General features: G+C 36.9%; 1 protein-coding gene across 3 annotated transcripts; it reads left to right on the forward strand.

Annotated features, from left to right (window-relative positions):
- Positions 1 to 5028: 5028 nt before the first annotated feature.
- Positions 5029 to 34263, forward strand: LOC145988219 (solute carrier family 15 member 2-like). 3 transcript variants are annotated; one of them, XM_083123063.1, is made up of 15 exons: positions 5029 to 5369; positions 7827 to 7905; positions 8886 to 9027; positions 9670 to 9756; positions 13728 to 14002; positions 16108 to 16190; positions 16790 to 16960; positions 17762 to 18013; positions 21942 to 22193; positions 22613 to 22719; positions 23687 to 23827; positions 26209 to 26314; positions 30930 to 31058; positions 31537 to 31647; positions 33952 to 34263. In XM_083123063.1, the coding sequence occupies exons 1-15, from the start codon at positions 5265 to 5267 to the stop codon at positions 34123 to 34125; spliced, it is 2214 nt and encodes a 737-aa protein (XP_082979189.1). In that variant the 5' UTR covers positions 5029 to 5264; the 3' UTR covers positions 34126 to 34263. The 3 variants fall into 3 exon arrangements, with proteins under 3 accessions (XP_082979189.1, XP_082979191.1, XP_082979190.1); XM_083123065.1 differs by having other exon boundaries at positions 17942 to 18013; XM_083123064.1 differs by lacking the exon at positions 9670 to 9756.
- The last annotated feature ends 23556 nt before the right edge of the window (positions 34264 to 57819 follow it).

The following is a 57819-nucleotide window of genomic DNA, read 5'->3' on the forward strand; positions in this document are numbered from 1 at the left end:
TCAGTTGATTTGGCATGGAATGAGCCCTTAATAAATACCCAAAAAGAACTCTTTCTTAAGAACCAACTCAACCTTAAAGCAGCTAGTAGTTGGAATAAATGTTTGTATTAGTTCTTGTTTTTGCAATATGGATTTTCCATGGTTATTCTTATGTATATGTATTGCAATTGGAAAAAATGGGCTTTTTTTATCTACTAAGTCGATCTCTACAGTGTTTTGTTTGTTTATCACATTTTCAAGTGTTGTGGGTCAGATTCTTTGTTTAACGTAATTTGTTAGTTTAGTTTAGTTTATTCGCATCCAAGGACTACCGGTGTGTACAAATTACAGTACATGGTAATATAGGACATGTCAATACTTACATTACAATACAATACTACATTAATAGATTTTACAAATACAAAATATATAGCCAAAAATTGTAAAAAATTGGGTCTTACTCTGGTATTATATCAAAATCACAAAAAAATATAACATGAGACGATATAGAACATTACAGCCTACTTCTAGGTGATACTAATTATCCACTTTCATTTGACATTTAATTTTACAAGAATAATATGTGATTATACTACATTATGTACATTTGTCTTATGTAAAAGTTGCTTCCATGTATTCAGCTATAGAATAAAAAACATGCTTCAGAAGCATTGATTTTATCTTGTGCTTGAATATCATCAATTTTGGTTCTTTCCTAACATCTTGTGGTAGTTTATTGTAGAGATCTATGGAAGAGTTTAAGGGACCTTTCTTACATAAGTTAAGGCGGCAGTGTTTTATGTGAAGTTTGTCTTTATTTCTTGTGTTTAGGCCATGTATTTCCTCATTTGTGGCGAAGTTGGAAATATTTTGCTTAACATAAATTAAGCATTCATAAATGTATATGCAGGGGAGAGTTAACACATTAAGTTTACGGAAAAGAGTTCTACATGAATAAGTTTTCTTTACTCCAGCTATGATTCTTATAGCTCTTTTTTTGAAGCATAAAAAGGACATTGGAGTGGCCCTTGTTACCCCAAACCATAAGCCCGTATCTTAGTAAAGCATCAAAGTTTGCCATATAAAGGCACTTTACAGTTTGGGTTCTTGAGATGTCTACCATTTCTCAAAGGGCATAGCACACACTACTTAATTTTGATTGTAGCGTGTTTATGTGTTCTGTATAACTAAGGTGTTCATCCAGAATGATACCCAGAAATTTTGAGGTTTTTTTAGGCTCTAGTTGTTTATTCCCAGATATTAGATTGAGGCTTATTTGGTTTCTTGTTTGGATTGTAGAAAATGTAATGTAATTTGTTTTTTTGCTGTTGAGGAGTAGATTATTATTTAAAAACAAGTCATTTAATTTGTTTAATACGTTATTAGCCTTTGCGGCATCACCAGCTGTTTCGTACCCTCGCGAGACAACAGTCCGAGCCCTCCTAGAGCTGGTCTAACCAAGTTGACACACGTGCAGATAGTTGAAGAAGTCTCAGCGGGGAACATGCTGTTTTCACATGTATAAAGGAAGAACAACACGTCAATTTATGACTGAAGCAGCATGTATTTATCAATTTTCTATAAGTTTGTTAAACACAATGAAGCTACAGTGTTAAAAACGTTTTCATATATTTGAAAAAAAAATTCTTCATTGCATTTACAGTTTTATAGATAAGAATTTTTCATAAGCAATATATTAAAAACAAAAAAATAATTTCCAATAGAAACCAATTCATTACAATTGACCAATGAGTTCCAATAGACCAATCAGTTCCAATTTACCAATCGGTTCTGACAGAGTGTCTAAAAACTAATATTGGTTATCGGAACCAATTGGAAAAATTTCCAGCTTGGGTGTGTTTTATAATGAACGATCAAAATTGTTTAAACAAAACTCGAACAGTAGAATGAAAATGTCACATGGCAGTTACGTATTATATATCTTCTTGTGAAAAAAGAAAGCAATATGCCTCATTCCTGAACCAACTATTCCTGCACCAGTTCTGGCAAGCAATGATCTTGAGATCTGAAAATGTGTATTCTTTTTACTGATAGACTGTAGTCTTCAAAGAGTGATATATGATGATCTATTATACCTAGTATGTGTGATTCTTGCTGCTTCTGTTCACAACCATGTGACAGCTGGACACAATGCTTGATAATTATGGTGAGAAGTTAGAAATTAACCTTCCTAAAGCCTACTGGCATAAGTCTCAGACTTACAGCTTTGGAGAAGTGAAAAACTGTTAAATCCTTGAAACATACATTTTATTTTATTCTTCATCTTCATTCAATTATCTTCCAAATGAAGTTTCTGTGCCCACAATAGATTTTTATTGCTTTTTAAAGAAATGATACCATGTAAAATACATTTTGAACCATACTTAACTTGTTTTACTCCATTTTCCACTCAATGTATTACATTAAAATATAAAGAATATATAGATAGTGTATATGCCCAGTAGAGTACTGCATAGGATCACTTTCGGTCGCTCAAACTCGCTCGAGTCTCCCATGCTCAAGCGTACCACACTCATAGTGGAATGATTGTAATTGTAATTTATTCTCGTTCTGTTGACTACATTGTTGATATTTCTATCTGCAGCAGTATAAAACGTCATTTTGTTACATATAACATTAGTATGATTACAGTACAAATACATCCACTTGATTACATATATGGGATGCAGTATAATTAAAGTTACAAGTATATATTATTACATCGGTTTGGTTACATGCATGGGATACAGCAGTTATAGTTACAAACAGCGGTGGCTCAAAGGGAAGAGCCACTGTGCCATGGCACTACCCTCAGAAGAAACGCATGCCTCGCCAAAGTTTTCTTAAAAATTAATACATGAATAGTTTAAAGACAAGGAGATTCGAATCTCGCAATCGGTGAAGCTGGCGACTGCGCCCGCCCCAACCTTTTTGCGGCATCACCAGCTGTTTCGTACCCTCGCGAGACAACAGTCCGAGCCCTCCTAGAGCTGGTCTAACCAAGTTGACACACGTGCAGATGGTTGAAGAAGTCTCAGCGGGGAACAAGGTGGTGGTGTCAAAGAATATATGCATACAAGGCTAAACATGTACAATTTTTAGCTTCTCTAATTCGTATCACTATTTTTAGGAATAGGTCTAACAGGTGTGAAAAATTATTTTTTATAAGTGGGATGATGTTCAACATCTAAAGAGCAGCAAAGGTTATTTTCTGTTTGTTAGTTCCTTATTCTAGTACCGAGTGTTGATGATATTGTCTCACCCGTTTCATTGTTATGTCTGACCTTATATCTGTAAATATCCAAGAGCGAGAGAGGAATACCACATTAAGGAATCAAAGAGTAAACAAACTACCTAATTCTTATAAGAATTAGAAAGATAAAAAATTGGGCCTACCGTCCCCGTAGTAAGCGTAAGACTACTGCTTTGAACCATGGGCTCAGGTACGATCACAAGTGAAGTATATTTGTTAAGTGACTCAGGTTCTATAAGCTCTAGGTTTGGTCCCGATTAGCATCTGTGCATATAGTGGACTTCAATACAAATCCAACCAACTAAACACTGCAATGCGGTACAAGAAAAACAGCACGCTTGGACAATTTTATTGCTTGTAAGGCTAGAACTACATGTTAATTATCAGTTGTGAGGTTACAAAATTATTTCTGCAGTGCCGTCATAGTGGCCAATTTCGATTCCGTGCAGGAATCTTTCTTTGAAGCACATCTATTTATCCAATATTGATCAGCCTTTATGGATAATATATTCTTAAATAAAATTATAATCTTCAGCAGTTATTTTCACTAATCATGTAAAAATGTCCGGTGTGAGAATTTCAACTGTATTCTTTGTTTTTATGTCAATGTATTTGTCATGGGGAGGTAAATTTGTAGTGAAAATATCTTTGTTCTTTGAGTGTGGTTAGTCTATTCTTCACAAATATTACAGCAAGTGAATGGTATTTCTCTCATCCTCCCCATTTCTAGCCCTATTGTATGGCCTTCTTCGAGACCTGAAAGTAGTTTCTAATTATCTGCAGAAAACTGCTTTTATCTTAGTTCATTCTCTCACATGAATTTCGAATAGATAATACTGCTTATCAGAGCCTTATTAAAGAAGTGAAGACATTTGCAGATGAAAATAATATTTCAAGCACCATAGTAAATTAACAAAACTGAAACCTTCCAAAATGGTTTCAGCATTACGCGACATGAAATCAAAAGAGCAACGCGTGAAGAACATATTCAAGTTAAGATCTATTTTCCAGTCCTTGATCGACTAATTTCTGGACTAAAGGAAAGGCTTACTTGGAACAGAGTTGTTAATTTGAATTACCTGTTTAAATTCAGAAAGTGCTGACTTTCTAAACTACGAAAAACTACAATCTGTTGCACTCACTGCTGTTGTGATTTGGACAGTTTGGAGAGTCCCAGTTCAAACTGATGCCAAAAATTAATTATCTATCTATTCTTCACATTGGGAAAAAGCTTGCAAAGGCTGCATATAATTTGCAGCTGTGGTTCATTTTCTCACTTCAGCAAAACAGCATTCACACGCTTTACTTAGAAATACATGCAGTATTAATATGAATATCAAGAGTTGAGAGTGGGTGTCGTTTTTTAAGGTGTATTTTGTAATCTCAATAGTAAGTCTGTGATATTATTCCATTAAATAATGACTTAAGAGAAATATATAATTATTGTATTTTCTTTGGTCTAAAACATTTGTGCCTAGAAGCAATTTTGAACCGAATACAATATCTTACATAGTGATTTACCTTTGCATCTGAATGTAAAATATGTCACTGGTAAAATTATACCGTAGTAAAACAATATGTAAATATATTTTAGCCGGTATCAGTTAGCCCTCTAGAATTTAACTTGGGAATCTGTAGCCCCCAATTATTTCATTCTGGCGCCATCACTGCCAGCAAGTGAAATAATTGGAATGCAATTGGATTACAATCATGATGTCACCACTTGTTAACCAATGCATGCTCATTATACATCAGTGAGTGACCTGTTATTAACCTATCTTGGAAGTAAATGTGAAACAGCCCAGTCCACATTAAATATTTGATTTGACATTTGTGAAGAAGGATAAACATGATTCTATTAACTTATTTTGGGAAAATACTCAATTATTGATGCTCTTGTTAGTAAGATGCTGGAGCTTAAAGTATAACACAGACTATATAAAAAGTAAATAGTGAACAAATATGAAAAAGTGATGCAGCTATTCTGCTGAAATCATAATTTGAATGCATTTTCCAAAATAGAATTTCTAGAATGGGAGACCAGCAGGAAGAAATAACAACTGAAATTGCTCCTGAACAAATGGAAGGGGGTGAAGTTCCTCCTGAAGGGGAAACAGCTGAAGAAAAACCAGCAGAAGTAAGTATCTCTTTTTATTTAAACTTTCATTCATAGAGATTCACTTAAACGGAGGGATAAAACGGAAATGCTTCTGTTATGTCTTCCTGCTTATACCTTAGCATTAAAAGGACATAAACATGTTATTTTTTCATTTACAGCATGTAGTGTAGTGTTAATTTAGTGTTCCAATACAATTTGTGGTAAGAATTTACAATACCGGAAGGATCTCCAATTTCTTTCCTACTTCTTATACTCAATAAATATTGAGTCCTGTTGACGTATCTGCAGTTAAGATTTGGGGGTGAAGTGCAGAAATTGTACATGCACGTGTACAAGTTGTAAAATAACATTCTCAATTACTGCAATCTTTCTCCGCGTTCATTTGAGGAAAATTGCATCTTGCGTGAGGGAGAAAACATTGCTTGCCGCTCCAGTGCTACAAAACTAACATTTCGTTAATGTATGTGCACGCAATTGGCCCGCAAACCATTCTCTAATATCCCCAGGAACCATTTTCGGTAAGGTTAGGTTAGGAAAGCATAGTTAAAATTTAGTTCATAAAACAATGCACATATAGCTCCAAAAAACATAACCGAAAACCACTTAATTCGGCTTATTTTCCAATTTCCAGACATGACCCCCCACAATTTAACTTGAGATTCTAACACCATCAAGCCTTGTTTCCATGATATGAAAAACTCAATATGCTGACCAAGGCAGAAATTTATTTTATTAAAAACATAAACTAAACGTAACGTTTGTACTTGGTGCAGAGTCTAAAGAAGACCTTGCTAGAAGGTTGAAACGTTATGTTTAGTTTATGTTTTTAATAAAATAAATTTCTGCCTTGGTCAGTATATTGAGTTTTTCAACTTCAGATTCGTGATTACAACGCCAAAATTAGTTAGTATAACGAATATGAAAAAAATTGGAGATCCTTCCAATATTGTAAATTTGCTCCCAATTTGTGAATGTTATTTCTATATGTTATTGTCATCACTGTCACAGTTTGATGTATCCACCAAGGACATAGACTGTTTGTCCTCGAGAAATATCTATATATATTAATAGATTTTGATGTTTTATGGAACATAAAAGTTGTACCAAGACAGTGAAATCACAAATGTTCTGGCAGTGTTAAATCTAAAATTCCAAACAAAACAACAAAAGTCGCTATAAGCATCAAAAACAATATTCCTAACCTAATGTTGAAAAATTATTAACAGCAGTAAATTTAACACTCCTAACCAAATAAAACCAATCGCATCTTAAAAAAAAAACACACAGTCAAGAAATATACATACATCTTAACATATGCATTTTCTATTGTGTGGTTGCAGTGTACATAATTGAAACACAGAGTCATATCCCAGAGCACAGAAATGTATCTTTGGCATTAGTAATACACAGTGTGTCCCATAATCTTTCGGACTGATGCATTTACATATTGCATAATTTGGAAAAACATCCCTTCCCCAATTACCCTGATGTTTTCTCTCTCTTGATGGTAAATTTGAACGTTGGGGAAGGATCCTCTTAAAAGTTACAGTAAGAAGCGACACTACCCTAGGTCACCATGTCAGAAATGGTCAGAAAAACCAAACGGTTCAACATTGCCAATACCTGCTTAGGGCTGAGGACAGGGATTCCAATTGCCTGAAAACCATCGTGACCAGTGATGAAGCATTGTGTTGTGCACCAATCCACCGGTCTGTGGTTGTCCATCAGTTTCTGGCCTTCAAAGTTTTGTTCTTCTTGATCACCTCCCCTATTCTACTGATCTGTCTCTTTCTGACTACTTCCTTTTCCTGAAATTGAAATTGCTGCTGAAAGGGACCAAGTTCGGTGCTGTTGCAGATATTCAAAGAGCTTCGACTGAGTATCTCAACACTATTCCCGTCAAAGACTTCTAGAAGTGTGAATTCAGTGTACTGAAGCACAAGGAATGTATTTTGAATAATATACACCACATAGTGTCATTGCGTGCGCGGTTCCCGTTTTCTTGTCATAGTCTGGAAAATTATGGGACACACTGTGTAGTGGTGATTCTTTTTTTTTTTCAATTTTTATTTAACGTCACTTTTCTGCCACTTTTGACTAATCATGATATTGAGGATGAGTGATGATATGATGAAATTGATGAAGGAACATTCACAGAGTACACCCATGTCTGGACTGGAAAGAAACAGTCACATGCTTTGTAATGCAAAATACATTTTATAATTAAATGGTTGATGCTTACCTGTTTTCTAAGGGGTGTCTGGGTTCACAAACTAGCCTTGACGAAATTAGGTCCATTTACATACAAAATTCATAACAATAAAGTGAAACATCTGAATGTTTTGAGTAATTTTACCTTATTTTCTAAACATTTTACGTAAATTTCAATGAAGTTAAATTGGTTTTCATTTTAAAGTTTGAAAACATTACAGAATTAATGACATATATTTATTTATTTCTGTTTTTCTTTCACAGCAAATAAAATACCCAATTGCTGTCCCTTTCATAATAATGTATGAGTTCAGTGACAGATTTGTGTTTTATGGAATAAGGGGTAAGTAATATACAAACACTACATGTCAACTTTCTGTGAATAGTTATGAATTCTTACAATGATTACAAGCTTGATTTTTTTTACTAATTATATTTTTGCCTGTCCATTTTATGTGTACTGACCTAGTTTATTTAATTTTGATAAAAACCTATTTTACCTGTACGGAATTATCTCCATCTGTGCTACCACAAAATCAGGCGAAACCAGGACTGGTTTGGTGAGCAATGGCATGCCCAAGATGGAGTCTTGGTTGAGACTACATTCTTTGCTGAAATTTCACAGGCAATTCCCCCTCCCCCCTAAATACATTTTTGTCTCTTAGGTGGGGGTGTTAGGCTGTTTGCCTTCAGGTACAGCTGGTCTATCACCCTGCCCCCTACCTTTTTCCTTTCACAGTATAACAATTATTCATGTTGATCCTGACAACAATGCTTGTTTCCCTTTATAGAAATTGCTTACTTGTAAGAATGATGTATACATAAACAAACACCTTGGGGGGGGGGCATTTCCCCCTCCACTTTTTGCATCATTTGCTCCCGCACTATGCTAAACCTTATCTGCTAAGGGAAAGCCCCCTAGTTTTTTCACTTCGTACCTCCAGTTTTGGAACCCAATCGCCGCCACTGCCTTCATGTTTAATGAAAGTAATAGTACACATTGCCTATAATCCTCCCCTTTGGCCAAGCTTAAGGATGTCAGATACATCAAATGACTGCAAAATATAGCTACTAAAAAGAAAAAACAAAGACATAACCCTTTGGAGACATGACAAAAATTTCTGGACATGCCACTTTATGCTTTAAAAGGATGATAATGACTGTGAAAAGAAGATTACTCATTATGATATGGGAAGGTTCCATATTTCTGCCTCCTTAAGAGATAAGAGAAAATGTTTCAGTTCAATAGGAAAACAGCTCCTATTAATTTATCTTAAATGGATCATATAAGAAATCATAAAATGCTCATTATTTTCTTTTCAGTTATCCTTGTCCTGTATTTTGAAACTACTTTGAAGTATACTGAAAATGATGCCACAGCCAGATTCCATGTGTGGAATGGCTTCTGCTACTTCCTTCCAATTATTGGAGCAATAATCTCAGACTCTTGCTTGGGGAAATTCAAGTGAGTTCGACTAATAATCTGATTGTACAGTAAAATATTCTAATATTAATGAAAGTGAAACACATGATTCCATTAGGCTCAAATCTATTTATTTGGCAATATATTAAATGTCGTGACCTCTACTACCATCCATATTGAAGTATGTTTTCAATGTTAACCTGATTGCACAGTTTTGTCATGAGCTGCCATGTGCACTGCTTTTGCTTGTTAGTCAGATGGGCTGTCTGGTTTGCTGTGTTTGTTATTGTAACAATGGGAAAAACTTACCCTAAATGAATCCCATTGTTACAATAACTCTGCAAAGCAGACAATACGCACCGAAAGTTACACAGACTTTCCCCTCCCCCAGAATGCAGTTGGCCCCTCTGGCAAGGTGGTCCATGTATTTTTACTAATAATGCAACATACCTGTAATTCACAACTAGCAGTGCAATCAGCTTAACAGTGAAAATAGTTAAGTTCCCCACGTGGATGGTGTCAAGAGACCACTGAAATGAATAGAATGTCAAATAAATATTTATGTGGATAATGTTTTTATATTCAATCAGAAAACAAAATTCATCTCTTCAAAACAAGGTATGGAAGTTATCCATCGCTGAAAGTACAATTAATTGAAAATATTATTTGTTTTCTTCTTTCAAGGACTATATTTTACTTCGTGATTTGCTATTTTGTGGGATGCCTTCTGCTGGTTATTGCAAATATTCCTGACTTACACTTGTCTATAGAGTAAGTATGTACTTAAGTTCTATGTAACATTGTAAAGATAGTGTTAATTTCCTGAAAGCAAGAGATTGAAATGTTTAATATGGTTCATTTTGTGTTCTTTATTTAGTGTATATAACCATGTGTCTCCAATAAGTTTTGCTTTAGAAAAAGAAAGAGATAAGGCCATAAAAATTCCAATCTTAGATCACCCATCCCACAAATTGAACCTGGGACTCCTGCATGGCAGTCAGACACTCTATCAACTATACCACTGCACATTAATGTACTCACGATGTGGAAAAGGAAGTAAATAGCATCAGATTTCTTAAGATTCATCAGCTCTTAATCAGAGGGCTGCACAACGGCCAGAATCGCTTACTAGGCCCGCCTGGTTGGTCGGGCGGGTGAGTAAAACTATATACCTGGGTTTTGACCCGTCAAGCATCGAAAGCCCACGGGTAACTGGAAGGCCTTGCAAGACGAAGCTTGCTTATCTTCAGCGAACGCTCATTCCGGTTTTGCACCGTCTCCAGATACATGAGTCACGCAGTCATCGTTGCCAACTTTTATATTCTAAACTCGTCAAGGAGCACTTAAAATGTTCATATCACTTTTATCAATTTGAAATTGCAGACATTTATTCCTTGCTAGAAAACATTTGTATCGCTCACACCCAGTGGCGGCGATTGGGTTCCAAAACTAGAGGGCCAAAGTGCAAATGTACGGGGGGGGGGGGGGCAAGGATAATTTAATTTCCCTTGGTACATGAGGTTAGCGTGGTGCAAAAGTAGCAAAAAGTTTGGGGGGGCAACTGCACTCTCTCGGCCCCGCCCCTAATTGCTGCCACTGCTGACACCTGTAAAGGAGTACGAACCAAGATTCGCAAAAAGTGCCATCGTAAATACTTTGGAACTTTGTGTGACTGGTGGTTGTTCTACATTATACTTTTTTGGGGGTGCTCCCCTATGACGCAGTGGTAGTGTCGTCACCTTGTAATCATAGGGTACCAGGTTCGATACCCGGTGGAAGCACATGATGGTTCAGATCCCACTTTAAACTATAGGTCCAGTCCCGATTAGCCTTATTGTGCATAAATTGACCAAATAAATTAATCAATCAATCAAACAGATTTTCTCTCTGGTGTAATTTTGCCAATTCAATATCCGAATTAGTTGCTCAAGATCCCCCCCCCCTGAACACTAAGGCACGATGGTCCATAAAATGGAACATGAAATCAGAATTTGCATTATAAAAGGTTTTTGAATATTGTCATCTCTTTCAACAAATCGTCGTTCGCTAGTGTTGTTGCTAGTTATCTTGTTCTCAGACCGCATTGATAGTAATACGATACAAAATAATTGTTAGCTTGTATTTTCACACGGGTGCAAATAACAGGCAATGCTATTTACACATTTCAACAAACAAACAACGTAAAAATGAAACCGACAGAAGATTTACGATTTCAAGACCAGAAAGGTGACATAAAATGAACAAGACACACAAACCTATTTCAAGACCATCGAAACAAATTTAGAAAATATGTGGTAGTTGGTTTGACATAATAATGACACTAATTTGAGAAGTTACAAAATCTTAGGTGCAGTGGCTTAGCAACATATCGCGAGGTCCTGGGCGAGATTTGAATGCAAGGCCCCATCGTTCTTTAAGTTTGAAATATCAATGTAAATCGATACACAGTCATCAAGGAAACGTCAGCAAATTATCATATTTATATAATAGCCTACAATAATAATTAATTTCTGACGAAAATTATATTTAATAGTACGCGACAGAAATTTACACTTGGCAGAGCTATAGTAACACGCTGCTGGAATTTTCATTAACCAAAGTAGTAGTAATAGTACGTTTTTTAAGATGTTCTTTAGGCAGTAAGATAACTGAAATATCCTTAAGTGTACTAAACTTTTTTTAAAAAAAATCAGAAATACAAAGTAAGAATCTTGAAATATAACCTATATATTATTTAATGAGTCGTTCTTTGTTTCCTCATTTCGAAGTTTGTAGGATGTAAATGTCACAAACCATGGCTTAAGTAGGAAATATGGAAGGACGCACATAAAATGTCAGTGCTTGATAGAGCGGGGGGAAGGGAGTGCGCTAAATCACAATCCTGTCTAGGGGCCCAATGTATCTACCTACAAGCTCTTCTACACAATCGGTTTCAACATCAGCAAATCTTAAAACGATAGTCATTTGCACAATAAATGTGAAATGTTTGGTGTAATCAACTGATACAGCTAATTTGACTTTTTTTTTAAATTAGCAATTTTGACTTTTTTTTAATTAGCAATTTTGACTTTGTTGCACATAAATTGTACCAGTTAACTTTGAATTTTAGGACTTAGATGATAACAATAACTGTGAATCTCATTTTGTTGTTACGTCTTAATGTTCTTGTAATATTAAATATTTGACGCAGTGGCGTAACAAAATCGTAAAGTATGCGTCCGCAAGAAATAAACTTGGGTCCCTCAAGTACAGTCAGCTTCTTCCAGGAAATTTACGTAATTACTTAGAATGGCTGGTTGTGGCTGCACTTACATTAACAACTATACAAATCGATGCTCTAACTCTGAATTTTCACATATTACAACATATCTTTCTTTGACATTTATGTATTCAAAAGAAGAAAATACAAATACTTACTTATCCCTTCCCCCAAACAGAAGGCGGTACAGAGAACACTGGAAGTTAGTGTAGAGCTATCAAGGAGAAGAAACTTTCCTAAAGCACTTGATTTCAGATTTAAGCACATTCCTGAAACATAGAACTTGATCAGGAAATTCGGAAGATAAATCATCTTCGTGCCCGTTACAGAGGGCAGGCAATAGCTGCGTCTGAAGTTGTAGGAACGAAGGAAGAACTGCTAATATTATCCATACCTTTCTTGAGTTTAAAATACCAGAAGCATTTAAATGCCCCATACTTTGCTCCGTGGCAGTTTGAGGTGCTTTACCATTAACATATTAAAATCGGGTAGGCTATGCAAGGTCACGACACAGAAGAAAAATGGATAAAATTGTCCAAGCAATTTTTGCGTTGATGTTTCACATGAGAAATGAGAATTATTTTTACTTTTTCGGGGCCCCTTAGGCTTAGAGCTCCCGCCCGCCTCTGATTTGACGTATTCATTCAAATTATAACGTTAAACTAGAATATAAAGCCAGTTAAAAAGGTCTTAATTTTATTGCCCACAAAAAATAGCCTTTTCTATCTTTCTCACTTCCATTTATTACGTTTTTCGTATCAACCTCATAGGACGCGAGGCCCCTATATGCACCAGGCCCAGGGTGGTCGCCCACTTCGCTCACCCCTTGCTACGCCAATGATTCTACAACCTCAAGGCACCTGCGCCTAGCAGAAATTCAAATATTTCCATGCGTAGTGAAATATAATGACCGCTGGCAACACTGACAGTAATGCTCGCCGTCTACCTGCAAGAACTACATCGAGTCTCACGGGTCTTCTTAAGACCCGGGTAATAGAAAAACCTGGCAGGCATCGAAGCCTGTGCAACACTGTGACGTGAAGCTCGCTTGCGCGATGTCGAACACCTGGGCTTGATGTGCGTGTTGCATATTATTGTAGGCGCGCCTCCTTGCAGACGGGTTTTCTCCGGGTCTTGTGCAGGTCTCTGCTCTTAATACAAATTTCTATTATGTACATACTTTTGAAGAAATATAGGAAAGGGCTTATCTGGTGATAATATCATGGTGGTGTAATCACTAAAATTAGTCCTGAAGAATATTTTTCTGACCTCTCAGAAAGTAGATCTATTTTCAACAAACTTGATGATCTTATGAATATCTGTAATTAGTCAGTACCAGCAAATGTTTCGAGTTGCACATGCCTACGCTTCATACTATTTGGATTGTGTATGAAATATTACCATAAGCTTCATAAATATTTACATCAGTCATGAAGCATTTTTATCAAATGAATTAATTCGAATTGATTTTTATTACTTTCAGAGCCACTACAATTGCGTCTCTTGTATTTTTAGCCATTGGGTCAGGATGTGTGAAGCCGTGCACGCCAGCATTTGGGGGTGATCACTTTGTGATGCCCCAGCAAGAGAAGCAGTTGCAGCAGTACTTCTCCATCTTTTATTTTGCAGTGAATGCCGGCAGCGTCTGCTCCAAGATTATAACACCATTCCTAAAGGAAGATGTTCAATGCTTTGGTAGCGATACTTGCTACTCTCTGGCATTTGGAGTTCCTGCAGTTGCAATGCTTGTTGGTCTCCGTAAGTAATTGCAATTATTATAAGCACTTATTACGAAGGAGAATCAATAAAGTAACAGGTTCATCATATATGACACCACTACAATGAATCTTGTAATAAATGGGTCGCAGGTTACATCCTGGGTGAGAGCACAGTTATTCAAGTCCCACTCTCGATTATCCTATCTGAGCACAAAGTTGCCTTAAAACAAACAACCACCAAGGATGAGACCTACCCAAACATTACATTTACAGTAGGCACCCTCTAGTTCGGCCACCTCGGGACCGAACCGTAGGCCGAACTAAAAAATGTCCGAATGAACCAAAGTAATGCAAAAAAACCCAATCAATCCTATAAACGGTACAGCCATACATTAAAATTAGTTATATGGTAATTATATGTACAGTATTCCTTTTACTGAGTAGAAAACACGTAGGCCTAAAGTAAAAACCGAACTGTTAAAATATATTATTGGCCTACAAAACTAAAAAAAAAACTTAAAAGAAATCAGTAAGGGCAGGCCGAACCAACCAAAGCCAAACTAGAGGGCGCCTACTGTAATTCATACTAGACATCAAAATGTAGGATCCAGCTAGATATTTTTTTTTTTAATTAAGCACCTGTACCATGTAGCAGATCATATACTATAGAAAATGTACTTTTACAGAAGTCCGAAAAGATATGTTGGAACTAAATGTATGGATGAATCAGCGCTAAAACTATTTGCATTCATCACATACTGTATTGCAGGGACTAGCCCTTATCAAAAATGAAAATATACAATGAATATTGCAAATTAAAACACAAAGATTTTCTTTAAAACCAAAAAATGTATCCAAGGATACCTTTAATAGCAGCCAACTGTAGAATTACATTCAGCACACATACAGACAAGAAACAGAGCAATACAATCAGCATGTACTAAATGTCAATGTCAATTATCCTGGCATTGAATTCAGCTGCCAGAGCCTCGTTAGCCTGCAAAGATGCTGTGCCAGAATGTACTATATGAGAGAGGATGACACTTGAATCAGAATGATAAGGTAAGTAGCAGAGTGTTAGATCAGGGCTGTGATGTTGGTGCTCAAGAACACATTTGAAGAATTTACCATGTAAAGCCTATAATTCAGGTACTCAGGTACTGTGTCTCTCATTCCCATAGTATAAAGCCTATAGTTATGAGACTTTCTTGTGTCATCCTATACATATACATCTGCTGACAATGAATTTCACTGGTGACGTACTCTTTGCAAGCAGATAACAGATCTCACTTTGCACTTCAATGCAATTTCACAAGTCCAGTTATCATGATTTTGCCTTCAGAGATTCTGTCTGATTGGTCATGCCCTCAGGTGGTTGGATATATGTTGGCAAATATGCTTTCATCCACTTTGTACTGAGAAAATGTTTTGTTGAATACTTGTCTCTAGGGATGGACAGATTAATAGGTACTCCATTTGTACCAGCCAATATATACTAGTTTATCAGCATGTTTATCAGTCTGTAATGAAGTACAAAATTCTATTATGAATATAATTGTATAATTAATACACTCTGCTTTTGTAAAGTAAATGTCTAAATACGCAGTTCCTCTTTTAAAGAAAAAACAGCATCAGTCACATGGTTTTGAATGTTCTTAGAGGAACAATTGCAATTTTATATCAGACCAGAACTTACTAGTAATCAGTAAATTTTACATTTATACTTCATTAGTATTGGAAAAAAATCATGTTAGTCCATTCCTACTACTTTTATCCACCATTATACTTCAGTAAAAGTTGGTCTGTACATGTCACATATTAGCAGACTGTTCTGAAGAAGAAAAACTTTACACATTAAAATTTGTACCCCTTTCTTATTACTATTCTTATTCATTTGCACCACTTGACAAAAAAGATCTTACACATAACCCTTATTACAAGTCACCAATGCAAAGACTACAGAACAAATTCTGAGGAAGTGCCAGAGCACAAATTATATGTGCACTGTAACCAAAATTTAGCATCAGTCTTCACACATATGCAGGGTTACTGTGATAGTTATCAAGTCAATCAAAATTTGCAAATCTAGTAGTTGTCTTAACTGTAATACATTTAAAATGCCTACATAAATATTTTTCTTTGCAGTTATTTTTGTGGCTGGTTTTCATTTTTACAAGATACTACCTCCTGGAGGAAATATTCTTGTGAGGGTTCTACACTGTATTTACGTAAGTACTTACTGAATATTTTTTTCATAACACTACAACGTTAAAGAACCAGGTCTCTATCTTAAGGAATTTGTTTTAAGCACATGTGTTCTGAAGTCTTGTGCTTTTCAATGTTTTATATAACACTGACAGTGTACATTGAAAAGATGGCAAAAAACTTAAAAGAAGTTTGTAAAAACGAGTTGAGGTCAGGTTAGTATTGAAGAGAAAAGTTCTATTATACTGAAAGCTCATTGCACGAAGAATGAAGTCACACCCCTGAGTCCAATGGTGTCAGGTTTGGTGATCTTGCCAATGCTAGACCACTCTGCCATGGTCTGATTTTGTGTATTTTATTTTGCTTTTCTGCTACTTTTGGCTAATCGATAGATGGAAAAGAGTGATAATATGATGAAATTGATGAAGGGACATTCACAGGCTGGATTTGAACCCAGGACCCCTGGCATCGTAGCAAGATGTGCTACCACTCTGCCATGGTGGGCAGCACTCTTAGTTTAATAGAATTGGGGTAGTGGATTTTTGCTTTGTAGCAGATTACCTTTATAACATTGATATAATAAGAGGAAACCATTGAAAAATATTTATTTTATTCCTTCTAGCATGCACTGGTAAGGAAAAGGCAATTGAAGGATTTTGAACCACGAGACCATTGGCTGGAGTATGCTGATGACATGTTTGATGGGAAGATGATCGCAGATGTGAAATCTGTAATGGGTATTATGTATATGCTTCTACCACTTCCGGTATACTGGGCATTGTTTGACCAGCAGGTTAGTAAACAATATAATGAGTTGTTACATGCTATGATTTGATTGATTTTATTTGGTTAATTTACTTTGTATGTGAAGATGAGTATTTGTAATGATATGATGAAATTGATGAAGGGACACTCACAAAGAACGCCCATGCCCAGGCTGGAATTCAAACCTGGGACCCCTGACGTATTAGCATGCTGTTCTAACCACTCTGCCACAGACGTCAGTTTACTTGTTCTGGCTTGAGACTTTGTGAACAGCAGTTCTTGGGCAGATCTTACTACAAGAAGAGTCAGAACATATACTTTTCAAGAGCAATAAAATATACAATGAATTCCACAAAATAGTGTTGAATCATTACATATTAACTTTAAATTTTCCTTGAAGCAATTATTACCTACTTCAAATGTTTAATGTTACTTCAAATGATTTATGTCTGGATAAGGCACCTTGTAATTGTAAGTATGGAATTCCCGAGTCAAGTGAGCATTGTTAGTGCACAAACTGGTTATGCAGATAGTCTTTACATAGTATGTAGGATTAATTAAGAACAAATTGTTTTAAAATTAAGTATTCCATTCAGCCATTTTGGAAGTAAGGCACTCCCCATATTACCCTCCAATTTGGGGTAAAAAAAAGTGGATCTTGCACACTTGTAAATACAATAATATACAATTATGTCCATGCAGTTTATATCTTAATTACATGATTATTATAATTACAATAATTATTATAATTATTGCAATGAACTGTGAGTATATTCCATGCATTTTCTTTTCTGCCATACTTAATTTACAATTATTATTTTAATTCTAGGGCTCACGCTGGGTGTTTCAAGGTAATCACATGAATGGTTACGTCAATGAGTATTTATCAATACCACCAGATTCAATGCAACTGGTAAATCCCGTTACTGTACTCATACTAATTCCAATCTTTGAGAAATTTATATACCCAGCTTTTGCTAAAATCCACATGCTTAAAAAATCTTTGCAGAGAATTAGTGCTGGTGGCCTCATTGCTGCACTTTCCTTCTTTGTTGCCATGATCTTGGAGTTTCAACTACAGGTAAGAAGTAAGAATAGGAATTTTGTACGTATTTGTAATAGTTTCAAATATGACTGAGTTCATGTTGTGCCAATATCATTGATCATAGACAGTTGGTGGATATGGGGTACGTAACATGTCAACGCAGGCATGCATGGTTAGGGGGGGGGGGGGGGCAAAAACCTTGATGCAAGTTCAGTCGGGAAAGAAAAACCTCATTTTAGCTCACTGTTTTAGATTCATTGCATTGATGGGTATATATATATGTGTGTGTGTGTACCCCCCCACACACAAAATCCCCCCCCCCGTGCACACGCCTATGCATGCCAAGCCTATAATGAACATTTGTCAAATGATTTCAAAAGAGTAGAAAAATTTTATAACTCTGTATTTTTTCTTCATGCAAAGCATAAGTGTTCCAAATAGTCACAATAAACAGCACAATGATTATTAAACAAGAGATTTATATCTTGCATGTTAGTGCATAATACAGTCTGCAGAAAGTGCTTACTTTACAAGAAATCTATTGTAAGCTCTGGAAATTAGAAATTATTTTCTATTTCTGGTGCATCACCAATGTGGATCATCTTTAGATTTAACTACAAAATTGCTTTTAGTATCATAAATCATACTGTCAGTTTATATTCACATCAAATGATACTTTCTATAATATTTTCCAGTGAATTTTCATGCTATTGTAGGTACTTCAAAATGTTTGCATGACTTATATTTTCACATCATTTTCATTCTTTAAACTGATAAATAGGAATGGCATATTCTCCCATGTTACCTGGTATACTGCAGGTAAACCAACTTTTTCATATATCTGCAGAAATTGCCAGAAAATTTGAAGTTGTGGGAATTCTGTTTTTGTTTTATTAGCATGCCTCCGGTGTAAAACAAGGTAAGTGACATTTTGGTCATTTCTGAGTTTATTAAGAAAAAATGTTATTAGAAGCTACACTGTAAATAAATTGTTTTCGTGTTGTGTTTTCCAATTTCAGAAGGATCCACTGAGTCGAATGCAAATTGTATGACATGGCAATTTCACTCGAAAATTGGAGGATGGCACATTTTACTATGTAACTCAAGAATTACCAAAATGTCACTTACCATGTTTTACAACCGAGCCCTTCAATTAATATATAATAAATATATAAAATAAATGATATTTTTTGTGGTAAACCAGGTCAATTTTTCAGAATATGCCACTGATAAATAGTGAACGTGAACTATTTTTGAGTAGTACTTTGCTTACAGTATTATTTCATGGATTTTGGATATTTTTAAGTGTCAAACCATTGTTTTTATGTAACTTACTTATCTAGTATAAATAGCGCATTACAGTAGCCATATCTTCTGCAATATCCCACTGTGCTACTGGCCTGGTCGGGGTCCCCTGAAGCACAGGGCCTAGCAGTAGCGGCTCGTGCCTAAAATAACAGGTGAAGAAGTATATTTATAGGCAATGAAAAACAAATAGTAAGTGCCAGTGCCCCCCCCCCCCCAATTTAAAACGTCTTTTTTGTCTTCATCCGTCCATCTGGAAAATGGTGTCTGCAACAAATTACACACTAAGTCATTTACTGGGTTCATTGTAGAAACCACAGCTCAACACATGAACACAACACACGATAGGAAACGCGAAACACACACGCGGAACAAGATCTCGCGAGAACGCAAAGATTTTGCCACAACCACTGGATGCAATGTTTTCTCCGACGAGACAACTGCTTCATCTAGGAGGCAACACCCGTTCAAGGCCAACGCTAGGTGACGTCACCGTTGCCATGACAACCGGCTAAGTTTTCCGCAACCTGGCGGTGTTTGCTCTTGGGTTGGGACGAACTCTTCACGTGCGTAGCGCCGAGCGGCGTGTTGTTTGAGTATTATCGTGTGCGTTCTGCTGGAAAATAGTTTAATTTAACAAGCAAATGAAAAATGTCAATATTAATTTGAAAATTAGGTGAAAACATCTGCACTTGTTGCACTTGGCCAGCCGCCACTGGGGCCTAGTCCCCCTCCCTTCTAGTGGTATCAATATCTGAAAGTGTCAGTTGAAATATAATCATTAACCCTTTCGGGGCGGGGCCTATAGATGCCAGAAGTAACTCAAGGACGGACGACAAATATTTCGTCAAACAAATGTTTTGGTAATAAAAGTTTAATAAACAGGATACCGAATTTAAAAAAAAAAACACAATATTTTTTGGTTTATTCTCTAAGCTTTCACCTCACATCTGCCGTCATCGCCGGGTAGACTCTGACATCATTCTTGTTTCGCCAGGCTAATTGTTGTGCTGTCGTTTTCACCTTTATATTAATTGGGGCAATCAGCGACTAGTGGCAGTTTGCCTGATCGATGGGCGCTAGCCAATGAGCTTGATTTTGAGTTCTCTCTTTCTTTTTCCTTTTTTATAAAATTTACTATTTGTACTATTGTATTCACCTTTATATAACTTGGGGCAATCACTGTATAGTGGTGGTTTCCCCTGATCGATGGGCGCATTTCTGATGATGTCACTGCGGCCAGTTGTAATGAAAATTCTCGTTGATTTTGAGTTTTTCTTTTTTTTAAATATACTATTTGTATTATCGTTTTGATACTACGTATTTGCCTTTATATAACTTGGGACAAGCTACCAGTGGCGGTTTGTCGAGATCGATGGGCAAATTTCTGATGGGAGTTTCCGGTCAGTTGTGATAAACATTCTCCTTGACCTTGAGTTTTCTTTTTCTTCTTCTTTTTTAAAAATTACTATTCGTATTATCGTTTTGATACTATGTGTTCGCCATTACATAACTTGGGTCAATCAGGGACAAGTGGTGGTTTGCCCAGATCGATGAGTGCTACCGGATGGGAGCTAGCCAAACTTTGAAAAAAAAAATGAAAAAAAATGAGATTCCTCTGTCTGTTGCTTCCAAAAATGGGTACACATCGACATGTTTACCTTACCAAGCGAAAGCCTTGGAAATTCTGAATAAAACGAGCCCTCATTGGCATTTATCGTGTTATTACAACTTTTTTAAACAAACATTTTCCAACATGTTACATTTTGCTTAAAATGAGCCCCGTCCTTAGGGAATTTCCATGCATGATGAATATTTCATCAAAAGGGTTAATGCAAACAAACACTTTTCTGTGACAAAGATATCCCATAGGACTGGCAAAATGCCATGTGGTGCTTTTGTCGAGTCAAAATAAGAAAATTGTTCAGAATGCAAAATTTTCATCAATTCTATTCACACATGGTGCAACACAATGGAATTCTTGAATAAATAACATATTTTAATATTCTGATCATCTCATATGTGAACCTATATGTATCATGTCACTGTATATTTCTGACAAACTGTCCTAGTGCTTTTACACAACATAAAGACTAACATTTCTTTCTTAATAATGCTTTACTCAGTGGAGTTGATTTTATTGGTATTAAAACTTCTCAAGTTACCCTTTCATATTAGGAAGCTTTTTTATTTTCTTTGTGTTTTGAAAGTTGTAGGGTAGAAAATAATAATTTTGATTCACTTTGTAAATCACATTAGGAATTGTGATAATTTTTTTACATATCTCTTCACATGAGAAATATTAAACAAAAAATAGTCGAAAGATTGCTGCAGCAGGATAAAATTAGGGAAGCTAATTTTATGCTGAAATATATTTCATGGGGTTCCTTCACTTTCTCAACAAAAATCACCTGAAAACTTTCATTCAGAAAAGTATTCAACCTTTTGTCTTGCTGTTATTAATTTTTTTTACAATAATTGACTACATCCCTAACAAGAACAACTTGCATATTAAATTTTCAGCAATATTTAAAACTTCGATTTAGATTTCCTTGCTTATAGTAAATTTTGGTGAACGTTATTCAGATCCTGGTATTCATTATTAACAACAATGACCTTAAATTGTCGAAGTACAATGAATTTGAGAATTATTTTCCAGAAAACATATGCTGTACTACCAGGAGCTGGAGAGGCACAAGTCAGGATCTTCAATGGACTGAACAGAACAGTTGAACTACAAAATTGGTTTGTAAGTGACTCAAAGATAGAAATAGATGCATTGGACTACAAGAAGTACACACTTCATGTGGGCGATGGAAGAAATCCCAGAGCATCTTTTGATATTGTTCAGCCCTATGGTGGAATCAACAAGTCTTGTGAGGAAACAGTCATGGGGATGCCGGAAAAAAAGGTATCAATTTGTGACAACTCTTGCATAATTAACTTTAGTTTGGCAATCAAGAGGAGGTACTTAAAATTGTGGGGTTCCCAACGTAGTTTCCCAGATTCTTGTAGAAGTAACTGTTGATAATATTACTCCTATTACAAAAATGTAACTCTGTTACAGTTACAGCTATTTAGTTTTAAAGGTAGCTATTTACAGTTAGAATTCATCACAGAAGAAACTGTTACCTTTAAGTGCGTTACTTCCAAATCTTACTGGTTTAAATGCATGCGCACACACATACATACAGGGTGTCTCCATACAAAATAACTGAAATAGAAAGGAAGAAAGACATTGTTTATTAATTGCCCTTAAGGAAAAAGGAATTGGAACATATCACTAGTTCTGCAAAAACTAGCTTCTCTGAAATCTGTCTTCTTTTGCAGGCCGTCTCTTTCTTACTCACTGTCAAAGACAAGATGCCTGTTATTGCTGGAAGCACCTTCACAGAAGACCACGTAGAAAAGTCAAACAGAGGATCTCCACTAGTAAGGTAAGCTTATGTGACAGCTTAAAAAGCAGAAAATTCATTGCTTCTCACTGCAGTTAATTGTAGTAAATTCATATTAATTTTAAAATACCTGTATGCAAGAATTGAACAGACCAGCACCAAACGACGTGAACTTGACTGCACATGAATTTTTGGTTAAGATTACAAATACCAAGAAAGATGGAATAAATTTTAAATTTTTAAAAAATACCAATAAGATTCCAACATAAAATTACCGATACTGATAACTAAGGTTTGGATTTTGTATCTTTGTTTGTATCTGATTTGCTGCATTGAGTACAGGAACCAAGAGCTGGTAGCAGAATAGGACATGATCTAGTTGGCCTGATAGATGCAAGCAATTATCATGAGTTTGACAACTACTTCAGTTCCCAGTAGGACTTGTGTGGAAGAAATATACTTGTACATATACATGAACAATGGACTATGAGTTTAAGTTTAAATATTGGAGTGGTTCAATGTTGTTCCTGTATCCACATTGTCCTGGCTAGCAATCAAGAACAACATTCATGGCTGTTGTAGAATAATCAAGCTAGAAATTTATATTCCTGCTCTTCAAAGTAACTTAAGTAACATTAGCATTATAAGTTTGAAAACTAGGAAGCCACTGCTACTGCAACTACAAAAAGCTACACCACTCTTCTTTACTCTCCTCTTTGGCCTTTTAGCTTTCAATAAGGTTTATAAAAATACTGTGAGCATTATTTTTAATTTTGGCCACCAGAAGGAAGACCTTTAGTAACATCATTCAACATTCTTTACATGAATTTGAATGTCGGATCTGTTTTGGATTTTGGAGGTCCCCGGGAAGTTCCATCCTAAGTCCTGTTGCATGTGACTTTAAAATGTTCAATTACTGACACAGGTAACTGTCCACGTGCGTATATAAGCATATTTAAGAGCAATCTTGACAAAGGATTTCAATTTTGTATTTTCCATTTTATTTTAGGATAATATATAATTTAGAAAAAGGAATAGACAATAAAGGAGAAATTATAATCAAGACAAAAAAGAAAACTGTCAAATATGATGTTTCAAAGGGAATAAATGCAACAGAGTACAAGGAAGTCAAAGTAAGAGGCCATACAAAGTAAGTTTAAAATGGTGATTGTATTGTTCACATTACTTTTATTTTTAGTTCATGCCAGAATTGTGTGTGTTGGCTTCAAAGATTCATTGACTGTTAATTTTTAAGAATAACACCATTAAGTTGATTCTTCATGTCATAAGTTGTCAACATTGTATGTAATCTTAACACAGACAACATTCAATGGTCGACTTTCCATCTCATCGCCAAAATCCCCAGATTTGAGTCTCAACTTAGGCACAAGTTTTCTTTGTGATTGTCCCTTCATCAATTACATTTAATTATCACTCATCATGATGATGATTAGTTAAAAGCGACAGAAGAGTGACACTAAATAACAAAAATATAAAATACAACAAAATATGTACCTTCAATTTCTTCCCAATTTTCATTTCTAGATAGGTGCTCCTTCAGGGATGAAAAGTATCTAGCTAGACATTGTCACATTGTCTGGTCATTGTACATTGACAAGATATTGTATCTAGTTTCCTCATCTATTAACAGATTTACATCAAAAAGATATTGCAAGAATCGTTTGGTATTTGTATTTTTGTTGTTTTATTTCACTTTTCTTGGAACCTTTGGTGGCAAGTCAACCACTTCATGTACTCGGCTACCTAGCTGGCAAGAATCCTTTGCATTCCTAAAATAAGATCTAAGTAGATTTGAACATTTAGAGGAAAAGTGAAGGAAAGTATGTACTGTGTCTGTTGTTTCAGTTGAGGTTATGACTGGCATTTGTCCTCTTTCTGGGAAGGGGATGTCAAAAAAAAAGGGCCAATATTTTTTTTACGTGGGGTTGGCAACACTGATGAAGTTGAGCATGCGCAGGAGCATGCCCTAGTATTCTGTGCTTGCAACAGAGATAGAATCGTCAGAATGGGGTTGCATATGTGCGAGTAGCACTAAGGTGAAATGGCTGCCGTAATACAAAATCCCGCCAAATGTGAAGTGAGATCAGTCATACGATTTCTGAACGTCAAAGGACAGAATGCAGCTGACATCCATCGGGAATTGTGTGCCATTTATGGACCGACAGTGATGAGTGAAGGGAAGGTCAGGCAATGGTTCAGAGAGTTTCGGGAAGGGCGTTCAAATGTCCATGACGATGAACGTAGTGGAAGGCCTAGTGTTCAGATGGATGATCTGGTGGAACATGTTAACGAGAAAGTGCGTTCCAATAGCCAGTTCACAATATCTGAACTGCCAAAGAGTTTCCAGAAGTGTCTGCGAAAACAGTGCATCGAATTGTGACTGACAACCTGGGGTATCACCAATTGTGTGCAAGGTGGTTACCAAAAATGCTGACAGATGATCAAAAAGAGCAAAGAAAGACAGCTGCACATGATTTTTTGCCCCGCTTGGGGGAGGATGGGGATGACCTCTTTTCGCACACAGTGATGGGGTCAGGAAAGTGGATATTGTACGCCACTGGGGAGTCGAAGCAGCAGTCAATGCAATGGCGGCACTCTTGTTCTCCTAAAGCAAAGAAATTCAAACAAACACCATCAGTTCACAAAATCATGGCAACCGTGTTTTGGGACCAAAAGGGTGTGATTTTTGTGGAATTCTTGGAACCAGGATGAACAATTACAGCAGAGGTGTATTGCGAAACACTGAATAATCTGCGACGTGCCATCCAAAATCGGCGGAGAGGAATGCTAAGCTCTGGAATTTTTCTGATTCATGACAATGTCCGCTCACACACAGCTGCTCGTACTGTTGAGACAATTCAAATATTTCAATGGGAACTATTCAATCATCCCCCTTACAGCCCCCAGCGATTTCTTTCTTTTTCTTCACTTGAAAAAGTGGCTTGCATCGAAGCATTTCAACGACAGTGACGTGCTCAAGACATCAATTCTGGGCTGGCTGCACTCTCAGGTGGCAGATATTTCTGCAGAGGGTATACGTAAGCTTGTGCCACGCTATCAGAAATGTCTGGAGGTTAATGGTGACTACGTCGAAAAATAGCCAAGGTATGTACTTGTTTATCAATCACAATAAATTTCTTCTATCATGTTCTTGTTTTTTAAAAAATATCGGTCTTTTTTTTTTTTTTTGCATGCACCTCGTATTATAGAAGTACTTCTGAAGGCTACGTTAAGGGCATGCCAAGAGTGGTTTTGAAGAGGTTCAACCACCCTGAAATATTTGTGTAATATCTTTCGCAATATGTCAGAAAGGTCATCACTGATTTTTATGAGATCCTGCTTCATTGAAAGTGAAATTCAGTGTTGGAAATAGTCAGTCCATGGAACCTGAACTGAGAATCTTTCGTAAAGAATCCTCACAGGGGAAAACTGAATACATTTAAATTATTTTTTGGTTTAAATAACCCAACGTCCAAAAGTAATTCAATGAAGCATAACACTTTCTTACAGGTGTGATGTCTTTCTGCCAGGACTTTCTGAATCCATAGGAAAGTTTAAGCTGGAATTTGGAGGTGTTTATATATTAGTGGTACAAAACACCAACTACGAGGCACTGGTAAGCATATGCTCAAAGCTTTTATGTAATAACTAGATGTTTTGTTACACAGAATTCTACATTAAAGTAGCAAATAAAAACCCTAATTTTCTTATTTTGCCTAACTCGTAAAATAAACTGCTAATAATGATTTCTATGAATATAAAGGAATTATTCTTAAACCAGCAAAGTAAATGCCTAAATACTGAGTATATTTCTCTAAGACACATTATATAGTTGCCATCAGATTCATTAGGAAGATAAATTGAACATTTGCAATTTTATATCCGATCCATAGAATATAATTTATCAGTTCATTACACATACACACACCTTGCAGAGGCATGCTTGATGCCCTGTCTTTGATACAAGCAGTCCAAGGATCAATCGTCTGTGGGAACTCCAAAAATGTCAATCTTGATCACACATCATAAGGATTACAGCTGTACTTGACAGCATAGTAGTGAGCTCCAGCTTAGAAAGTCAGAAAATACTGGTGATGGAGTTGATGCACTGACCATACATCAACCACAGAAATGCCATTTGGCATGTCTTTGGTGTTTAGCTAATTTTATCAATTTTCTGTGCTTAGACACAAATATATTAACAAATTAGAAATGATTTAGAAAGTACTTACTTACTTACTTAGTCGATCCTCTTCTACCTTGCGGTGTTGAGGTTTCCCAGAGGGTCTTCCATCGGATTCTGTCTCGGGCCAGCTCCTTTGCTCTCCTCCACTCTCCTCCTCTAGCCTCTACAGCTACCTTCACATCTTCTTCCCATGTTCTTCTGGGTTTCCCGCGTGGTCTTGCTCCTTGCATCTTAGCATTCTCAAAGCTTGTTTAGCTATTCTGGAGTCTTCCATTCTTTGTATGTGCCCAAACCATCGTAACTGGTTCTGTTCGATTCTCTCAAGCACTGGTGATACGCCCAGGCTAGCTCTAATGGTCTGATTCCTAATTTTGTCTCTTCTTGTTTTCCCTTCTATTTTGCGGAGAAATCTCATTTCTGAAGCCTGTATTTTACTCCTATGTTTATTTGTCAATGTCCAGGTTTCACTACCATAAAGTAATGTAGGTAAATATATCACTTTATACACACGGATTTTCGTATTTTTGGTCACTAATGGATTATTTAGGAAATTTCTCTTTAGTGCATTAAAGAGTCTCCCTGAGGCTTGGGATCGAGCTATAATTTCACCATCTATTCTACCATCTTGCTGCACTATAACCCCGAGGTATTTAAAATCTGTAGTCTGTTCTAATGTCGTTCCATTATTCAAAGCAATCTGATGTATATTTGGCTGTCGTGCCATCATCATGGTCTGAGTCTTTTTATCATTTATCTTCATACCCCTCTTTTTTAACTCTTTTTCCCAGATTCTCACGTTCTTTTGTAAATTACTTTCGGAATCTCCCAATATTAATATGTCATCGGCGAAGGCACAATGGTTTATATATATTGGTTTTAAAAACCTATACCCCAGCTTGAATTTCTGTACCTTCCCATTGCATGATTTAATAACATCATCCATTAAGGTGATAAAGAGGAGTGGGCTAAGGATACATCCTTGTTAAATCCTACTCTAGTCTCAAATTCTTGAGACTCTGCATTACAGGTGCGGACATAGTTTCTACATTTCTTATACAGACTCTGCGTTGCTGTAATTAATTGATTGCTAACCTTTCTTTGTTTTAGTATTTTCCATATTTCATCCCTCGGAATGGTGTCGAAGGCTTTCTCTAGATCTATGAAAGCCATATGTGCCTCTTTTCCATATCTCATCAGTTTTTCACTGATCTGTCTGATGGTAAATATGAGGTCTTGTGTGCTTCTTCCTGGTCGGAATCTGCACTGTGCCTCGTCTAGCTGTGGCTCTACCACTTGCCTTATTCTATCTTCTAGTATCCTCACATATACTTTCCCCGGCACACTCAATAGCGATATCCCACGATGGTTTTTGCAGTCTCTATTATCTCCTTTTTTAAATATTGGCACAATGACACTACACTCCCATTCAGCTGGTATCTTCTTTGCTTTCCAAATTAGATTAATAATCTTGAGTAGTATGTCTTGACCACTTTTGCCCATGAATTTAAGCATCTCAGGTGCTATCTGGTCATGTCCTGCCACTTTGCCTAGTTTCATTTTCTTTAGTGCTCTTTTTAGCTCCTCCATAGTTATTTCTTCTTCAGTTTCTCCCTCCTCTTGGTGTTTCTTCCTCAGTCTGTTCTTTCTCCTTTTCTCCAATTTCCATATTTCCTCCAAGCAATTCTTGGAAATATTCTTTCCACCGCTCCATAATGTCATTTTCACTTCGGAGGAGGTTACCACTTTTGTCTTTTATGAACTTAAGAGGACATTGCTTCTCTGTTCGCATCGATTTTAATACTTTGTAGAACAGCTTTTGGTTATTTTGTAGGTTTCCTTCCATTGCTTCTCCAAATTTTTCCCATGACTGTTGTTTTGCATCTTTCACTATATTCTTCACTACTAATCTTTGATGTTTATAAGCTTCATAGTCACTTAAATGTTTTGTGAGTAGGTATTTTTTCCACCGTTGCTTCTTTTCCTTTACCATTTCTTTTATCTCTTCTGTCCACCATGCTGTTCTTCTCTGTTGTTGCTTTCCGCTGGACTTTCCACAGATTTCGGCCGCTGCTCCTAAGATTGTCTCTTTATGTAAACTCCATATTTCTTCCAGTTTATCTTCTCTCATAGTGGGCCATTCCAATGTTTCCACCCTTTGTTTCACAGCCTCTTGATAGTCTTTTTGTCTTGCCTCTTCTCTCAATTTATATACCTTTATTCTTTCTTTAGGTTTCCTGTTGTTATCACCAGGGTCATTGGTCTTGATATTAACATGTAACTGCATAATTACTAAATAGTTGTCACTTCCAATCTCGTAACCTCTATATGCTCTTGCATCTAAGATAAATCTCCACTGTTTCCTCTGTGTCAATATGTAGTCAATAATAGATTTTTCCTTTCGGCTGGGGACTTCTCTTGTATATCTATGTGTTTCTTTATGTGGGAACATTGTGTTCGTAATTACAAAATCATTTCCTGCACACATATCTAGTAATCTTCTCCCATTATTATTCTGGTGCGTCTCGCCGTATTTCCCTAACAGCCCTTCCATTCCTTCTATGTTGTTTCCAACTCTGCCATTAAAGTCACCTAATACAAAGACAGCTCCCATGGTGTCATCCACTGTCCTCTGCAGCTCTTCATAAAATCTATCTTTCTCTTCTGCTATATCATCTTCATTTGGTGCATATATAGCAATAAAAGTAGTGTCTTCATTTATGCTACTGTTAAAGGTTAAAGTTACCAAGATTATTCTTTCATTGATGAATTTCCAGCATTTAACATAATGTCTGTAGGCCTCTGAGATTATTATAGCCACTCCTCCTTTTGCTCTCTGTTCTTTGCCTACGCCTGAATGAAACATTAGGAACCTTTCACCACTATTTGGTTCTATTATTTGTTCATATCCATTTCCTTTTTTCTTGGTCTCTGTCACCGCCAATATATTCAACTTTGCTCTCACCATTTCCGTCATTAATTCAAACTCCTTTCCAGCAAGTCCACGTACATTCCAGGTTGCCACTCTCATTATCCTTTTCCCTCTCTTGGTCGTCAACAGTTTAATCAGTCCGGTTTCTCCTCTGTAGTTTCTTTTAATAATTTCATCTCGGACACTCGGGTTATCAGCCCTAGTTCCAAAGCCTTGTGGGAGGGGCTGCCTCCCTTATAGCCCTCGGCCTGCTAGATTTTCTTTTAGGGTTTCTTCCCTTAGCCTTTGAGGTTTCTCCCTCTCACTGCAAGGCAGCAGTTTGCCTCGGTCCGGGACTGCTTATTCGGGTTTCCCCTTATTCGCAGCTAACCCCCATATCTGGGGGCCATTCGCTATCCGCCACCTGCGACCCGCCCAGTAGCTGAGGCTCGCCCTGGGAGAAAGTAAAATATTAAATTGCAAATTTTATGATAAAAGAAATAATTGTCCAAAATATTATTGTAGTAAACTGAACTAGTTACATGAAATAGATTCTGAACTGAACTAGCTACATGAAATAGATTCTGTCTCACAGAGCAACGCGTCTGACTACCATGCTAAAGGTCCCGGGTTCGATCCCCGGCCGGTTCAAATCCGGGAACTTTTCTAACGGTGGAAGCGGCCCCGGCGCCTACCCAGCGTCGAATAACATGGGTACCTGGGGGAAACCCTGGGGGGTAAAGGCGGTCAGGGGCGTGATGCTGATCACATCACCCCCACTCACGACCGGATCAAGAAAGTGTGGGGCGTTACCCCCACACCCCCTATACGCCTTCATGGCGTGGTGCTATGCACAGGGGAACACTTTACCTTTTTTACCTCACAGAGCAAATCTTACAACTTACTGAAAAGTCGTGAAAATTGACTCAATCGGAGATCAAACGTAGGTCTTTGACACCGAGTATCACTGCTCTAATGCTGAGCTAGTAAGCCAGGTTTACCCATTTGATGTGATTCTTTCAGTACCTGGTGATATTTTTTGAAACTGAAACGAAAGGTTTCAATTTTGTGCTGTTTCTATCCAGACTGTTTCTTTTTTCTCTCTTTTTTGTCTTTAAATGTGTTGTTTTATTCCAGCATGCTAGATTGTATACAGTCACTGAACCTAACGAAATACACATGGTGTGGCTGGTTCCTCAATATTTTGTGATTACTGTGAGTGAAATCATGTTCTCCATCACTGGCCTTGAGTTCTGCTTCACTCAGGTAAGAAACCAATCATGTTAGGGGTATCTTATGTTTTCTAGAAATAATAATAACAATGTTCTTTTGGTGACTACAAATTTAGTTTTCGATATTTTGTCACGTGAAAACTATTGGCAAGCATTAGGAGTAAATTCAAACTGACACTTCCTGATAGTGAACTCATAATTTACAATACATATATAGATACATCTGCATCGATATTTGCTCAGCCCAGCAAATAAGGAATATTAATTTTTATCTAGTGAACAGAAATTGTGTGAGCAGGTGAGGAAATAGTGTATTTTTTTACTACACAGTGCTACATTGTTATCTTTTTATGTATCTGATGTTCTTCCTTTTTATAAAGTGTGTGTAAGTTCTTACAACTCCCTATCCCTTGAGCAAGCCGCAAAGCAGCATCTGTACTATTGGAACTTTCAACCTAACATTGTCTTTGTTCTTAGTAACAACATTATAACTTTGTATTCACCTCTTGCAGGCCCCAAAGAGTATGAAGACTGTAATGCAAGCTGCTTGGCTTCTCACAACTGCAATTGGAAATTACCTTGCTGCCATTGTGGCCAAAGTCAATTTCTTTAAAGGCAACCAGGTATGTATTGATTTCATCATTTGCGCAGCACTTGGCAAGTGTGTCATGGAAAAACATGCTCAGAAAAATGTATATCCTAAAAATCACTTATAGAAACGGATTTTCATAGAAGAAAAATTTGAATAAGCCATCACTTAAAATCATAATTGGTGGCTGGGGGGCATTTGCTCTCTCTGATCTTTTCTGGTGCTGCAACTGCATCCTCTACTTTATTGTTAAAAAATACTGAACTTTATTAAGACTCGCAAAGTTCAAAATTAAATAAGGAAAATACGTGTTTACTGTTGTAAAATTTGATATATTAGGTCAGTCAAAAAGTAAATGCAATCATTTATATTTATTTTTCACAGCAACAATAGAAAACTTACAATGATATCATTTTCCAACATAGTCCCCCTGCACTTCAATACACTTGGTCCAACATTCCACAAGCTTTCCGATGCCCTGAGAAAAAAAATGTTTTCGGTTGAGCAGCAAGCCCCGTATGCACCGCTTCCTTCGCCTGTTGATCTGTGTCGAATCGACGGCCTCTTAAAGCATCTTTAAGTGGACCGAACAGATGATAATCCGACGGGGCGAGATCGGGACTGTATGCAGGATGCTCTAACACCTCGAAGCCCAGATTCTGAAGAGTTTGAGCGGTGTTGGTGGCGGTATGGGGACGCGCGTTGTCATGCAACAAAAGAATGCCTTCCGACAATCGACCTCGTCGTTTGCTTCGAATTGCAGGCTTCAACTTGTTTGAAAGCATATCACTGTATCGTTCACTGTTTATTGTTGTTCCCTTTTCCACATAATGTTCCATAATTACGCCTTCTGAGTCCCAAAAAAGTGTGAGCATCACTTTTCCTGCAGAGTGTTGACGCTTGGCTTTTTTTCACTAGAAATTCAGGGTGTTTCCATTCCATGCTCTGGCGTTTGCTCTCAGGTTCGAAGTGATGGATCCCTGTTTCATCTCCAGTGATGATTCGTTTCAAAAAGGCTTCACCTTCGTTAGCATGTCTGTCCAATAGTTGCTGACAGATTCTCACACGATTTCTCTTGTTCTCGTCAGTGAGTTCTTTAGGGACCCATCTCGCACAGACTTTATGAATGTTGAGCCTGTTATGGATAATTTCATATGCAGAACCATGACTAACGTGCATATGGTTTGCCACTTCATCAACAGTCACTCGTCGGTTATTCAGAACCAGCTCACGGACTTGCTCAATGTTGTCATCAGTAGTGGATGTGGCTGGACGACCTGCTCTTTCCTCGTCCTTCACACTTGTTCGACCGCTTTTGAACTTTTCAATCCACTGGTAAACACTTCGCAGCGGTAAACCATTGTCACCGTATTGTGCTGAAAGTCTTCTATGGATTTCAGCTCCTGGTACACCTTCAGACACCAAAAAACGGATTACAGAATGCTGTTCTTCTGTGGTGCACACGGACAGTGACGCAGCCATGTTTACTTGGCAACACTGCAGAGCGAACTCAAGTGATGACGCTGTAACCTGCCACAGGCGAAGACAACGATACTATCTATCGGCTTGCGAGCGCAGAAAGCTGTACAGCCAACCTACGGAAGGAAAGAAAAATATTGCATTTACTTTTTGACTAACCTAATAGAACTACAGAAATGTAAGGATTAATGATTGATTTGGTTCATTTTACTTCGGTTTTCTGACACTTTTGGCTAATTACGAAAGGTAAGGATTAGATTGTGATTATACAACTTTGCATTCACAGTGCTGCAAAAATAAAAAATAAATGAATGAGGTGCTGGGGACCAGTTGACATTTAAAGGTTAAATATTGTCACCATCTTCCATGACAGGCAGTTAAAAATTGTTGCCTGATGATATGAAAGTTCACATGTGCAGCGCTGTTAAAATGGCATTACATCTAGAAAATGATGAAGGGTTCAATCCTAGAAGTATTGATGAATATGATGCATGTGGCTAATCCAAAGTCAAGTGAAACTGTTCAGCAAGTACAGGATGAATGAAATGTGTTTTGTGGACAGTTTTTGTGCAGAATTGTTTGTTTTCAATTGAAAATCTAATAAAACGTAAGAATGATTTCACCAATATGTATGTTGTGTTTGGTACATATTCAATTTCAACTACGTATAATTTTTAAGGTACAAGAATATATATATATATATATATATATATATATATATATATATATATTAATATATACACTGAAAATGCTATAACTATTCATAAAATCTTTGTTGATGTTTCATAAATCTTCAAAGACTAGAAGAAATCACATGATAGAAAATTGCATTAAATTTATACCGTATTCATTGTTGCAGGCATATGAATTCATGTTTTTTGGGACTCTGATGCTTGGCTTTATGCTTTTGTTCATGCTGATGGCCACTACATACAAATATGTGGATACACCGGGCATGGAGGCTGCTGCAGCACAAGGAGAGGGATCGGCCATTGAAGATGTTAAAAGTTTATCAAGGGCTTCAGCACAATGAAAGAACTCCTGCATACAGTATCAACAGAACTTAAAAACATTTCTTGATAAAAGTTATTTCATACAGTGTTTTTCAATTTTGTTTTATAATTTTGCATGTTTTTTACCGACAATGAAAAATACAACCATTCTCTTTACTTATCAGCACAATGAGTATTTGCTGCTTATTTTTTTATATGTGCTATTTCCTATGAATGTCATGTAGCCAGTGTATGAGGGATTAGACAATGAGTTTCTAAGTGTACCTATTGGACAAATGCTAAACAACCACTAGAAGAATTGCAATGTGTATTTGGCACATACATAGAAAACTTACTATTGTAGAAACTTGGTGGAAAATCAGAACCCAGGTCTGACATAAGTGGCAAGACATGGTAGAACAATGACACTGGCCTCACCTGATTTTTTCACTTCCACGATTTTACCTGCGTAGAAATTGTCTCAACCTGTGTTGCTTTTGAATAATAGTGATGCTGACTGTCAAATATCAACCAGTCTGCCGTTGATGACACTGTCAACATCACCACTAATTAAAAGGCAACAGATTAAATTGTAGTATGACTGGTTGATACAATTTCCACAGGGGTGAAACAATGCAAACAGAATATGAAGCTAAGCTAGGGCTGGCTTGGTACCTTAATTTGTTAGGTAGTGGCATGATATACTGGAAATATGATTTTGAGTCAGTCACGGACACTTCTGGGTTGTAACAACCCCATTAACTACAATGGAATACAGAAGTGCCCATGACTGAACCAGGCATCACAGGAGGGGTTCTGAAATTGCCCTTTTAAAAAAGTACCTTGTGAAGTGTACATTTAAGAGAATAAGTATACTTTGCAAGATTTAAATCATACCTTTCTTGAAGCTTCTTTTGGGGATTGGGCTTACCCAAATCTGCCAACACCTTAGTATGAAAATGGTATTAGTATTCACTTCTATTTCCACCATCTTTTTTCTACTTCTGAAGATGCAACTGTTATGTTATATATATATCTGTGTGTGGGGGGGGGGGGGCGCACGCACTAGTAAACACTTACAACACACAAAAATTGATATTTTGCGACACTTGGATGCATGATCACTGCAAGAAGAAAGATGGTGTTTGTTTGTTTTGCTTTATTTTACTGCACTTTTTGTGCCACTTTTGGCTAATTTGCGAAGATGGGGATGAGTGATGATATGATGAAATTGATGAATGGACACTCACAAACATCCATGCCCAGGCCAGGATTCGAACCCAGGACCCCTAGCGTCGTAGGAAACATGGTGTTTGAATTGCAGTATAGCCAGAAAGAAGTGATTGGTAACAGGCATCGATGAGTTTGTCAGTGTTTACACTGCATAGTTGGTAGTGGGTAGAGCTTGGGAAGGAGGGGGGAAATGGGTGGTACCTCATGAATTGACACCGCAGTAGAGGCAGCTGCGTATGGCCCATTACAGAAGGGAGCCATTTTTGGACAGGATGGTGGTGGGATATGTATGGTATCATCAAATTTGAATTGCTTACACTGAACCAATCATGGTGGAAGTCTACTGTCAGCAGTTGGAATCGCTACAGGCTGCATTGATCTTTTAACAATTCATACTGCAAGTCCCCCCTCCCCCAAATCTTGATTGATGTGCTTTATTTTACTTCGCTTTTTGTGCCACTTTTGGTTAATTTGCGAAGATGGGGATGAGTGATGATATGATGAAATTGATGAATGGACACTCACAAACATCCATGGCCAGGCTGGGATTCGAACCCGGGACCCCTGGCATCGTAGCGTGATGTGCTAACCACTACACCACGGGGGACGGCCCCCCAAATCTGTTGGAACATAATATTTGTACTGTCTTTACAAGATTGATTGATTTTGATTTATTTTACTTCGCTTTCTGTGCCACTTTTGCTAATTTGTGAAGATGAGGATGAGCAATGATACGATGAAATTGATGAATGGACACTCACAAACATCCATGGCCAGGCCCGGATTTGAACCCAGGACCCCTGGCGTCATAGCATGATGCACTAACCATTCGCCACAGGGGTCGGCTGTCTTCACAAGAGATGTGGAACTAAATGATACTGGTGTATATGGTGAAAAACCTAAAAAGGTTTACAAGAGCACAGATCAAGTGAACTAACTAGCGCCACAATGAAGTAGAATATGACAGTGGTTTGAATTCTTTTGGAAATGAAGATAAAGTTTGTAAACAATATACACATTTTGTGTTTGTTGTTCTAACAGCAGCACCGCCCATCTGTCAAATTATTTGAGGAGAGTACAACTATGAACTTGCACTTCGGACAGGTAACTGTCTCAGGGTTGCTACGATTCTTTGGTTATGAAATTCCCTGACATTTCCAGGTTTTCCAGTCCAAAAATTATTTTTTTCCAGACATGTTTATCATCATGATTTTTGCTTTTGAACATTGTATTTTACAATTAAACATATAATCTGTTAATTATTATGGATATTCACTTTCACAACTTTCTTTTAGCAAATTTCATTCTACACACACAAGAACACGTGAAAATTCGAAGAGTAAAATGTGAAATTACAATCAGCATCAAATGTATTGGGTGTTACAATCATGTGCATCTAGCCTTCAGGCTAAGGTACATTATTTCATAATTAGAGATCTCCACAATATAAAAACAACAGAAAAAGTTCATAAACCATACACAATTTTTCATGCTGGAGAATTTTTTGTTGCATATAGGAATTCTATAGGAAATTCCAACAAGACTAATATCTATAAAATAATATACGATAACCTCATCTTCACCAACCTTCCCGATAATTGATCATATTGTCAATGTACTTTAGTTATCAATCAGATATCTGGACTGCAAGTTTTACTTTCATATTCTTTGTAAACATTTATTACAGAATTCGAAGGAACCATAATTTTGCAAAAGACTGAGAATCATAACAACGAAAGAAACAAGTTTCTAAACTGAATCTTTTTTGGGAGTGGAATCAGAAGAACCGAATACAGAAGTGGAATTGAACTGGTCGTTCATTTTGCAACTTTTTCTCTTGCAAACTAAAATATGCACGTGAATTCCAGACGATCTGCAAAATTCTCTGGCATTTCCTTGATTTTTCCCTGACAAGCCAAATTACCTGACATTTCCCTGTTTTCCAGATGTGTAGCAACCCTGTGTTTTCTTATTTAACCCTTCAGGACTCAGGTTGGATGTGATATACCCCAAAGGTTTTAATTTTGGGTGTTGCCGATAAAATTTGAATCAGTTTCTTTAGAAAATCATTGTACCTTCAAGTTGAGTTGCAAGGAAGGGATCCTGGCCGTAACTGCCAACCAGTTGCCTGTTACGCATAGCATTAAACTCTGCTTGGAGTGTGTCACTCCACCTGAGTCATCCCGTAACAACAAAAATATTTTTGTGGTAAGTTATACAGCAAAATTATTATAGTTTGTAAGTTGTAAGTGTTCTATTTTGTATCAGCTTTGTGATTCATATCCTGTATGTTAAACAGTACCAAATAAAGCTTGTTTTTCACTCGACATCGTATGAGGCTGTACAAAAACAAATCCAGCCAACGAGCCAAACAATTAAAAAAGTAGATGATCAAGTAGAATGTTGCTTTCCACAATGTACCAAGATGCAGAAATTGATATCAACACAAGGTAATTACAAAAAACAGAAATTACTATGCAACCTTACAAAAGGAACAGTGAATGTTGTAGACTTTCTATTATCTAAATATGTTGTCTCCAGAAACAGTAGGTGTTGTCCACTGACACTGTTTTTTATCCTAGCAAATATAGTTATGTGGAATTAACCCTCAAATAATTTATGAAAGTAATTCCAAAGACAACATCCCTGCAATATATTGGCCTAGACATTCCCAAGCCATTGATGGAGGAAAGAGCAAATGTCAAACCCCTACTACAGGGCCTGAGAGATAAAATAAGAATTGAGTGCAGAGAGCCATCGAATAAGTCTCAACCTCTACCAAAAAGAGAGCTATAAAACGGAAGATATCGTCTGTGTCTATGCTCTATGCACAGAAAGTCCAAAATTGAATGCAAAAAGTTCAAGGGGATTATATGCATGGTACACTTCCTTTCATTTTGTAGAAACTGTGTGGTGAAAGTGAGTCTGATTAACAATGCTATTACCTGATCAAAGTGAGTGGCGTACATTTCTTTAATATTTCATTTATCCATGATATGTATGCTTCAAAAAGTTTTGACTATGTTATGGATCATTATTTCTTTCCACTCTGTAACTGAAATGAAAAAAACAAGTTTCTTTTTATAAAATGTGCAAATTGTAATGTAATGTGCACCTAAATAAATGTATTATATAAACAAATAGCTGTATAGTGATAATACTCATATACACAATGGGGTGTGTTGTCATATGTATGGTCACACCCCACTTGAGTCTTGACATAACTTTCTGAAAACCAAGTCGTGGAGGGTTAAGTACATAGGGAAATTGATGCTGGATGTGCTGTTACCATATTGAATTGCAAATTTAATTTTACTTTAACCTCAGAACACGATAGTGATTTTAAAAATTAAAAAAGATAATATTTGACTACAGAAAAGATTTCGTTTAAATTTGCATATTATTTTTTATGTCACTTGCAATTTTCACATTTTCAATGTTTTATTGATGCTAGTTGGTGTGTTAAAAAATAATACACACTATATTTGCCGCAAAATTAGTTTGGTATTGACGCTTGTGAAGCATGTGGAGAAACTGGGTCTACGTCACTGCAGAAGGTTGGATTGCTGGCTTGCAAGCCAATCAAAATCTCCCAGTGCTTCATCCAAGCTCTGGTTACCTAGCAACAGAAAACATTTATCACGGTGTTGCCGCTTATTGGGCGATTGTTCTTGGGATCAGTTTTCATGTTGTTGGGAGAGGACATGTTTGTTTGTTGCGTTGCTGTGATGCTTTAACCGATCAGTTTCTTTAGTGTTTACTGAATTTAGCGTATTCTATGTTGTATCTAGTATGTTGTTTTAGTGTATTGAGTCTCGATTTTGTAACTTGTAACATCTCTGTGTTTTGCTTGTGTGTGTCCGCGTGCTTGTGAGAAGAATGTCAAACACAGGAGACAATACTCAAGAGGACAATATACCAAAGAGACCATTCACTTAAAGGTGAATTCCTTCAGTAGAGGAATTCCTCTCAAAGGCTAAACGTGGGAGATGATTTATCTGCGCACAAATATTTTGAGTAAGAGAAAAACAATGGGGGGCTCCAATCATTTCTGTAAATAAAGTTCTGGACAGTACTGCTGCTGCTGTCGGTGTGTCTAAGAACACTATTGTTAACATAGGGGGGGAAATATAATGTGGTGGTAATAAATCAATGCGAGGCTTCAAAACTGGGAACCCCAGGAAAGAAGAGGAATATCAGTAAATGTGTGACAAATTTAGATACCTTTCAGCAAGACTCTATTCGTTGCCATATTTACTATTATTATAGAAGGAAAGATCATCCCACTGTTGGGAAACTGCGTGTTTCGTTGAAAGATTCGGGACTTTTTCAAAGTGGGGAAACATCTTTAAGGACAATCATAAAATCTCTGGGATTCTCATACAAAAAAATTAATGAACGCAAAATACCGATGGAGAAACCTTACATTTCTGCATGGCGATGTAGATTCCTCAGGGAAATTACGAAGCACAATTTTATCTTATGTTATATATCTGATGTAAGTGACTTGTCTTATCTATCTTTTAGCCATATTTTAAACAAATGCATATAATGTAAAGTATGGAGGCATATGGGGATGTGGAGCTAGGGCTCCACAAACTCTCGACCTCGACCTGGGCCACATTATGGAGGTGATGTGGTTCACCGACCACCTTTACCCCGTGTTTACCTTTCATGTCTACGCTGTTCTAGCGTGTCCTTATTAACAGGAATGATAATATTGAAAGATAAGAAGTGAATGTAAGTGAAAAACGGAAAATACGAAGAAAACATACGTAACATTACATTTCCTGAGAGAATAATGTTTAGTAAGGTGCGTTGCAAAATGATAAGAATGATATGGAATTTGAACATATTGTGGGAACGAAAAGGAAACAGGAAACAAAAGTGATGCAAACTGACAAGAGAGGGCTCCACACACTCTCGACCTCGACCTGGACCATATTATGGAGGTGATGTGGTTCACCGACAGACCACCTTTACCCCAGGTTTGCTCCAGGTACTCACTTGGGCTGAGTCGACCCCGGAGCCGCTCGGGATATTTGAAAAAGTTCCACAAACCATCGTGGGTCAGACGCCCTACCAACTGGACTTTTGTACACTTCAGTTGCGGTATAATTGAAAGATGGGCAGACTTTAATGTTGACTTCGGAAAGAAATGGTTATTGCAAGTGTATATATTCAATATTTTCAGAATGGATTGAAAAGGTAACCTGTAAACAATGCTTGTTTCGTAAATTTGTTCAAGGGAGATGGAAATGAAGAGAGAGAACAATAACACATTCATCATTGTTGTGATCATTATTATTCAGTTGTTCTCGAAAAACAATAACACAATTCATCATTGTTGTTCCTTTTCACAACACGTTTTCCTCAACACAGCGTCAGACGGCTGCACTGCGTACTGTGCCGTACCGGACAATATGGCAACACTGTGATGCATGTTCCTTCAGCTCTCAATACCAAACTAATTTTGCGGCAGGTATAATTCCGTGCGACTTTACTTTTATTTTCACACTTTTCGACGTAAATATGATCATCTGTTTTATGTATAAACATGACGAGAATAGTTAATAATAAAAAAAATATTTGATGTTTCATGTTTACGCTGTTCTTGCGTGTCTTTATTAACAGGAATGATAATTGAAACATAAGAAGTAAATGTAAGTGACAAATGGAAAATACGAAGAAAACATATGTTAACATTACATTTCCTGAGATAAATGATAAAAACGGTATGGAATTTGAACATATCTTGGGAAGGAAACAGGAAACGAAAGTGATGCAAACGTGGGAAGGAAACAGGAAACGAAAGTGATTCAAACTGACAAGAGAGAGGAAAGCATGTTATGAGAAATGTGGTACTGTTCAGGGAGATGTGTATGTGTAACAGCAGGCAAGGTTGAAGTCAAAAGAGCGTTGCCATTGCAAAATGATAAGAACGAAGTGCGGTACCCCAGTTGATGTCGTTGCCAGTGGCTAAAGAAGGCGCTGTTGCAGCTAGTGCACAGATCAATAAGATCGCTTACTTCCTATCTCTCCTTTGTAATCTGTGCGTATACCAAACCGGACATGTGGAGCCACCCTACGGCTGTTTCGAAACGTAAAGCGTTGTCGTAGCAACCTCTCCGCCAATCATATCTTACTCTTGGCAGTGACAGTTGAATGCGTCTCAGCGCAATGATCCGCTCACCCCACCCTTCCATTCCTGCTTTTATTTTCTGCTAATAATTCGGGACATATCTCGTAAGGTCGAATTAATTATTTATTTTATTTATTTATTCCTTGTTTTGGATGGCGAAGTTAAGGCACAAGCCTTTTCTTCCACTTAACCATCTCTACATTACATTTTATAAATTGATTTTTATAGCTAACTGTATGATAAATATATAAAAAACTAAATATTTAAGATACCAAGAAATGAAATCTATAAAAAACTAAGAACATTGAGATACCAAAAAAAAAGAAAAACACAAGAAAAAATAAAAGAGAAAGACGCAAAAAACATAAAAAATAAAGACAAAAATACATACACACTAAGTAAAAAAAATACACGTAAAACATAAACACACACGCAACAAACATAGTCAAATTACAGAAAAAGTCGGTGGGTGTTGGTCCTACCAGTTTACACGAAGGTTTAATTTTATTTTATTTCCCTGTTTTCAGTTCTGGTAAGTTGACTCCAGAAGATGATTTGTTAATTTTGATTTGAATTGGAGAAGAGAAGAAGAGTTTCTTATGTCGTTGGGGAGGTCGTTCCACGCTCTGGTAGCAGTGACCGTTAAGGAATTTCCATAAAACGTTGTCTTGTGGGAGGGAATGGCCAGCAGAGAGTTGTCTCTCGAACAGGTGGCAAAGGTGTGTGCTGAACTTAGGGGTTGAAATCGAGAAAGTAGGTAGGACGGCTCTCGTGAGTTTACTATTTTGTAGAGCGCTGTAAGAGCGTGAAAGCGGCGGCGAGTGGAAAGGTCGAACCAGCCTAGGTCCTTGAAAGCCGGGGTCAGGTGGTCCTTATTTTATTTTAAGTGCATAAAAATGTTCTACAAGGATAAATACCATTGTTCAGTTAATGCATGTTACGTTTGAATGATTTCTACATCTAAGTTACGAGATATACAGAATTAGTAGTCCAGAAGCACAACATAGGAAAATAATTTCAAGTTCAATTTTTATTTCGTATTCTCCCTATTATGCGTTGCTTTTCTGACACTTTGGGCAAATCGCGATTTTATCTTGTGTAAACTCTACGGTGATTACTTTGTTCGTAGATCAATGCGTTTTATCCCTCCTCGTAGTTGTTTATTTAGCGTCGCATTTTTCCAATTTTATGCTAATCGCGACGATATGAAAAATTGATGACACAAAGAAAGCTCTAACAGGGATTCGAACCCAGGACCCCTGCATTAACTGAACAATGGTATTTATCCTTGTAGAACATTTTTATGCACTTAAATAAAATAAATACTACGACCTTACGAGATATGTCCGAATTATTAGCAGAAAATAAAAGCAGGAATGAAAGGGTGGGGTGAGCGGATCATTCCGCTACCCAAAGTGTTCTAAAGGGCGCTTGAGCCATGTTGCAACATTTCCCAAATTGTCTCTTATTCTTCATAACAATTGCTGCACAGTTTAACGTGGGTGGCAATCTGCAGGATACAGCACACTTAATATCAGCAACTGTTTCTGGTGCCGTCACTGTAATTTTCTCCCTTGTGTAGGCCTACCATATTCAATCGCAAGATGTAGACACTTCTGATTTACCAACTTAGAAAATTCCATTCATCTGTCTATGGCCTCATAAAACGAAAGACAAATGCATCCACTTTCTCTGCAATTGATATCAGTGGAATACCCTGAGAGGGGGGAGATTTGATGCTGAAAATGCCAGGGAAACAAAAGACAGGATTCGAAGGTTTTGTCTCAGGAAATAAGAATAAATCATAAAACGTATATTAAAAACTACTGATGGAACATTAGCGCTATTCATCTAACGAAACCATTACAAATCGGCTGGTGGCTTGTAGGTATGAAATATACTGGAATAAAAGATATATACAACTTGTACATATAGTCAGTACTTGTTTTCCAAACTTAAACACCATCCTAAGAAAATTGGGGACCTACAAGTGAGTAGCGTAACCCAGTCTGGGAAATATCCTATAACAGCTGAGGGTTCGATGTGCTGACCCCACGTCACCCCATTACTGGTTGAAGATCTCCACGCCTCTAGGTAGGGTTGTGGGAGGCAGACTGGTAGTCAGTTGATAGGCCAAGGCCCTTCCAGGGCTGTAGAGCAGTGGATCTCAACCTTTTTCAGTTGGGGACCCACCTTGAAGGATATTACACTTCATGGGACCCATAAGATGGGAACCAGCGGAATTACTTTGTAGGGGTGTGCACCTAGTCTATAATCATATATTTGCTCTTTTACAACAACACGGCCTGAATTTAAATTGTTAAAACAATATATCTAAGTAATTTAAGGTAATAGGTTTTTAAGACCCAGTTAACAAAGTTTCGAGCCAAACTTCCCGACCCACCAAATGTCCCCTCAGGACCCAGGAGTAGGTCGCACCCTATAGGTTGAGAAACTATTCTGTAGAACCATGGGTTATGTTATGCTGTAGATGAAAGTAAATATTTTACACTACAGTTAATTTCTATCACAACTTACATTCAGTGTTCTGTAGATGAAATAATATTTTGGAAAATACAACATAGAAACTAGTTCAGTGCCATCTGCCATGAGAGAATAGAATAAAATAATAGCTATGAGTGACACAGCTCATTGGGGAAGTTATCAAAAAGAAATATTTCTGGAATAAAATTGTAATTGTTTTAATTCTATCAGTCTATTTCTCTGTAAAAACTACTATATGATGATGATGAATAGTTATGGGCAAATAGAGTAAGAAAAGGTCGCACCTTACACAAGTTAACCTAGAATGCCTATATAGCAACCACCTCATCTCGAAGTTGTACCTATATGGAGGCACATAGTGGGTCGGATCCCACTTTAAACTGTAGGTCCAGTCCCGATTGGCCTTACTGTGAATAAAGTTGACTTAAAACACCAAATCAATCAATCAATCGAAGTTGTATGAAATTTCACTTTTCTGGTTTGCATGAGAGTAATTTCAACCCAATTTCTAAAAACGTGTGGATGTTTGTAAGATATATTATTAACTAATCACTGCATGCTTATTCATTTTAGTATTTGTCAAACATCCATAATTTTTAATCTAGAATGGGAGTAGGAATATGTCATACAAGCGAGTTTTGTTCGAAATTACTTACTGGAACCACTCTACATATTGACTACAATTTCATCATATGGCATTACATATTTCATAGTTACACAAAAATCTGGACTCGAAATATGAATGTCTTAGAATACAAAACAAAGCAGTCATGGAGTATGTACGATCAAGCTAGATAAGCACACTCCCAGCCCCCCACTCCTAAACACACACACAATGGAATTATAAATACACCACTGAAAGATCTTATCCTGCACAGATATGTATTTTATATATTCATATACTTAATACAGTACTGAAGATGATACAATCCATGCACTCAGAATAAATATTCCACATAAATTTTAAAGTTAATTAAAAAACAACAAAAGAAATGTGCAAATTTCCAGCTGATGACAAAGAAACAAACAGTATTTTTTTGCAATTTAGAGAGATTTCACACCAAAGTGACATGTGACATATGTCACTTGGAAATGAACCAATGAACAGCAACGTTTCTTTCACCCATATTGGATGCCATATTGACAAAATCCCTGCTACTCATTATCAGCTTCTAAATAATGTCACACATGTTTCTAGTCAGTCTAAAAGAAAGTGAACATAAAGAATTAATTAATAATCTTTCTTTCAAGCATGATGTTTCTCATACCATCCCTTCCATCAAGAAGTAAATTTAACTTGGCTTCGTATTGAACATAGGTGTCTCACTCATGATGATTTGCTGCAAGGGCTAGACCATCCAATGTGTCATGTCTAAATGTTAAGTGATTGGCTTATTCCTACCTAATGACTAGATTATACTTTCCTCAAACTTTTAATCTTACCAATTATTGACCAGGTTGGGAGATAATGAAAGCACTTTAAGAAATGTCATTACCTTTTTGAGAAGAGCGGGGCTCTTATACTGTCTCTGAGGAAGTTCGTAGTTTTGTGTATGTCCTTTGCAAGTCTTTATAACATTTCACTTTCAACCTTTCTCAAGGGGCTCTTCACACCCATTTTTAACTCAGGTATGGGTTCGATACCCGGTGGAGACCCATAGTGTTTTGGATCCCACTTTAAACGGTAGTTCAACCCAATTAGCCTTTCTGTGCATAAAGTAGACCTAAAAGAACAGTTCAAACTCAAGTAAGCATATTAGATAAGAGGATTCTTCCTCACATACATTGAATGGCCCAATATGGTCGTTATGCTTACAAGTCCCAAAATATATTTCAAGCATCTTACTTCCAATTACATATATAAATTATATTGTTACCATTAAACATATGGAATATAGAGTAAAAGACTATAAGAAATCCTTAAAACCCTACATCAATTAATTTCCACTGTATTGAATATTATCATATTGTTAATGAAATTCTATTAGACAAACCATTGAGAGTCATACTGATAGGTTTCTTGGTCGGAACTCACTATGGTGACATGTTATACTTCACCAAGAATAAATTTACATGTTGAAATACTCCAGAAGAAGAGAACAGTTTCAGAGTAAGTACATTACCCTTAATGATTTAGTACTCATACTGTGGAAATGTAAAACATTATATTCTATTGCTAATTACAAATGTAAGGGAAAATAAACAAACACATTGTTATTCAGGTATATATATATTTATTGAATCACTAGTAATTAATATATTTTGCATAAGGTATGATAATCTCTTGGAGGTCCTACAGACTTTCACTGGAATAAAAGTTACTGAAATTATTAAAGCATCATTAACACACTCAACAAACATTTCCATAGTAGGTTCACATATGTACAGTCTCAAACAGAAAAATATGTGCATTTTATTTCCTTTACTCAAACTGTTCAAATATTTTACAGGACTCTTTAGCTGAAAATCATATCTTTTTTATCCACCCTGCTTGGAATATTTAGTGGAACATTAAATACATTTGTTTCTAACATCCTCAAGCAATGTATTGTGTTGTTAGGTGTTATGTACTTTAAGCAAAATTTATCTCTAAAGCATATATTTTTTTAATGCAGAAAAGGGAAAATACAATTTCTTATGCATGAGCCACATAACTGATGACAATGTTATTCCATAAGAAATGCAATATACTTACTTGGTTCTACATCTGGGTATGCATCATGCACTAACTTATTTCTATTAGAATTCATAAACATTTTTTCTGAAAAATTGTCTCCACAAACTCTGTAACTTTTGTATGTTTTGTGCCTCAAGTCCTTTCGCCATATTTTCTCCAACCATATCTCAGCTCTACGAGAAAAATAAAAGATGAAAAATTATTTTAGAAACATATAACTATGCAAGACAAAGCATTCTGCATTTTATGTCACTCAAAAAAGATAAATTCCATGATGCAAGAGTTGTTTGTGAGCTAAGGTCAAAGTGTGTCAACACAAAGAAAAGTTACTGAAAATGAATATGCATTAGATCACTATCTGTATCTGTTGAATAAAGTAGTGTCAAATGTATAAGGGTCCATTCTATGATAGCTCCTTCAACTATTGCGGAAAATCTTATGAGCTTGTCACCATTCAATTGATTTATTTTTACTCAATTTTCACATTATTTCTCATCGCAACTAATACTTATGGCACCATACAGTGTGTGGCAATGCAAATAAAAAAAATATTATAGATATTGCACTAAACTTCCTAACATATGAAGCAAAGTTTTACCACATTATCTTTTTGAAAGAGTCCCTGAAGCTTACTGCCTAACCTACAACTGGCTAACAATGCAATTTTTGTCATTGAATGGATCATGGAATCTACTACCGGGAGTGCTTTCAAGAAAAATGTTATGACACAACATATTTCTGAAGAAGATACCAGGACAGGAAATATGTCAACAAATTAATATCACCCATACCATCTAGTACATCAAAGCCCATGACCAGCAACAAGAGCTATTACAGCAATAATATTAACTACAGGTATAATTAGATGATTCCATCAACAAAATTATTATTATGAATAATATGAGTAACATCCATAATTCTGTAGGGTTGGATTAAAGCACATAGATTAAAATGTGATTTGAAACACAAAATCTTCCTCCCGTGGCACCAGTGAGAAAGGATTGTTCTTTACAGTAACACATGTGTAAATGTTCGTAAAATATTTTGCATATATTGCACTTGTAGGTTAGTTACACTCATTTCGTTTCCAAAACTAGTGATTACTTATGATTTGGTTCAATGTATGCTTTCGTAGTTAGGTTAGGCAGGCCAGGTTTGGTTCTCTTAGCATTATAAATAAATTCCCTAAATTCATTTTACTAAGGTTCCGATTTACTTCTACATTAATTCCCACTAGTCTACGATACTTACAGTCCCTTGTCAATGGAAAATACATTGTCCTTGGGAAGCGTGAAAGCTTGCGTAAGGTAATTTTTAAGTTGTTTTTTCAACATAAATATGTTTTTTAACCCTTATGAACACGCGTGAATATTTGTGACACAAACACACGCATGGGGTGTTTTCCACCCCACACTTTATATTGCAGTTTTTTTACAAATGTATGAGTAAAAATGGTTTACTGTTGTTTTTTGTTAACAATTAGTCTTTTCCATAATAGTTAAACATATTTTAGCTATATAAAACAACTGTATAGTGCTTTGAATAATTGTTGATTAGACAGTTACATTTTTCTTCTGTATTTTAAAGTATCGTTAAAAAAACAGTAAAAATGTTAACTGTACCCAAAAAATAATAGTTTTTTACTTGCATGTGGTTACAAGACAGGGCAATGAAACAACTGAAGGTATTTTAGTCATAGGTTTATTATACAAATTTATTAGCAAGTCACCATCGAGTATTGGTCAATTTAGCCAGCTGTTTATGATTTCATAAAAACTTTTTCCCAAACCAACAAAATTTTTAGAGTGCTTTTTTGAATTTTTGATAAAATCTAAACAAGAGTATTATTTAAACAGATACATTTATAAAAAATTACAAAATTTAAATCAAATTTACAACATGTTACTTAGCTACTGACAAAGGTTTCTGTGAGTGAATGTTCAAATTTATTCTAGGCGGCATTTTTCGCAGTAGATGAAGATGTGCTCTTTACAATGCTGTCTATTATGCTTTTGTCTATCGTACACAACCACGCATCAAGTGGGATTTTGGCTTCTTTAGCAGCGGCTTTTACAGTAGGAAGATTATGAGCTCTTGTCCTTGCGTTTTGGGGTGGTGTTTGTTTCTTCCATACAGTAGTTTAATCTATCCCTATATAAGTGTTGAGTCTGTGAGCCAATGGTAGTTCGCTGTCGCTGTCACTTTCTTCACTTTTACCACTGTCACAGTTCTGTTCAGTGTCTGTATCATGTTCACTTCCGTGTAAACTGTCTTGTTCTGCATCACTATCTTCGCCGACATTTGATTTATTATCGCTTCCACACTCATCCGACATGCACAGAATCCTCGCTTGTTTGCTACCCAAATTATCAATTTTTGATTTTTTTTTAAAATATGCAACTTTATCTAGACTACAGTTCATAAGAAAATAACAATTAGATAAAACAAATAAAAACTATAAAAGCAGCGTTTTGGAAATGTGTAACGTAAGCACACGCGTGGGGTGTAAAGCACCCCTGGCGAGTTTGACGATGTTCACAGAGTGACAGCGACGCGCAAACTGGTTGACCTTGAGTCAATGACTAGAGGGGGAAACAACGGAAAGGTACCCGAAAGGCCGCCAACAGAAACAAAACACTTTTAAACGTAGTAAAGAAGAAAGACTGTCTGGGGTGGATTCCACCCCGGTGCGTGTGCATAAGGGTTAAAAAATCCAAAGAGTGCTAATTACTTTAAGAAAGGTTCAAATTTCGTGTGACAATGATTGCTAAAATTCTACGATAATTAGTCTTCCTGCTAAGAGAATTTTTAAAAAATCATAGAACGATAGGAACCGTTACCTTAGGTTTCATCGCTTTAATATTTACACGCTTTTTTTCATCTCCTGTACATGTTGACAAAGTTTTATATGCTAGAAGAAATAAACATCATGCAGAAGCGAATAGGAGCGCGATAACTTGCAACTTTCTGCATTATAACATGCACAAATGAGCTTTTCTGAACTTGAAACAAACTTCAAGTCATTCCTACTATTCTCGTTGGCTTCCTATCCTCCGGTGTAACTTATAAATAGCATTAAGTTACAAAATCGAACCTTTACACTTTCAAACTTTTTTTTAACACATGGCCTTTTACTTAAATGAAGCAAAATACAGAATACGAAGTCATGCTAGGAATTATTCTCCGTGGAAACTAACTTTATGGAAATTATTTTTACATAAAGAGCGAACAGAATTAATAAATAACTAACCTTTCAGGATATGACAAAACACGAAAAAAAGACAGCTCTGGATTCCTCTTCTGACAGTTTTTACAATAAAAATCTGCACAATAAGCCATTGTTTTTATTTTTTGTTCTTCTACAACCTTATTAAAATAGTTAGTGTACAGTGGGATCCACTAGTAATTCTCTGCAAATTGTCCATGACTTTTTTCATTAATTTTTCTCTTACATACTGTATGTTTGTAAAGTGATGGATTTTTATGTATGGTGCAGAAGTTGCCAACAGCTTGTTTTGAGTTTTCTTTTAATTCTTGAAGCTCTTATTGGATCAAATAAAGTGCACGAACATGGTGATGGACAATTTGCACTGTAATACCCATGGATCCCACTGTACGTCCATGACAGATCATATGGAACGATGTTACGTCATGTAGAAGTAGTGACTTTAAAAATACGATTTTTCTTATACATGTTTAAGAAGGGAAAGGCATTTAATAAAATACAAAATCACGTACAAGTGATCATCATTGATTAATAGATACATAAACTAAATTTTTAATGAGAAAATTAGGATTTAGCATCGATGGTGGTGCCGACTGGTAGCTGGTTAATTCATGCACCAACAAATGAATTCCGAAATTAACCTTATTCGGATTTTTGCACCAGTGCGGGAGGCCTGGCTAGTGTGCAGCATATGATCTGTGGCGTGCAGATCTCGATGTATTCATGCCCTGTTGAGGAGTACGCCTATGTCTATGGGAGTACGACAGCATTGATGAAGGTGCAGAACAGGCCCGTAGCTAGAATTGATCTCTAGGGGGGGCTCAGGGTTTATCAGGGGGGGCTCACGGTTTATCAGGTGACTTTTTAAAAAAACGTTTCACATTAAATAAAGGTAATCTATTTTGTGTGTGTTCAGGGGGTCATTAAGTTAATATAAAGCATTAAAGAAATAGAAATATAATACAAATAATACCCTCTTTTTCAATATCTTCTAAAAGACGGTCATCTCTCGAAGTGTTAATTGAATGCTACTGACCTCATTCCTTACTAAACACTTCATACACTTTTGATTACACAAATATGTTGGCGGATTACCGTCCACAACTTATCTGTCTACAGGAGGTGAAAGGTACACATCATGAGAACTATCGGTTACCACACTACATAATGTACGGCCCTCCCTTTGACCAAAATCAACGGGGAGTTGCTGTATATGTCCATGAAAATATACCCCATTCCGTAATTAACATTCCACATTCCCTCCCAATAATAAAATACCAAGGTGAAATAGCTGCCGCCCGAATTAAATATGCTCATTATTTATTTACGCTTATATCTATGTACCTTCCACCACATCCTCTTTCTCAGAATATCCCACTCTCAGCCTTGAACGAACTTTTTACAATCATTCCGGGTCCATATTTGATAACAGGAGATTTTAATGCACATAATCACATATGGGGTAACTCTCGGACGGATAGGCTGGGAACCACAATAGAAAATTGGGTTACTGAAAATAACCTTATTATTCTGAATGATGGTTCCCCCACACATTATCCTCATAACGGATCCAGCCCGACGAGTATAGACCTCACTTTAGTATCACCACATATATTCAATAACATCAATTGGTTTAACGACATGGATTTAAGAGGGAGTGATCATACCCCAATTTTCCTTTCTTTACCGGCTAATTTATCGACTACAAGCACAACTGTACCTCCGGTTCGTCGCTGGAAACGCGATTCCATAAACTGGGAAAATTTCCGCACTTCTTTCCTCCGTTTATATTATAGTGATGATTCGGCTTCAGTAAGGACCATTACATATACCCAATTCTTGCAAATGCTAACAATCGCACTCGATGACAGCGGAACAAGACAAAAGTTTTACTCTTTTGACCGTTTTCCAAAACTCTATTGGTGGAACCCAACCTGTGCCGCAATTAAAAAAAAGAAAGAAAATATTAGCAAAATTATACGCCAGATATCCTATGCCGGATACCTGGCGAGAACTAAAGAATGCCCAGGCGATAGCGAAAAAAACATATATCAAAGCTAAACGTCAGGCATGGAAATCATATTGTCAGTCTCTTGACCTTAACGTGCCAATTAGTATAATTTGGCGGAAATTCAATTCTCTCCGACATCCCCATGTTTCCCATCCACGTCCAATTGATACTTCCTGGGAATCAGATTTTATGGATCTTCTCACCCCCCCATCCGTCCCTATGCCTTCCCCCTTTTATGACCGTGAACCTACCGAATTTACTGATGACTTCCCAGCTATTTCAGTTAAAGAACTAAAAAATATCCTTAATAAAATCAAATCCACGGCACCTGGCTACGATGGTATTACCTATGAAATTCTAAAGCACTTACCAGTTCAAGGGTTCGAAATTCTTGCTGCGATTTATAATTATGTATATCGCAGAGGAAAAATACCACGTGGCTGGACCCAACATATTGTGATACCTATTTTAAAACCAAACAAACCAACCATGCAAGCCTCTTCATATCGACCTATAGTTTTGATACCAGTTATGGCTAAACTATTCGAACGTACCCTCCAACATAGAATCGTTTGGACACTAGAAAAACGCCAATTTTTCCCATCCACACAATTAGGATTTCGCATCGGTCTTGGTAGTCAGGATGCTATTGCTACACTCACTGTTGCTATTCAAAATAGCCAACTCCTGAGACAATTTTGCTTCAGCTTATTTGTTGACATCGCTAAAGCATATGACTCCGTTGACATTTCAATATTATGCAATCTTCTTGATTCAATAAACATTCACCCGATTGTGGCTAAAATAGCTTGGAATCTATATCAGGAACGTATTCTGGTCTTCTGGTTTCATAATGATGTGAAGGGCCCGAGACTGGTTCGGAGCGGAATACCACAGGGCTCCCCTCTGAGTCCCCTCCTATTTAACATTTACACCAAATATATACATCAAATACCAAGGGCCACTCACAACATCATTCAATATGTTGATGATTTTTGTTTTTATCAAAGTACATCAGACACCACACAAGGAATTTTAGAATTGCGCAACCTGATTCATACTCTACGTGTTCAATTATTATCTCGCGGTTTATCTTTTTCTGCCGAGAAATCAAAAATTATAATATTTAACCCTTATACATCAAACCGACACCCTAACAATCTGACACATATACTACAGATTCCGGTAGTATCTTCCTGTACTTACCTGGGGGTTTCCTTTGATAGAAAATTAGATTGGAAAGTCCATATTAACAAACTGCTAGCAAAAGGAAAACAAATAATCAATATTCTAAAAGGTTTGGCGAACACGAAATGGGGTGGACACCCCTCCATTATGACTTTGTTCTACAAAAATTGCTTTCGCTCTTTATTCGAGTATTCGGCACCCGTTTGTGGTGGGACGATTGATACTTGGGCCGATAAAATAGACATTTTACAGAGACAGGCACTCCGTGTTTGTCTAGGATTAATGAAATCTAGTCCAAATATTAGTGTCTACAACGAGAGCGCTGAACAGGCCCTTTCATTTAGACGCCAGTATTCTACTACGAAATTTCTATTTAAAATATGGGAAAGACACAACCATCCTTTCAATAAAGCATTTGCAATACAACGAAAACTGGGTGAAACTTTACCCTTGGATAGATCATGTTCTAGATATTATTTTTTGTATTGTTACAACATAGATAGAGAAGCATATCACTTAAGTTACACTATAGAAAATCCCTTGATTTACACTTTGAGGATTCCTACCGAGTCACCTGTCAATGTCAATTATGTTGATTTCGGTCGACATGAATATTATAAAGAAATTTGGCCAGACTATGACTTCATATACACTGACGGATCAAAAGATGACGAACATGTCGGCTGCGCATTCTACGCACCCTGCCAAAACATAGTCAGACAATTCTCCTTACCGCAAGACATGTCCATATTTTCGGCAGAATGTTATGCCATACACCAGGCATTGCTCTATGCCCGTGGAGCGGGATTTAAAAAAACTCTAATTCTAACTGACGCAATGAGTATTTTATTTACACTCGATCGTTGTGGAAAAGATGCATAATACCGCATGCCCATTCTCCCGTCCCTGATCTTACAAACTACATTAAATCTCCGCCAAAATGATCAACGAGTGCAATTTACGTACGTAAAAGCTCATAGCAATCTTAATATATATCAGGATTTAGTGGACCAATACGCAAAAAAGGCAAAGAACACTCCTTTTCCTACTGATCTTCTACCCCGAGTTAAAATGAAACTTAATTCCCAATGGGAAGCTCGGGCACTTAATCAAATTGCAAATACGACCACTTATAAATGGTACGCAGAAAAAGTAGTCAGTCGACCCTGGTTTCATAAACTGAAACTTCCTCGTGAAGTGATAACTTTCACACTTCGCCTACGAACGGGACACGTTTGCACAAACGAACACCTAGCAAGACTGCATCAAAATCCCTCCCCTGCTTGTGATTGCGGAGAAAACAAACAAACGCCAGTTCATCTCTTCTTTCATTGCCCGTTAAGAAGCAAATACAGACACGCTCTTTTTAACTGTTTACACAGAGCCAAAATACCATCTCCCATATCCATACCATCCCTATTATCGTCTCCTTCACCGCGTACGATGTGGATATTATATAGTTTTGCCAGACAGAATGGTATTCAATTTTGAAATTTGTGTGTATGTTCAAGCTTCTGATCAGTACTAAAATACAGTGAAGTGTAATATTACAATATCTTTACGACCACAACTTACTATGACTTCGATTCAATGGTACTTCTGCTCACAAGTGTACTACATCGCAGACCTTTGACCAAAACTGCCATATACCCGGCGGTAAGGGTCACAAAGAAGAAGAAGAAGAAGAAGATTACACAAATATTTGTATCCCATATGAAAAAAGCATGTTACTTCTCTCTTCATAAACTTTTGTCTTCTCGTTTAATATCTAAGAAACTAAAAGTTAAAATATACAAAACAGTAATTTTGCCTGTAGTATTATATGGATGTGAAACTTGGTCCCTTACATTGAAAGAGGAACATAAATTGAGAGTATTTGAAAATAAGATCCTTAGGAAAATCTTTGGACCTAAATGGGATGAGGAGACAGGTGAGTGGAGAAGGTTACATAATTTAGAACTACATAATTTGTATTCATGTCCAGATATTATTAGAATAATTAAATCAAGAAGACTTAGGTGGGCAGGCCATGTGACACGAATGGGAGAGGAAAGAGGAGTTTACAGGATTCTTGTTGGGAAACCTGATGGTAAGAGACCTGTAGGAAGGCCAAGACGAAGATGGAGGGACAACGTTGAGATGGATTTAAAGGAAATCGGTAGGGATGGAAAAGAGTATATACTGTAGAACTTGCTCAAGATAGGGAAAGATGGAAGGCCTGTGTTGCTGCAGCCATGAACCTTCGGGTTTAAGAAGGCTAGAGAGTTAGTTAGTTAGTTAGCATATGAAAAATGCACAATATTCAATAATAGTGACTACAGTACATACCTCTGCCTTAAAAAAGTTGGAGTCGGCGATTCTTCATGTTGTTGAACCTGTGAAGCAGTCTCGACATATCTATGTTCGATGCTCGTTTCTTCTCAAATGCCAGAAAAACAAGATTTGCCAGGCGCTTGCTGCACATTGACAGTCTCTGAGGGCTATTGATGCGGGTTAACACAGAGAAAGTGGATTCACACAACGCTGTACTGCATGCAAAAGTTCTTATGCCAGCAAGTAGAGCATAAGTGTCTTCGTAGGCCATTCTAGTTTTGTACAGTTCTTTAAAGGTATCAGGGGAATCCAGTTTCTTGAGATATGCATTGGCAACAGTTAGTTCCTCTTTTGACGGAATGGTGATTCCAAAGGCTGATAAATATTCAATGTCGCTAAATTGAAGGGACTCAGCCGATGATATAGCCTCCAATAAGTCGTCGTTATTGGTAAAACGTCTATTTATTTCTGTTAGCACAAGATCTAAACATTCGTAGAATATTTGTGTGAGAGATGTGAGCTTTTCCTCTCCTAGGACGTCAGTGATAACGAAGTCTTGCAACTGTGTATTTCGTTTTCTCTTTCTTGTGGGGTGCTCAACAATCTCGTCATGAATTCCATCCTCTTCTAGCAGTACATTACTTTCTTGCAGAATGCCTTCGTACACATCTTCCTGACGCATGCCCCTTAATGTTTCTGTGGCAGCTTCAATCATCTTTCTACCAGCATCCAAATGAACATTACGTGCTTGAAGCATTTTATCAACTGGGCTTAATATTTCAAGGATCTTTTTCATGAACACTAAGCAAAACCGAAACTGAGGTTTGCTAATGACTACAAGCAAACCAACACTTGCTGCTACGTCATCCCCGTTAAAATTTCCATTTTTCACCAACTGCAAAACATGAATTATATCTCTGTAGTTTTCAAATATTGTTCTCGTAATTTTTAAATGTCCTGACCAACGTTGTTCTAAAAGTCGCGAAAGACTTCTCCCCTCGTATAACATGGCAACTTTTCCCTTTTTTAGAAAATTGTGCAACATGGAACTCTGTTCGAAAAAGTGTTTAATTGGAGAAATTTCATCCACACATTTAACAATTACCAGATGTAACCGATGGTTAAAACAATGAACGTAAGGAATTAGACGCCCAAGCCGTTGCTGGATTAAAGCTTGCACACCCCCTTTCTTCCCACTCATAACTGAAGCCCCGTCAAAACACTGGCTGAGCAATTTCGCACTATCCAAACCATATTTCTGAAAAATATTTAGTGTTAGATCTGCAAAAGACTCTGCATCAAAAGCTGACAGTGTTTCTATGCACAGAATTGATTCCATGACTGTCCCATTCTTTACATAGCGGATTCCTATGGCTACGTTTTCTCTGTTGTTTTTATCTCGTGTACCGTCTTCAAGCAAAGTATACAAAGGAACATCTGCACTGTTAATGTCACTAACAATGTTTTCACGTACGATGTCAGCCATTATTTCAATAATGTCATTTTGAATTTCAGGGGACAAGTAAGATGCGTTTTTAGGCACCTGCTTAAAACAGTCTGCCAGTTTCTCATCTTTTCGAAGCGTGAACTCGAAAAGATTTCGAAACAGCCTTTGTTCCTCATGTTCTTCTAAGTGGTACGTTCCCCTAAGAGGCAATTCGTTTATTGCAAGGAACTGAATAACTTCAGAAATGCTCTTGATATAATATTGATTCTTTTCAAGAACATTCTGATTGACTAGTGTAGAAATAGATTTTCCCACCAACGAACGGTTTTGCTTTTCTGCCCACCTTGACATTGCTTCTATGTGTGTAAGTGTCGCATCATGTTTCACTAGCCCTGCTTTGGTTTTATCGAGAGCTGCCTTCCAGTTCTTAAAACCTTTAGATGTAAAGGCCACTTCTTTGCATCCGAAAGGCCGATATTGTCTACAAGCATAGCAGAATGCTGCATCTAAAAATTGTGAATACTCTAACCATTTGAACCTTTTAAACCAGTCACTTTGAAAACACCGTCCATCAGCATTTCGGGGGTAATGTTTGAGTTTTAGCTGTTTAATTTCCTCACCTGGTTTGGAAATGTCCTTTACTTCTGTAGGCAAGAAATCCTCTTCTTGATTGGAGGCAGCCGTAGATGGGGAAAGAGTAGGTACGGTGGTCGCCGTGGTCAAAGATTCAGATGTTTTTTTACGAATTATAAATTTATCCATGGTGCTGGGGAATCGTTAAAATATCACAACACTATACACACAGGACCAAACATGGTTATATTATTCGTCACTAAAAACACTCACTATCACACGAATCAGTTTTACGAAGATACGAAACACAATAACACCCGCGCAAACGCGAAACCTTCTTTACACGAATGAAGAACTCTGCAAAGTGTCTTTGTCAATGTTTTTCCCCGACAGGGCATGGGCAAGCCCTTATATTCCACC

The sequence above is a fragment of the Lepisma saccharinum genome, chromosome 5 (genome assembly GCF_977018435.1).
Source record: "Lepisma saccharinum chromosome 5, izLepSacc3.1, whole genome shotgun sequence".
In the NCBI taxonomy this organism is placed as follows: Eukaryota; Metazoa; Arthropoda; class Insecta; order Zygentoma; family Lepismatidae; genus Lepisma; species Lepisma saccharinum.

Excerpts from the sequence above, each read along its gene's own strand:
- LOC145988219 (XM_083123063.1), top strand. The coding sequence starts at position 5,265 with ATGGGAGACCAGCAGGAAGAAATAACAACTGAAATTGCTCCTGAACAA. Across the intron at positions 9,028-9,669 it reads TCTTGCTTGGGGAAATTCAA|GACTATATTTTACTTCGTGA; the intron begins GTGAGTTCGACT and ends TCTTCTTTCAAG. Across the intron at positions 23,828-26,208 it reads AAAGTAAGAGGCCATACAAA|GTGTGATGTCTTTCTGCCAG; the intron begins GTAAGTTTAAAA and ends ACTTTCTTACAG.